Source organism: Podarcis gaigeae (genome assembly GCF_964106915.1).
Source record: "Podarcis gaigeae genome assembly, chromosome: 13".
In the NCBI taxonomy this organism is placed as follows: Eukaryota; Metazoa; Chordata; class Lepidosauria; order Squamata; family Lacertidae; genus Podarcis; species Podarcis gaigeae.
Genome location: NC_139689.1, coordinates 13,983,303 through 14,055,391, shown reverse-complemented (window position 1 = coordinate 14,055,391; position 72,089 = coordinate 13,983,303). Strand labels below are relative to the sequence as shown.

Genomic DNA, 72,089 nt, shown 5'->3' with positions numbered 1-72,089 from the left:
TCCCCCACACACCCATTGGTTCTCGTGGATCACATGTCGGGCTTCTGGTGGTCCTTCTCCTTCCATGTACTCCGGCTTCCAGGAGAGGACGTCTGCTCTGACGTTTTCCTCTCCTGGCACATACCGAATCTCGAAGAAGAACTTGGAGAACTCCTGAGCCCATCGCACCTGTCGCTGGTTGAGCACCCGTGCAGTCCTCCAGTATTCCAAGTTCTTATGGTCCGTGCACACCTGGATCTTGTGCTGCGCCCCTATTAACAAATGTCTCCAGCGTCGAAAAGCTTCATAAATTGCAAGCAGTTCCCGATCATACACCGTGTAGTTTTGCTCCGACTTGCTCAACTTCCTCAAGAAAAAGGCGCACGGCCTCCAGCTGGACTGGTCTCCCGGCTGTAGCAGCACCGCCCCCACGGCTCGGTCTGACGCGTCTGTCTCCAGCCTCATTGGCTTCTGCAGATCCACGTGCAAGAGCTGCTCTTCTGAAGCGAACGCCCTCTTTAGCCTTTCAAAAGATTGCTGTGCCTCTTCTGTCCGGACGAACTTCCTTTTGCTACTGAGACAATCGGTGATGGGTGCGGTTAAGTGGGCGAAGTTCTTGATGAACTTCCGATAGAAATTCCCAAACCCCAGGAACCTCTGCACGTCCTTCTGGGTCTTGGGGGTCTTCCATTCCAGAACCGCCTGCACCTTGCCTGGGTCCATAGCTAGGCCCTTGTCCGACAACCTGTATCGCAGGAACTCGACCTCTCGGGCGTGGAATTGGCACTTCTCCAGTTTGACCCACAACTGGTGCTCCTGTAGCCTCTTTAGCACTTCCCGGACGTCTCTGACATGCTCCTCATTCTCCGAATAGATTAACACGTCATCTAAAAAGGCCACGCAATTCTTGTACAGCAGAGATCCCAACACGTGGTGCATGAAAGATTGAAAACAGGCTGAGCCTGATTGTAATCCAAAAGGCATAACTAAGTACTCAAAGGCCCCCAGAGGGGTGAACATGGTGGTTTTCCATTCATCCCCCTCCCTCATCCTAATCAAATTGTATGCTCCCCGGAGGTCCAGCTTGGTAAAAATCTTCCCCTTCCTCACCCTGGTTAAAATATCGTCAATCCTGGGCATTGGGAAGGTCACAGGTTCCGATACAAGGTTCAACACCCTGAAATCTATGACCAATCTGGGCTGTTTAGTGTCTTTTTTGTCCACAAAGAACACCGGACTGCCTCCCACCGCCCTTGATTCTCTTATGAAACCTCTTTTCAGGTTCTTGTCAATAAACTCCCGCAACTCCTGCATCTCTCTGTCTGACATGGCATACGGTTTACCGACTGGCAGCTGAGCTCCTGGGAGTAGGTTGATTTGACAGTCAAAGGGCCGATGGGGGGTAGTCTATCCGCTTCCTTCTCACTGAAGACCTCCTGCAGGTCAGCGTATTGCGGTGGTACCTTCCCCCTTTCCCCCACTGCCACCCCTGCCACCCCGGCTACGGCCATCCTCGGGGTTCCCCCCCCCCCCGTGACAGTGTTCCATGCAGTGAGCTGACCCAAAAGTAACTGTCCGCTGGTGCCATGCCACCACTGGATCATGTAGTGCCAGCCAGCTCATGCCCAGTATGATTGGCGGTCCTGCCAGTGTGGCTACGTGGAAGGCAATGGTTTCTGTGTGTCTGGAAACTCTCATTCTCATGGGGGGAGTCTGGTGCGTCACTTCTCCTCCCAGGAGTTCTCTGCCATCAATGGTCGTTACTTCTAAGGGACACTCTAGAGGCAGAAGGTGGAGCTGGTGCTCCAGCGCGAAATCCTTGCAAAAAAAATTGCAAGAACTGCCGGAATCCAGCAGTGCCTTCACCTTGATTGGGTGCCCATTAGGGAGTTCTAGTACCACCTCTATGGCTATGGCTGCTTTGGGGGGGGGGTCTGGCTTGGGCACTTTTACTGGTTGCTGGCCTGGCTGCTGTGCCCACTGATCGGCAACCAAGCGTTGGCTTTTCCCTGTTCCTTATCTCCCTCCTCCTCACAGCCAGCAGCCCCCACCATTCCTTGCCATGCCTTCCTCTGAGGGCAGACCCTGGCAAAATGTCCTGGCTGTTGGCAGAGGAAACACTTCTTGGCTGTTTTCCCCTCCTTTCCCTCCTTCTTTCGAACTTCACCGGAGTTTGGAACCCCGCGCGTGCGCGCTCCTCCAATCTCCATTGGTTCCACTGGCTGGGAAGGCTGCTCCGGTATTTCAGGAATGCGGTTGTCATGCCAACACTCTCCCCTCCCGTCCCGCTTCTCTAGAGCGTGCGCTTATTGCCGTACTCCTATCGCAAGCACAGCTTTAGTCAGTTGATCCATCGATTGAGGGCAGGGCGCGCGGGAAAGTTCATCCTTCACCGAGGGGGATAAGCCTTCCTCAAAAAGCATTTGCACGGGTTCCGAACCCAGTTCCCACCTAAGTCTGTGGATCAGCATCACAAAACGCGACCAGTACTCTCTAACTGACTGGCCCCCCTGCTTGCACTCCATCAGTTCCCTGCGCATCACACTCTGTTCCACTTCACTTGAGAACATGGTATCCATGGCGCCAAAAAATTTCCTAATGTCCTTTAGGGCAGCATTCTGCGTTGTCATTAATGGCCGGATCCATTCTCTGGCCGTGTCCTGAAGGTGTCCGATAACATAAGCCACCCTCTCCCCGTCATCAGCAAAATCATCATACTGCAGTTCCAGCACGTACTGTACCTCCGTCCTGAATGCATTATAATCTCGGGGGTTTTCCCCAAACTTGTGCACCAGTCCCGGTACCTTCCTTGAGATGGGCGTGGGCTTCCCCTGGGCATCTTGAGTCCGCCTTTCATCTAGCCGCGCCGCTAACAGAGCCACTTGCCGTTCCAAATCTCGGTTTCTCTCCTCCAGATTTGGCGCTGCCACTGCTCCCTCTCCGGCGCCTGCTCCTCCTGTTTGACTCATGATGCTGCCTGTCTTGTCGTTGTGCACAAGCAACGTCAAAGATTGACGGATTGCTGTAAAGGAATTGGGGTTGCTTGTGCATAAGTGGCCGCTGTTTTTGGCAACGTTCCCTGGCTAAACTTTTCCCTGGCTGAACAGCACTTTCTCCGTGGCTGTGTCAGTCACTGGCAGAATCCGTCAGTGGGCGTTTCCTGAACTTCTTCCAACATAAAAGCTCTTTGTCACCAAGTCGTCGCCTAGCTTCCCTGTGCGGAAGTTTTCTGCGCAGAGTGGGTGTGGCCAGCGGAGGTCCTGGGCTCTCCCCGCTGGTCTCTGTGGAAGAGTCTTGGAGCCATCTCTCTGACGTCCCTTCCGGCTCTCTATTCTTCCTGGTGTCACGCTGATCTCCTTCCTCCGAGGAAGTGTTCCCTCTGTCCCGGCTGGGCCCTTCTCCTGCATCGCTAGGGAGCCTCACCTCCACTCTTGGCTCCAATGGCAGTTCCCTGACAGTGGTGAAAGACCAGGAAACTATGAAATGGATGATCTCTTTGACCTTGAAGCAATCTTACATCAGAGAGTGCACATAAGTGGTTGGTTGGAGTAACTAATGGGTTTTCCTTTCCTCTGGAAGACTGCAATGTGAATTTTAAGTAAAAATAGAAACTATATTAATATAAACATAAGAATTAGGATATCTTTACATTTACAAAATACTGATTTTAAAGTGAGTTAAAGAGGATGCATTAATAGATAAGCCCAAGATTTCACCTTTCTTGCTAAAAGGTGGAGGAATGAGCTGGTTGGGAAAGGGAGGTATAATAATACCAGAGGACGAAAATGGGAACCGACAGCAGCAGGTGCAGGAGACCGCTAGTCTTCTAAGTTCATAAGTGGAAGAGGAGGAAGCAGGAGAAGTGGTGAAGATTGAGAGAGTGAAGGAGAGAGCTGAGAAGAAAGGTGTAAAGAGCAAGTGACTGGGCATTAGGAATGTATACATTAGTCTTTAAGAGTTATCTTCTTAAAGTTTAAAAAAGAGTTACCTTCTGCTTTTTCATTTATGGTATAGACTCAGCCTCTTTCTGTCTGTACTGAGAGATGTCTTCCAGGATCCAGCAAGAAAGTGAAGGAGGGACAACCACCTTGCTGCTACGATTGCATCCCATGTGCAGAGGGGAAGATTGCAAACCAGGAGGGTAAGAGAAATAAATAGATTAAATAGATCCAGACTCAGCAGTAATAATTGAAAGGTGTTGTAAGTATAGCTGAGTTTACGTTTCAAAATAGATAATCTACTGTATGCATTATCCTGCCTCTTTGTGATCATTGCCTTTCAGTGGTACCTCAGATTACATACGCTTCAGGTTACACACTCCGCTAACCCAGAAATAGTGCTTCAGGTTAAGAACTTTGCTTCAGGATAAGAACAGAAATTGGGCTCTGGCGGCGCGGCAGCAGCAGGAGGCCCCATTAGCTAAAGTGGTGCTTCAGATTAAGAACAGCTTCAGGTTAAGAACGGACTTCAGGAACGAATTAAGTACTTAACCTGAGGTACCACTGTAGTTTAAATATGCCAATCAAATGACAATGACTATGCATTGAGAGTAATTGGATGGTATGTGGTTCAAATCATATCTAGAGGGGGCTATGTAACTCCTTCTGACTTACACAGGCTGCATCAAGGATAGTGTGAATAAACATTTAGATGTTAGTGGCACTGGCTGTGGCACCACACAGCTCTGAACCAATTTAAATCAGTAATAGCACTTTGCAGAGCACCAGACAGTACTAGATATGTGTTTTGATTTAAAGAGAGCTCTTTTCTTCTCAGACAGAAAGTAAACATTTCAGAAAGTTGACATGATATGAGCTAATTTCTTTATTTCCCCCCAGATATGAATAACTGCCATAAATGCCCAGACAAAGACTATCCAAGCAGAAACCGGGATGCATGTCTACCGAAGGATATAAGCTTCTTGTCTTATGAAGAACCTTTGGGCATCAGTTTAGCCTGCTTCTCTCTTTTCCTTTCCCTGATCACAGTTCTGCTACTAGGTATATTTATGAAGCACCACAACACACCCATTGTCATTGCAAACAACCGAAACCTCACCTACACTCTCCTCATCTCTCTCCTGCTCTGCTTCCTGTGTGCATTGCTTTTCATTGGCCGACCTGAGAAGCTGACATGCCTCTTCCGACAAACAGCTTTTGGCATCATCTTCTCAACTGCTGTTTCTTGTGTCCTAGCAAAAACCTTCACAGTGGTTTTGGCCTTCATGGCTACAAAACCAGAATCCAGGATGAGGAAAAGGGTGGGGAAAGGACTAGGCCACTTCATTCTCCTTTCCTGTTTCATAGTTCAAGCAGGAATATGTACTGTGTGGCTGGCAACCTCTCCCCCATACCCAGATGTGGACATGCATTCAATGACAGAACAAATTATACTAGAATGTAATGAAGGGTCTGTGGCCATGTTTTACTGTGTCCTCATCTACATGAGCTGCCTGGCCACTGTAAGTTTTGCTGTGGCTTTCCTCGCCAGGAAGTTACCAGACAGTTTCAACGAAGCCAAGTTTATCACCTTCAGCATGTTGGTCTTCTGCAGTGTTTGGCTGTCCTTTATTCCCTCCTACCTGAGCACCAAGGGAAAATATATGGTAGCTGTGGAGATCTTCTCCATCTTAGCCTCTGGTGGTGGGTTTCTGGGTTGCATCTTTTCTCCCAAATGTTACATAATCGTTATGAGGCCTGAGCTGAACAATAGAGAACAGCTAATAAGGAAGAAAAATTAAAGAAATAATAAACCTGTCCTTTGCTGTATTTTGTGCTTTTCTCTGTACAGAATATAATTTTTTCTAGACTCCAAATTTTCATAGTTGAAAATTCATTTGTAAAATTGATTTATTTGCTTTAAGGAAAACAATGATCCCTTTACACATACATTATTCTGTAGTAGCATTTGTTGACAAGAAGACTCAGAGCAATTTTTGTCAAAATATGCATGTAAGCAAATCTGTATCTGGCCTTAAATCTTTCTTTTTTTGTTCAATTTTTAAATTAATTTTCTATTACAAAACTCCAATACACACCATATTATATGAATACCAAATAGCAATACCTATTCAAATACAATTCAATTACATAGCCAGTTATAAAGTTTATGTGCCCCCCCTCTACTTCAAGGTCTGATTCCCTTCAATTACAGACATGTAAGAGGATCTTCTTGAATCAGGCTAATGGCCCATCTCGGCCAGCAGCCTGTACTCACCCTGACCAACCAGATGCATGTGGGAAACCTACAAGCAGTACCCAAGAGCAAATGTACCATCCCAACCACTGTTTCCTGTGGCAGTGAGTTCCATAGTTAATCAATGTACTGTAAGCTAATATACTCCCCATTGAATTAGGTTTTCCCCCACCAAGATTTTATCAGAATCAGGTCTCCTTGGAGAAATTAAGAGAACCAGATAAGAAAATGTGGAAGAATTTTGCCCTGGTCCTTGGAAAAGATGGCAACAAAGAATCAAGCAGACCTCACTGGGCAAGGCATTCAACAGATGGGAAGCCACAACTGAAAAGTTTTATTTCACCAACACACGTGATGGATCAGAACACACTATTCTTAATAATATACGTCCCTGGATTGGGCAGGGGCAAAAACTCACCAGATATCTGCAGGGCTTTCCCTCGCACACCTCACCATTCAATTTAGAGCCTGATTTGGTGATTCAAATCCTCCTCTCTTCTTTCAGACAGAATCAGTGTGGACTAGATTTCATTTAGAACCCTGAATTCAAATTGAGATTTGGAAACCAAACCTTCAGAAATCCCTTTGACATGAATAGAGAAACCAAAGTGCCAAACTTTTCACATAGGTTCATGGAATTGGAATTTGAAGACATGGTAAACCCTCTAGAGTGTGATGGCCTGGGATTCCGATTCAGAGGATGAACCAGAGGAATCCCAGCCTGCACAGGAGTCCCCGCCTCCAGGGCCGGCTGAACTGGGGCAAGGCCTAGATGCTGAAGAGCCTGCACCTGTGGCAGAGCACCAGGAGCTGGCAGGTGAAACCCTTCTGGCCCCAGAGGGGCTTGAGGACTTAGTGGCTACAGGTGAGCCTCCTCCAGGGCCCAGTAACCCTTCAGCCTCTCCTGATCTGCAGAGGCTTAGGGCAGAGAGGCGAAGGGAACTGGTTGCTCCCAGGAGGAGTGCTCGCCTTAAGGCCAGAGGAGGCGGGGCTCCTGGGGGCCGGGACCGCCCCTGGCCTTAGAAGAGGATAAAAGCCCAGTCAGCCCGGTCCCAGGTTGTGGGAGCAACGTCGTTGTTGGCTTCGGACCTTCCTGTGTTCCTGATCCCTGCTCGGCCTCCTGTTCCTGAACATCCGGTGCTCCTGTTCCCTGCTCGGCCTCCTGTTCCTGACCATCAAGTGTTCCTGTTCCCTGCTCGGCCTCCTGTTCCAGCGTTCCTGTTCCCCGCCCGGCTCTCCGCCTCGGACCTCGCCCCTCTTCGTGTGGACTCTGCTTACGCCCACGGTACCTTACCCCCGGGACCAGCACATAGAGACTAATAACACTACCAAATTGCAAGAACATCTCTGTGTGTCTATGTGTGTGCTCATCAAATTATTCCATTAATTAAAACACGCAAGAAAGTGGGTTGGCAGCTGTCAGGACTGCCGCTAGGTCCCAGCTCACAGAGGACCAACGCCCAGTGGATGTTATATACAAAAGTCTTTATTAAAGTTTAGTTTCCATTTCCAAGCTCTGGGCGCGCAGACCCACGTCTCGACGCTAGACCGGCTAAGTCCCCTCTGACTCACTGCTCCACCCACACCAGTTTAAGATTCTAGCCCGGCTCCACCTCCTACGCTGTTCTTTCCTTCGCTGGGTCCTTCTGCCCTCTGGGGTTCCCTCCTTCCTGGACTCCTCTGACGCTGAGCCTCCTGAGTCTTGCCCCTCCCTCCAGCGGGCTTTAGGACCTGGCTCCCTTCCCGGGCTCCCCGCTGTGCCGTGCTCCTGTACATTTGAACTTGGCGCGCGCGCCCAGCCGGTGACTTTCCTTCTGACCGTTTCCCCGCTTCCTGATGTGGGCGTTGCCAAACCTGACTCCTCTCCTCCCTCTGGTGGTGAGGACACTGGTCCCGACTCCTGGGACTCCCCCTCCCCACTGCGCTCTGGTGGAGACGCTGGTCCTGATCTCCAACTGCTGCTCAGGGACTCCCCGCTGGCCCCTTCCTCCTGGGGCTTCCCCCCTGGAGCCCCCCTCGCTCTGGCCACCGGCGCTCCCTTCTGTGAGTCCTCCGATTCGCTAGAGAGGCTTGTGGAATAACTCTGGCCACTGTCACTGCCTGCGCCCCCCCTCGTACTCCTCCTCCTCACTCTCCATTTGCTCCCCCTCCTGTGTCTCTCCTTCTGAACCCCTGACAGCAGCTAATCAGCCTGAGCAGCAGCAGGTGACATTGAAAGTATGCACAATGGTGGGCTTCTAAGAGAGAAACATGGCAGACCAAACAGCTTTTGTGGCAGTCTGCCAACAGTGATTGTTACATGGTGATTGATGATAGCCAGCCATAAATCTTTGCTATCAAATCCACTCTGGAGAAATTGGTAAACAGGGGGTTAACATCTGGTGCTCTGAAAAAGCTGTTTTCTATGTTGGGACTCCAAGAATCACAGAATTGTAGAGCTGGAAAATACCCCAGAGGTTTTGTAGTCCAATGGCCTGCAAAGCAGGAATCCTTTGCCCAATGTGGGGCTTGAACCCATGACCTTGAGATGAAGAGTCCCATCTCTATTGATATTGTGAAACCAGGACCTGCTCCTGGGAATCGTAACAGGGTTAATCAACTTAAGAGTCGGAAGACGGAATCAACATTTTGCCCCCAAACCACATAGTAACCCTGGTGGGTATGGTGCATGGAAAAGCCTCTCTGAGATGGTTATAATGTACAACTGAGAGAACTGAAAGTCTTTTCTCCATGTGACAATGGAAATTTACATTTGGTGTGAGCTGCCAAGAAAACACAAGTAACTTTGTCACTTCATATTTCCTCCTTGGGAATGGAATGTGTTTAATTTGATAAGAAATGATGCTGTGGAGATCTTAAGGTAAAGACAGGAGATGTAATGAGACTGAATTCTTAATAAGATCAAAAACATCCAGTATGGGAAGTATATTGTTGGACATTCCACTGACTGTTGGCATACTTCAGCAAATGTTTGATGAGCAGATAAAAGTGATTAGATCTAATGATGCTGAATAGAGAATGCAACTAAACCAGGGATTAATGAGATTGAAAGTGGAATCAAAGAGGACAGAGAAACTTCAGCATGCTTGTGCATGCCCATAATGGACCTCAGCTTTCTAGATGCCAGGCTTAACCTCTGAATTTATTCCTTCCATACAGCGCTGAATGGCACAGAGCCACTGCTCTCTCCCAATTTCAACCTTAAGCCAAAGCCTAGGTTGCCAGCTGGTACTCACCTATCAGGGAGAATGCCCCATTAAACCTTAAAACACTTATTTTTGAGTAGACATCTATACTAATTTACAGCAAGCTAACAATGCTTATTAATGAGTGTGTGTAAGATTATGCTCCCCTTGCAGAAAATACAGGTATTCAAGTAGAGACAGGAATGGAGAAAAGTAGGACTCATAATAATAATAATGATAGTAAAAAGTTTATTATTTATACCCGAACCATCTGGCTGGGTTTTCCCAGCCACTATGGACGGCTTACAGCATACAGTATATATATAAAAATAGTAAAACATGGCTATTTGTTTTGTTGTTATCTGCTTTCAATCTACATAGAGCAGGGATGGGAAGCCTATAGCCCTCCAGATATTGCTAGACTACAGCCGTCATCATTGCTGATCATTTTTCATACTGGCTGGAGTTGGCTGGTTTTGGAATCCATCAACATCTGGAGTGCCACACATCTCCAACCCTTGCCCTAGTGGAAGTAAAACAGAATACATATTTAAAAAATAAAATGCATGTTTGCAGAAGAAGTCAGAGATATCAGAATCACTGAATGAAGGTGGACACTGAATTAAAATCTGCCAAAAGGCTGAAACATCAGGTTCAGCAATTTTGGGAATCATCACCACCCTCAGCTGTGTCTGGATGAAGTGTGGGGTCTGAGAGATTTCAAGAATACTCTTTCTCCCTAAGGTTCTAGCTCACAGAGGCTGAAAGAATCAAGAGAGACATTTCACAAGGTTCTGTAAAAGGAGTCATACAGGAGGACCTGGAGCACCAACTCAACCTCTCCAGAATCACAGGGGCATTGGCCCTTGAGGGTTTGAGCAAACATGCATTCCCAAGGCACAGGGGAAGGAGGCTGAGAGGTCATCCCCCAGAATAGCCATGAACGGCCATTGCACTCATGTCACATGGCTGGTGTGAATCCAGATCCACTCAGCCAAATTCCAAGATGCTGACTACACCATGCTACATTTTGGAGTCTCCATTGGCTACAAGGTCTTCTAACTTCTAATTTTACCTATACACCACTGGTCTATTATTATGTAATGAAAGGAAATTAAAATAACAGTTCTGAATATTTTCTTCAGCAATTTTCTTCTACAATTCCACAGGGAATCCCAAGCATTGGATGAACAACTACACTCCTGCTTGGTTATTAACAAGGCTATAATTAAATCTACTGCTTCTCAAAAATCCCTGTGTATTTTCTCTGGCCACTGGCAACATAACACAAAGGATACTATAACTTAACCAGAATTATTTAAATAGTGTCTGGGATCAGCAAGTCTAATTTTGGATACTCCCAGATTGTGTCCTCTCAGGAAATTAATCTACCATTTAAAGGAGACAATTTTTATCTTGGAGAAACCTATTCTAGTATTGCCAGAAAAACCATAGTTTCTGCATAAAACAAAGAGTTGCCCTTGTATTAAGGATGGTGGTTTTAGTGTTCTTGCTGCTGGAACTGATTTCTTACAATGTATGTCTGGCTCACATAGCAAAATGCAGGCTCCAAGGTCCACACCATCCACTTCACATGTATCATCAGCCAGGAGATTTTATCATTGGTGGCATTGTTTTCCATGGTGGCTTCATCGCCTCTCCAGCAACATTCACTGAGGAACCCCCACCAGCTCTGCCTGAAGAGCTTGTGTAAGAACTAAGCCACTCATTTATTACATCCATGTAATGAGCAAACCTCTAGTTGCAGCCTCAGAATACTGACTGAGACTGCAAACCTTTACACTTTATCTGGGGAAATCCACTTTAGGTATGAATGGGATTCTGCTGTTGCAAAAAAATTGGAACGAGTGTATTTTGAATTAAGAGAATACAGGAGAAATTCCCATTTCTGGATAGAGAAATGAATATAAATGTATTGAAATATATGCATGTTTGTGTGTCTGGGACAGTCCTTTTCAACAGCAAATTTTGATAGACTTTATCTGAACTACTAGAGTGTTAATAAGAATGAATTTTTAAAAACCTGTTCTGAAACTGAAGGTTCCTATGCTTTCATTTTCTGAACTTAGACTAAAGTTTGTTTCAGCACTGAAAGGTACTTATTATGAAATATAGAATTTAGTGAATACCAACGACCATCACTGACTCATGAAAATGAAGTCACTGCAGAGACCAGAGAGACCAGAGACTTTGTAAGTGTCAGAAAAAGACCTCAGACATGTAAGGGAAGACATCTCATGAGCCCCACATTAGCAACCCCCTACTCTAGATACTATTAATCTTAAAAGATTGGTACAAACATGAATTTCAATAGGGGAAAATGTGCAAATCGAAGATGAGGAACACTCGGCTTGCCAGTAGTTCATGTGGAAAGGTTCAAGGGATCTGCATCAACAGAAGTATAGTGTCCTGATCAAAGGAAGTAATAGTACTGCTCTATTCTACCTTGGTTACATGGAGTCCTGTATCCAGTTCTGATCCCCACAATTTAAGAAGGATATGTATTAGCATGTTGAAACATGTGCAGGGGAGAACAGATATCATGTGGAAACCAAGACTTATGAGGAACAGTTAGGGCATTTGGTATGTTTAGCTATGATGAGACTGAGGGGAGGAATGGTAGCCATTTTCAAATATCTCAAGGGCTGTGACCAAGAAGATGGAACATGCTTGTTTTCTCTTGCACCGGAGGTTAGGACAAAAATTAGCTTTTTCAAGTTATAAGAGAGGAGATTTCAACTAAACATCAGAGAGAACCTTCTATTGATAAGTGCTATTCAATAGTAGAATGGATTTAGAGTTAACCCCACTGAACTCAATATAATTAACAACTGTGTAGGTGTGTAAAAGGATACATCTGTTGAAGTTTCTGCTGATACAGTTTGCAACTCTCATTCAAGGGTGGTGCCTAAGGGTTACCAGCACATCGTGGCCTTGGCATTTGCAGTCAAGGAGATCAATGAAGACCCTCACATCCTACCCAATATCACCTTTGGGTTCCACTTATATGACAGCTATATCAGTGCAAGGAGCACATATCTTGCCACACTGCTGCTTTTATCCATGGTGAAGAAATTTGTCCCTAACTATATATGTGATGTTGAAAATAATCTGACTGGGGTCATTGGGGGACTGGATTCTGAAATCTCCTTTTATGTGGCCACTGTTTTGGATATCTATAAGATTCCGCAGGTAGGACACCTATGTACAATACCTCTATTAGCTTGCATAGAGGAATAGGCAGGTTCCTCAGCATAGGTTCCGGGTCAATATGAAATTGGAAGGACAACCATGTACACCACCTTGAGTTCCTTTGAAAAGAAAGGTGGTACATAATTGTAATATAAGCAAACAAACAGATAGACAGACAAACCTGAATAAAGGGGAAGGTTGCAATACCTAAAAATAAAATAAAATGTAACTCTCCCCTGTCTTACACACACATTTAGATCACTTACAGTATATAACAAAGGCCACTGATGGGAGAGTGTCTTCTCTCTCACCAACAGTTTTCGTTATGCATCATTTTCTGCTTAGTTAGGAGGGTATCTGAATTGAGCTGCTGAGGAAAAGGGGGGATTGCTTACAGGATAAAATCAATAAGATTTTATGTGCCAGTGGAAAAATTAGTGATCAGAGCTCGTCAAATAAAGCTGCTGAGGAAGTAGGGGAATTGCTTACAGCTAAAAAAAATTTATAGGTAGGCGCCAGTACAATAAATATTCCACTTTAGCACACCCAACATAATGAAAGACACAGAGAGGTTATGGGAAATTGCAGATAGAATCCAGTTCCACAGGAGAACAGTAATAGTATTTAGCAGCTGATTCACAAGTGAAATGAATGTTCATAAATAAAGTCTGAGAAGAATCTGCACAGTTTTGCTGTGTGATGGGGCATGTGCATCTGACCCCAGAGAAGAAATGCGCATCTGACCCATGTTGCAATTCTGACAAAACCAGATAATATCTAAGGAATCTGCTGTTGGGGGCATTCAGAAAAAGATTCATGATAATAATAAAAAAAACCAGACACAGTTCCCTCTCCATTCATCAAATCAAGGTTTCCAAACCACAGATGGGAGATGATCCCAGTTTTCAGCCCATCTGCATGTGTTCTGTATAACTGAGAGAGATGCACCAAATCCTGAAATGTTGGCAAAGGGCATATTTGACTAAAAGGGTTCACATCCTAATGTATATGAATACTGTGAAAGGAAATCTACATTGTCTCTTCTATTCTTTCATTTACTTTTTAGCTCATTTATGGCTCTGCTCCGGTGATGAATGATAAAAGCCCAGGGCTTCCCTTCTACCAGATGGCAGCCTCAGAAGCCCTTCAGTATGAGGGAATTCTCTCTTTGCTTCTGCATTTCAGGCGGACGTGGATTGGAGTCATTGCAACGGACAATGAGAATGGAGAAAGATTTGTGCAAACCATCTCTCCAATATTTACCAAGAGTGGTGTCTGCTTTGCATTCCTAGAAAGAATCCCCACTTTAAGTTTTATTTCTGAAATAAATGGCATGCTAGAACAGGGGGCAAGTATAAATCATAAAATTTTTAGCAGCACAGCTAATATAATAGTTGCCTATGGAGAATCTTATTCCATGGCAACTTTGAGATGGCTTCCATACCTATCAGTGCATGATGACATGACATACAATATAAAAAGTAAAGTATGGATAATAACAGCCCAAGTTGGGTTCAATTCATTAGTCATTCAAAGGAACTGGGATTCAGGAATATTCAATGGTGCTATATCTTTTGAAATTCACTTCAGAAACCCACCAGAATTTCATCAGTATGTTGTGCACAGAAACCCTTCCAGCACAGATGGGGACGGTTTTATCATGGACTTCTGGCAACAGGCTTTTGAATGTGTATTCCCAGATATCATTTCAGACAAGGTGGAGGGGAATATTTGCACCAGAGAAGAGAAGTTGGAGAGCCTTCCCGGATCATTTTTTGAAATGAGCATGACAGGCCACAGTTACAGCATTCACTGTGCTGTATATGCCATGGCCCATGCTTTACATGCCATGTCCACATCCAGACTCAGGAACAGATGAATGGCATACAGAGGGAGAGAGAAGAATCCGAATCCACAGTTTTGGCAGGTAATAGGCTAAACATCCTCAACTGGAAGAGGCCTGTTATTCCCCCACAAGGTATGGGTTTCTAAAATGTTGTCAATTTGCTCATTCATCTCAGACAAGGAAAATCACTTCCATGGGAGAAGTTTGGAGACCACTGGGATGCCACTGCATTCACAGATAAGAGGCAGTGCTAATGGTCAAGAGAGATGTTCAGCATTCTCTCTATCCGACATACACAAAATCCTCCCTCAGAGCAGGTGGTTGCACACGACTGTGGTGTCTCCTGAAATGAAGAGGGACAGAGGAAAAGAGGTGTGGGGCGGGGGAGATAAAGAAAGGTTGTAAAAAAGGGGAGAGGGATAGAGGGGGATGTGGGAGAGAGAAAATTGGTGGTCTCTCCATCCTTGGACCTGACTCCACTCACAGTTGACTGTATCACCACCCACCACTTGCTGTAGGTCCTGCCCACAGGATAAAGATACCTTAGCCATGTATTAGAATTGCAGCCTTTTACAAACATGCTTTTTCTGTTTTCAATCTAGCTCCATCACTTTCTGAGAAGTATCTCATTTAACAATACGGCTGGAGATGTGGTCTTTATCAACCAGCATGGCGAGGTGGTATCTAGCTTGAATATTGTCAATTGGATTATATTCAACAACCAAAGTTTGCAAAGAGTGAGTGTTGGGAAGATAGATCCACAGGCTTCTCCAGACCAATCATTCATCCTTGATGAAGATGCCATAACATGGAACAGTTGGTTTAATCAGGTAGGGCCAAATTGTTAGATAATTCCAAGGAGATTCAGTCTTGCATAAGCAATGAATATTCACCTGCATGTCTACTCATTGTCTCTTAAAATACATGTCACTGTGTAGAATATGACCAAAGCATCCAAGTACCACATTAAGAGCCAAAAGCTTACTGCTAGATGTCACTCAAGGAATAAAGGCAAATATTTTATTTTATTTTATTTATAAATATTTTATAAATATTTCTTAACAATGATAAAATACTGATTTTTAACTGAAGAAAAGAGGATAGATAAGCCCCAACATTTTGCCTTTCTTGCTAAATGTGGGGAACTGCTATGTAATCACAACACCTACACATCCCAGAACAATAGAGGGAGTATGACATCACTTCAACCATTACTACTACTAAAAAAAATGTGCCATTCTACATATTGCTGAAAGGCTGACTCAGTTTAGTAACATAGAGAGGGGCCCCGGAACATGAAGATTTCCAAACTCATTGTTCTCTTGCTGATCCTTCTGCTATTTCATTTACGGAATAGACTCAGCCTCTTTCTCTCTGTACTGAGAGATGTCTTCCAGGATCCAGCAAGAAAGTGAAGGAGGGACAGCCACCTTGCTGCTACGATTGCATCCCATGTGCAGAGGGGAAGATTGCAATACAGGATGGTAGGAGAAATAGACACAGCACTAATAATTGAAAGATATTGTAAGGAGGGCTGAATTTTCTTTTCAAAAGAGATAATCTATTGTGTCTGTGATCCTGCCTCTTTGTGATCATTGCCTTCAAGATAGTCTAAATATGCCAATCAAATGAGAATGACCATGCATTGAGAGTAGTTGGATGGTATGTGGTTCAAAGCATTTCTTCTTCTTCTTCTTCTTCTTCTTCTTCTTCTTCTTCTTCTGCTTCTGCTTCTGCTTCTGCTTCTGCTTCTGCTTCTGCTTCTGCTTCTGCTTCTGCTTCTTCGATCACTCATAGCCGAGTAAGATTATCTTCCATAAACACAGTTTTAACAATGAGTCTGTAAGTGACTGTGGAGGCCAATTCTGAATCCACATGTCCTTCCACAGTGGGGACATTGGTTTCCAGATGAGAATTTATCATGGTGTGGATTTGCCAAACGTGCCTCTTTGCACGTTTCTACGTTGCATTCTGAGCATATCTAGAGGGGCCCTTGGCATTCCTTCTGACTCACACGGGCTGCACCCAGGCTAGTGTGAACAAACATTCAGATGGCAATGGCCCTGGCTGTGGCACTTACAGGACCACATAGCCCTGAACCAATTAAATTCAAGAATACTGTAGTAACTAAATACAATGCTACCTCGGGTTAAGAAGAAGAAGAAGAAGAAGAAGAAGAAGAAGAAGAAGAGGAGGAGGAGGAGGAGGAGGAGGAGGAGGAGTTTGGATTTGATATCCCGCCTTTCACTCCCCTTCAGGAGTCTCAAAGCGGCTAACAATCTCCTTTCCCTTCCTCCCCCACAAAAAACACTCTGTGAGGTGAGTGGGGCTGAGAGACTTCAAAGAAGTGTGACTGGCCCAAGGTCACCCAGCAGCTGCATGTGGAGGAGCGGAGACGCGAACCCGGTTCCCCAGATTACGAGACTACCGCTCTTAACCACTACACCACACTGGCTCTCGAACTTAATTAGTTTTTGAGGTCCGTTCTTAACCTGAAACTGTTCTGAACCTCAGGTACCACTTTAGCCTCCCACTGCTGCCATGCTGCCGCTGCTGTGTGATTTCTGTTCTCATCCTGAAGCAAAGTTCTTAACCTGAGGTACTATTTCTGGGTTGGCGGAGTCTGTAACCTGAAGCTTCTATAACCCGAGGTACTACTGTACAGAGAATCATACCATATATGGTTTTGACATACTGAGCATGCTCGGACTGTGGTCAGACTATTCTCAGTAACTAGACTGAAATACAGTGGTACCTTGGGTTAAATACTTGATTCGTTCCGGAGGTCAGTTCTTAACCTGAAGCACCACTTTCGCTAATAGGGCCTCCTGCTGCTGCTGTGCCGTAGGAACACGATTTTTGTTCTCATTCTGAAGCAAAGTTCTTAACTTGAAGCACTATTTCTGGGTTAGCGGTGTCTGTAACCTGAAGCGTATGTAACCTTAAGCATATGTAACCCGAGGTACCACTGGACAATACTAAAGTGAAATCTTATCCTGCAATAAAGGTTTAGCAGAGAACGAGGAAGCTCCTTTGTTTAAACTGTAATTTGGACCAATCATAAGGAGACAACAAAGTTCCATAAGAGGAAATGGGGTGAGGGAAAAAAAGCATTTCAATTGGATAGGAAATTTAAACTTAATGGAATGTGTGGAATTTGTGCCAAATGTATAAAACTGTTTGAAACTCTTTGTATGACATTTAGCTGTTTTAGCAAGTTGAACCTTCTGTGCAGAATGAAACATTTGGACTACTTTTCCCCTCATGGTCTCATGTGGTTTATTGGCATATTGGCCATTAGATAGTCAAAGCTTAGATTGCAACAATACCACATTACAGAGCATCAGGCAGTACTAAACATGTACTTTGGTTTAAACAGAGCTCTATTCTTCTCAGACAGAAAGTAAACATTTCAGCAAGCTAAAATATATGACCTAATATATTTGTTTCCCCCCAGATATGAATGACTGTAATAAATGCCCAGACAAAGACTATCCAAGCAGGAACCGTGACGCATGTCTGCCCAAGAATGTAAGCTTCTTGTCTTATGAAGAACCTTTGGGCATCAGTTTAGCCTCTTTCTCTTTTTCCCTTTCCTTGATCACAACTTTGGTACTAGGTACGTTTATAAAACACCACGACACACCCATGGTCATTGCAAACAACCGAAACCTCACCTACACTCTGCTCATCTCTCTCCTGCTCTGCTTCCTTTGTGCTTTGCTCTTCATTGGCCGACCTGACAAGGTCACATGTCTCCTCCGGCAACCAGCTTTTGGTATCATCTTCTCAACTGCTGTTTCTTGTGTCCTGGCAAAAACCTTCATGGTGGTTGTGGCCTTCATGGCTACAAAACCAGAATCCAGGATGAGGAAATGGGTGGGGAAAGGACTGGGCCACTCCATTCTCCTTTCCTGCTCCATAGTTCAAGTAGGCATATGTACTGTGTGGCTAACAACCTCTCCCCCATACCCAGATGTGGACATGAACTCAATCACAGAAGAAATCATACTAGAATGTAATGAGGGGTCTGTGGCCATGTTTTACTGTGTCCTCATCTACATGAGCTGCCTGGCCACTGTCAGTTTTGCTGTGGCTTTCCTCGCCAGGAAGTTACCAGACAGTTTCAACGAAGCCAAGTTTATCACTTTCAGCATGTTGGTCTTCTGCAGTGTTTGGCTGTCCTTTATTCCTTCCTACCTGAGCAGCAAGGGAAAATACATGGTAGCTGTGGAGATCTTCTCCATCTTAGCCTCTGGTGGTGGGTTGCTGGGTTGCATCTTTTCCCCCAAATGTTATATAATTATTCTGAGGCCTGAGCTGAACAATAGAGAACAGCTAATAAGGAAGAAAATTTGAAGAAATAATAAACCTGCCCTTTGCCCTCTTTTGTGCTTTTCTCTGTGTGTACAGCAGAATATTTGGAAATATATGTTCAATTGCTGCCTTATATAATTTTTTATGTATTCCAAATTTCCATAGTTCAATAGAGAACAGCTAATAAGGAAGAAAAATTAAAGAAATGAGAAAATGTCATCTGCTGTATGTTATGTTTTTCTCTGTGTTTACAGTGGAATATTTGGAAATATAAGTTTAGCTGCAGCCTTATATAATTTTTTTCTAGAATCCAAATTCGCATAGTTGAAAATTCATTTGTAAAATTGACTTATTTGCTTTGAGGAAAACAACCAAACATTTACACATACATTATTTTCTTCTAGCATGTGCTGACAAGAAGACTCAAAGCAATTCTTGTCAAAATATAAGGTAAAGGAACCCCTGACCATTAGGTCCAGTCGCGGACGACTCTGGGGTTGAGGTGCTCATCTCGCTTTATTGGCCGAGGGAGCTGGCACACAGCTTCCGGATCATGTGCCTTGCATGACTAAGCCACTTCTGGCACAACAGAGCAGCACACGGAAACACCGTTTACCTTCCCGCCAAAGTGGTACCTATTTATCTACTTGCACTTCCTGCTTTTGAACTGCCAGGTTGGCAGGAACAGGGACCGAGCAACGGAAGCTCACCCCGGTGCAGGGATTTGAACCACTGACCTTCTGATTGGCAAGGCCTAGGCTCTGTGGTTTAACCCACAGCGCCGCCCGCGTCCCTGTCAAAATATGCATGTAAGCAAATCTGTATCTAGCCTTAATTCTCAAAGATAAAACTTGTCTCACATCTTTCAGCATAATGGGATCTGTGAAACTGTACTATTGCAGGCCATGGAATATTCAAGTATTCATTTATTTTCTGTTGTTCTGTACTGCTCACAATCAGATTTCATCATCAACCTATCCATACTCAAGATTGTAGAGATATAAGATGATCCTCTTGAATCAGGCCAATGGCCCATCTCGTACAGCAGCCTATACTCACACTGACCAACCAGATTCCTGTGGGAAATTGAAATACTTTATTGTCACTGTACCACTTGTTTACAGTGAGATTAAACCTTCAAGCCGTATCCAAAAGCAAATGCATTGTCTCCTCCATTGTTTCCTATGGCATTGAGTTCCATAGATTATCTATGTACTGTGAAATAATTTACCCCCCATTGAATTGGGTTCCCTCCCCCCAAGATCTTGTCTGAATCAGGTCTCCTTGGTGAAATTCAGAGAACTAGATAAGAAAGTGTGAATGATTTCTGCCCTGGTGCTTGGAAAAGATGGCAAGAAAGAACCATGCACAGTTCACTGGGCAGAGCATTTGACAAAGCCACAACTGAAAAATTTTATTTTCACCAACACAAGTGATGGATCAGAACACTGTATTCTTAATACAAATACGTACAGTGGTAACTAGGGTTACAGACACTTCAGTTTACAGGCTCCACTAATCCAGACATGAAATATTACCTCGGGTCAAGAACTTTGCTTCAGGATGAGAACAGAAATTGTGCGGCAGCATGGTGGCAGCAGGAGGATCCATTAGCTAAAGTGGTACCTCACGTTAAGAAACAGCTCTTAAGGGCACAAAGCCACTGCTTTCTCTTAGTTTCTACCATAGACCAGAGCCTACGTTGCCAGTATGTACTCACTTCTCTGGGAGTAAGGCCCATTAAATCTTAAAACACTTATTTCTGAGTAGACATCTGTACTGTTATACAGCAAGTTAACTATGCTTGTTAATGAGTGTCTGTAAGATTATGTCCCCCTTGCAGAAGATCCAGGTATTCAAGTGGAGGCAGGAATGGTAGGAAGTAGAACTAATAATAATGAAAATGATAGTAATAATTTTGTTATTTATAACCCACCCATCTGCCTGTGTTCCCCAGCCACTTTAACACAGTAAAATATATTATTTCTTTTCTTGTTATCTGCTTTCAATCCCCCGAGTGCAGGGATGGGAAGCCTATAGCCCTCCAGATATTGCTAGACTACAGCCGTCATCATTGCTGACCATTTTCAATACTGGCTGGGGTTGGTGGGTTTTGGAATCCCTCAACATCTGGAGTGCCACACATCCCCAACCCCTGCCCTAGCCGAAGTGAAGCAGAATACATATTTAAAAAATAAAATGCATAAGTTTGCAGATGAAGCCAGAGACATCAGCATCACTGAATGTATTTGGATACAATTAAAATTCACCAAAAAGCAGGAAAGTCAGACTCTTTCTCCCTACGGTACCAGCTGACATAGGCTGACAGAATTAGGAGAGAGTTTACATAAGCCACTATGAAAGGAGTCGTACAGTCGGGCATGAGGCACCAACTCAACCTCTCCAGAGTCAAGTTGGCTTGCATTGACACAAATCCCTTGGAGGTCAAGAGGGTCACCAACAGTGGAATTTTGTCACTATTTTCTTTTATTGGCCTGCTCATCTCATATGGATTTATTCTCTACACAATCTGCTCCCAGGGTCCCTCTGAAGGGACCACCAAGGCTGCCTCCACATGCACCTCTCACCTCATTGTGGTCACCATGTATTTAGGCTCTGTTTGTTTAATTACCTGCGTCCATCAGCCCAGTTCATGATTGATAAAGTGTTTTCTGTCTTCCATATCTGTCTCACCCCCTTGCAAAACACAGCCATCTTTGCTTTGAAGAAGAAGGAGGTAAAGGCTGCAATCAGAAGCCTTTCAACAAGGCTTTCTGGGCAGGTTTCCTCTCAGGGCCATCCCCACCATTAGACAGCATGAGGCAGCCACCTCTAGCAGCTGATTTTGGCTGTCTCAGAACGGTCAGTTATTTAATTCACTGTTTCAATACATTTATACATGGTGGGAAAAGTGAATAAGGAGAAGTGAATAAGGAGAGGTTTTTCCCTCTCCTGATTGTATAACCCAGGCTCATTCAATGAAGCTGAAAAGAAAGTAATTCTTTATATTGCACACTTTGGAACAATAGACTTTGCTTGGGCCAAGTTCAGGAAAGACAGGCACAGATTGTCCCATTATGGGGTGGGATACACAGAGTGATCTGGAATTTTCAGGGTTTGAGTGGAGGGTGGAAAGGCTGCGACAGTCTATTTCACCACCATGTTCCCTGCAGAAAGTTCTGCTTAGCAGCTGGTTTGGGGGAGAATTTGATTCAGCTGGTTTCAGGGTGCTCCTATGCAAGCAGGACCCATCAGGATTCAATTCCTGTTCTCAGTTGGGAGTGGAGGAAGGGGACAAATCATCTCCTTTTTTAATACATGAAATAAGACAAAAAATATAAAGTAAACTTTGATTGCTGTGCACAGATTACATTTTTAGTATAGATGTGTGTATTATGCTATAATAACATGTTCCCTTTATTCAAAAACAATTGCCTCTCCATATCCAGGGAGAGTTTTCTGTCTAAACAGCCACAGGTTCTCTGTACCTGCAGTTGCCAGTTTGTTACAGCAGGGATATTTAATTATTAATCACCCATCATTCACACTATTAAAAACAGTTTAAAACAACATTAGACAACCAGGTTTCTAGGTCCTAGGCTGTACAGAGAAGAAGAGAAGAAGAGTTTGGATTTGATATCCCGCCTTTCACTCCCTTTAAGGAGTCTCAATGCGGCTAACATTCTCCTTTCCCTTCCTCCCCCACAACAAACACTCTGTGAGGTGAGTGAGGCTGAGAGACTTCAGAGAAGTGTGACTAGCCCAATGTCACCCAGCAGCTGCATGTGGAGGAGCGAACCCGGTTCCCCAGATTACGAGACTACCACTCTTAACCACTACACCACACTGGCTCTTTAGGCACCAGTGGCCGGTGAAGTCATTTGGGTAAAGGGGGCAGAAAATTGTACAAATATGAGGGCTTTGCGCAGTTCCATCACCCTCAACCTGGGGTGACCAACCAGTCAGGACTCAAGGTAATTTTGGGTGCAGGTAGAGCTAATGGGGTACCCAGAATACATCGCTCATTCGGTCCTTGGTGAGGCGCTACTTCACCCAAAGCTTGAAGACTGGGATTGCACCTGTGGCGATCACACAGGGCCCCTGGACGTTTCACGGTCTACTGACCCTGTGTCGCCACTACGGTTGCTTTCTTCGCTGCCACCACCCCGCTTCTCACGGGGACACACGGAGTCCAGACAGTTGTTAACGTAAACAAATAATCAAGTTTATTTTTAAGTGCAGGAATAAGCGTATGTCGGTTTATTTTTCTCTTGCCAGTTTCTTAAATCTTAGTTCCTACAACTTCAAACTGAATTATTCCCAACTAGCTATCTAACTCCCTAACAATTCCTCTCACTCCCTCACAATACAACTCAACCAACCCACTGCGTATTCCACCCTCTTCCTTCTCCAACCCCCAAGCCTCAACTCCCAGCTCCCACACATCAACTGCCTTTCAAAACCTCCCACTCTATATTTTACTCCCCGCTTGCATTCTCACTGGCCAATGACATCACACCCATTTTAACCCTTTCCTTGACCCATCCTAGGAGGCAAATGCCACAGCACCCAATGACTTAACCACCAAAGGTTTTGAAGTTTTGCTACTAGGAAGGCAAAACCTACGGCCAATTTGCCTACAGGCAAATTCCTTCCAAGCTCTGAATATGGCAACCGTAAGCAAGCATAGTAAGGTCAGCAGGTAGAAGAAAAATAAAGTGGTTAAACGGAATGACACTTAGGGAGAAAAGCTATGGTAGATAATGACCTGAAAAGGAAAATACATTTTACAAGCACGATAATTAATTGACCTGAATTGTGAATGGAAATAAAAAGGGAGGGTGGGAGGGTGTCACTCTTCACCCAGCCTTCCTGCGTGAGCCTCCTGCAACTGTCCTCACTGCCAGGCTAGATGAGACAGCAGCCAATAGCCACAGCCAGCAAGGCACTGCCCTCCAGGAGGCACCATTGAGTGGTCCATTTATGGTGCCTTTTGTGTTGGAAAGACCCCTTCCCTTTGAGATCCAACAGCCAAGAATAATTCTTCTCCAAAGGCCAGCATATGTGTGTGCCTAGGCCATCGGGGAAGGAGGCTGAGCGTGAGGTTACGAAACTGTCAGCCCATGGGAAAGTGGGGAGCAGCCATTATACTCATGCCACATGGCTGATGTGGATCCAGGTCCACTCAACCAAATTCCAAGATGCTGAAAACACCATAATACATTTTGAAATCTCCATTTTTTACAAGGTCTTCTATTATGAACTTCAGACTTCAAAATTCACCAATACACCACTGGTCCCTTATTATCTACTGAAAGGGAATTAAACACAACAGTTCTGAATGTGTCACAAACACATTTTCTTCTGCAATTCCACAGCAGTTCACAAGCACTGAATAAATAACTATATTCCAGCTTGGTTATTAACAGGGCTATAATTAAATCTGCTGCTTCTCAAAAAACCCTGTGGACTTTCAGTAGCCACTTGCAAAAGTAACATAAATGATGCCAAAATTAACCAGAATGATTTAAATAGGGTGTGGGATCCACAAGTCTGTTCTTACACACAGCATCATCTCAGGAGGCGTTACTACCATTCAGATGATACAATTTTAAACTGGAGAAGCAAATTATAATATTGCTTGAGAAATCATGGGTTCTGTGTAGAACAAACAGTTGGTTTTTTAGTCAGAATGTTTGTTTTAGTGTTCTTGCTGTTGGAACTGATTTCTTATAATATATGTCAGGCTCACATAGCAAAATGCAGGCTCCAAGGTCCACAAGATCCACTTCACACGTATCATCAGCCAGGAGATTTTATCATTGGTGGCATTGTTTCCCATGGTGGCTTCATCTCCTCTCCAGCAGCCTTCACTGAGGAACCCCCACCAGCGCTGCCTGAAGAGCTTGTGTAAGAACTAGGCCACTCATTTATTACAGCAGAGGAATGATAGAACCTAGAATTGCAGGATCAAAATAATGACTAAGGCTGCAAACTTCTGCCCATTTATTTAGGAATAACAACTCTGCAAATCAGTGGGACATAGGCTGATGTAAAAATCCATAAGAATGTCTTGTGAATTAAGAGAATACTGAAGAAGCTCCCATTTCTCAATAGGAAAAATAAATATAAATGTATTGAAATGTATGAATGTTTATGTGTCTGGGAGAGCCATTTGATCAGCTAATTTTTATAGACCTTATCTGAACTAGAGTGTAAGTAAGAATGCATTTTTGAAAAACCTGTTCTGAAGCTGAATATCCTTATGCTTTCAATTTCTGAACTTGGACTAAGGTTTGTTTCAACACTGAAAGGTACTTATTATGAAGTATAGAATTCAGTGAATTCCAATGACCACCACAGCCTCATGAAAACAAAGTCATTGCAGGGAGAGACTAGAGAGACCAGAGACTTTGTAAGTGTCAGAAAAAGACCTCAGACGTGTAAGGGAAGTCATCCCATGTGCCCCACATTAGCAACCCCTGCTCTAGATACTATTAAGCATAAAATATTGGAAAACTGGGACAAAAGTAACACAAGAATTCCAATAAGGACAAATGCACAAATCTAAGTAGTACATGTGGAAAGGTTCAAGGGATCTGCAACAACAGAAGTATAGTGTCCTGATCAAAGGAAGTAATAGTACCTCTCCATTCTGCCTTGGTCACCTGGAGTACTGTGTCCAGTTCTGATCACCACAATGTAAAAATGATATTGGCAAGCTGGAAACATGTGCAGAGGAGGGCAACAAAGATGGTCTGGAAACCAAGCCTTTTGAAGAACGGTTAAGGGAATTTAATATGTTTAGCTATGGTGAGACTGAGGGGAGGAATGATGGCCATTTTCAAATATTTCAAGGGCTGTCACCAGGAAGATAGAACTTGTTTTTTCTTGCTCCAAATCAGGGTATTCAAGTTACAAGAAAGGAGATTTCAACCAAACATCAGGAAGAATTTTCCATTGATAAGATCTGTTCAATAGTAGAATGGACTGAGAGTTAACCTGAATGAACACAATATGCTTAATTTCTGTGTTGATATGTAAAAGGTTAGATCTGTTGAATTTCCTGCTGATACCAGTTGCAGCTCTCATTCTAGGGTGGTGCCTAAGATTTACCAGCACATCGTGGCCTTGGAATTTGCAGTCAAGGAGGTCAACGAAGACCCTCACATCTTACCCAATATCACCTTGGGCTTCCACTTATATGACAGCTATAACAATGCAAGGAGCACATATCTTGCCACACTGCTACTTTTATCCATGGTGAAGAAATTTGTCCCTAACTATATATGTGATGTTGAAAACAATCTGACCGGGGTCATTGGGGGACTGGATTCTGAAATCTCCTTTTATGTGGCCACTGCTTTGGATATCTTTAAGATTCCACAGGTAAGGCACCCATGTACAATACATCTATTAGCTTGCATAGAGGAAGAGGCAGGTTCCTCAGCATCAATTCAGGGAGTATCACCAGTTCAGGGTGAAGATGAAATTGGGAGCAGAACCATGTACAGCACCTTGAGTTCCTTACAGGATAAAAGCTGACAGGTAGGTGCCAATAGTAAAATTAGTGATCAGGGCATCTCAAAAAGGCTGCTGGGGAAGAGGGGGGAAATTGCTTATAGCTAAAACAACTGACAGGTAGGTGCCAGTACCATTATTATTATTCTTTATTGCACCAAAAACAAAGAAGTTATGGAAAATTGAAGATACAATTCAGTTCTGCAGAAGAACAGTAATAATAGAAAGCAGCTGAGTTACAAGTGAAATAAATATCATAAATAAATATCATAAATTCTGCTGAGAAGAATCAGCAGAATTTTGCTGTGTGATGGGTTATGTGCATTATGAAGAAGAGAAGCTCCAGAGAAGAAATGTGCATCTGATCCAACTTGCAGTTTTGACAAAGTCAGATAATGTCTAGGTAATCTGCTGCTTGGGGCATGGGATGTTCCGCATTCAGTTTTATCCATTATACAAGACCTTGCCAAATTTTGCAACGACTCAAAAAAGTAAAATAGACACAATGCCCTGCTCCAGTCATCAAAGTGAAAGGTTTAAAAATGAGAAAAGGGAGAGGATCCCAGGTTTCAGCCCATCTGCATGTGTGTCTTTTGTAACACTGAGAGAGAGGCAAACAAACCTTGAAACGATGGCAAAGGGCATATTTGACTAACAGGGTTCAGCACATAGTAAATATGAATACTGTGAAAGGAATCTACTTTGTCTCTTCTATTCTTCTATTTACTTTTTAGCTCATTTATGGCTCTGCTCCAGTGATGAATGATAAAAGCCCAGGGCTTCCCTTCTACCAGATGGCAGCCTCAGAAGCCCTTCAGTATGAGGGAATTCTCTCTTTGCTTCTGCATTTCAGGTGGACGTGGATTGGAGTCATTGCAATGGACAATGAAAACGGAGAAAGATTTGTGCAAACCATTTTTCCAATGTTTACCAAGAGTGGTGTGTGTTTTGCATTCCTAGAAAGAATCCCTGATTTTAGTTTTATTTCTGAAATTAATGGCATGCTAGAACAGGGGGCAAGTATAAATCATAAAATTCTAAGCAGCAAAGCTAATGTTATGGTGGCAAATGGAGAATCTTATTCCATGGCAACTTTTAGATGGCTTCCTTACCTATCAGAACAGGATGACATGATAAACAATATAAAAAGCAAAGTATGGATAACAACTGCCCAGATTGAGTTTGCTTCATTTGTCTTTCAAAGGAGCTGGGATTCAAGAGTATTCAATGGTGCTATAGCCTTTGAAATTCACTTTAGAAACCCACCAGGATTTTATCAGTATGTTCTGCACAGAAACCCTTCCAGCACAGATGGGGACGGTTTTATCAGGGACTTCTGGCAACAGGCCTTTGAATGTGTATTCCCAGATATGACTGCAGACAAGGTGGAGGGGAATATTTGCACCGGAGAAGAGAAGCTGGAGAACCTTCCTGGATCATTTTTTGAAATGAGCATGACAGGCCACAGTTACAGCATCCACAGTGCTGTCTACACCATGGCCCAAGCTTTACATGCCATGTTCACATCCAGACTCAGGCACAGAGGAATGGCGTACAGAGGGAGAGGGAAGAATCAGTATCTCCAGATTTGGCAGGTAATAGGCTGAACATCCTCAACTGGAAGAGACCTGTTATTCTCTGATAAAGTATGGGTTTCCAAAATATTGCTCATTCCTCTCAGAGAAAAAAAGGTTTTGTATGACAGAAGTTGGGAGGTCACTGAGATGCCACTGTATTCACAGATAACAAGCAGTAGTCATGGCCGATAGAGATGCTCAGCATTTTCTCCATCCCATATACACCAAATCCTCCCTCAGAGCAGGTGGTTGCACACCACTGTGGTGTCTTCTGAGATGAAGAGGGACAGAGGAAAAGTGGTGTGGGGCAGGGGAGATAAACAAAGGTTGTAAATAAGGGGAGAGGGAAAGAGAGGGATGTGGGAGAGAGAAAATTGGTGGTCTCTCCATCCTTGGACCTGACTCTACTCACAGTTGACTGTATCACCACCCACCTCTTGCTCTAGGTCCTGCCCACAGGAAAAAAGATACCTCAGACTTGTATTAGAACTGCAGTCTTTTCCAAACAATTGCCTCTTCTGTATTCAATCTAGCTCCATCACTTTCTGAGAAGCATCTCATTTAACAATACTGCAGGAGATGTGGTCTTCATCAACCAGAATGGAGAGGCAGCATCTAGCTTGGATATTGTCAACTGGATTATATTCTCCAACCAAAGTTTGCACAGAGTGAGAGTTGGGAGGATAGATCCACAGGCTCCTCCAGACCAATCATTCATCCTTGATGAAGATGCCATAACATGGCACAGTTGGTTTAATGAGGTAGGGACGAATTGTTAGATAATTCCAAAGAGATTCAACCTTGCATAAGCAACGATCATTCACCTGCATGTCTACTCACGGTCTTTTAAACTGCAAGTTACTATGTAGAACATGACCAATGCATCCAAGTACCAGATTAAGAGCCAAAAGCTTGCTGCTAGAAGCCACAGAATGAGTAAAATATTTTATTAAGGATGATGCAAAACAGAACACAGAGAGGTTTCATGTGAATATGGGTGCTTTGATCTAGGTCAAATACCAGTTTTTCTATGAAAAGGCCAGGAGACAGGAGTGCAGGGTTTTCTCCCAGCCAATCAGGGTCTCTGCATATATTTCGCCTGCACAAGAGGGTGTACACGGTGAAAGACAATGAAACTATGAAGTGGATGATCTGTTTGACCTTGAAGCAATCTTACATCAGAGAGTGCACACAAGTGGTTAATTGGAGTAACTAAATTGGTTTTCCTTTTCTCTGGAAGACTGCAACCTGAATCTTAAGTAAAAAGAGAAATATATATTAAAATAAGGGTGCCATGTATATGTCCAGCATTTTTCTTGTTTTGGAATTCACCAAGATTGCATTCCTCAATAATGCCTTATTTGACTCTCATCCCCAGACAGCATCTGATGGGTCCAGGAATAGGTGTAGCCACCAGCACCAAAATCAATTCTAGAGATGTAAACCTAGTGAACAGCATACTCAAATGTATCTATTATAAGAAAGAAACATAACAGCGACACAAGAATAACTTCAGAGTATACATTGATGGGCAGGGAAATCTATGCAGAACAGATAAGCACAACACCTGCTATTCCCAGAACAATAGAGGGGATATCAAAATACTTCAAACATTACATTTAGTAAGAAAAAAAACTTGCCATTCCACATATCGCTGAAATGCTGAGTCAGCTTCGTAACATAGAGAAGGGCCCAAGAACATGAAGATTTCCAAATGCATTATTCTGATCCTTCTGCTTTTTCATTTATGGAATAGACTCGGCCTCTTTCTCTCTGTACTGAGAGATGTCTTCCAGGATCCAGCAAGAAAGTGAAGGAGGGTCAGCCACCTTGCTGCTACGATTGCATCCCATGTGCAGAGGGGAAGATTGCAATCCAGGATGGTAGGAGAAATAAATAGATTAAATAGATCCAAACTCAGCCCTAATAATTGAAAGATGTTGTAAGGACAGCTGAGTTTACGTTTCAAAATAGAAAATCTGCTGTGTGCATGATCCTGCCTCTTTGTGATCATTGCCTTTCAAATAGTCTAAATATGCTAATCAAATGACAATGGCTATGCATTGAGAGTAATTGGATGGTATGTGGTTCAAATCATATCAAGAGGGGGCCTGGTCACTCCCTCTGACTTACAGAGGCTGCATCCAGGCTGGAATGAATAAACATTCAGATGTCAATGGATCTGGCTGTGGCACCACATAGCTGTGAACCCATTAAATTCAGTAATAGCACTTTGCAGAGCACCAGACAGTACTAGATATGTGTTTTGATTTAAAGAGAGCTCTTTTCTTCTCAGACAGAAAGTAAACATTTCAGAAGGTTTACATGATATGAGCTAATTTCTTTATTTCCCCCAGATATGAATAACTGCCATAAATGCTCAGACAAAGACTATCCAAGCAGAAACCGTGATGCATGTCTACCGAAGGATATCAGTTTCTTGTCTTATGAAGAATCTTTGGGCATCAGTTTAGCCTGCTTCTCTATTTCCCTTTCCTTGATCACAACTTTGGTACTAGGTACGTTTATAAAACACCACAACACACCCATGGTCATTGCAAACAACCGAAACCTCACCTACACTCTCCTCATCTCTCTCCTGCTCTGCTTCCTTTGTGCATTGCTCTTTATTGGCCAACCAAAGAAGGTGACATGCCTCCTCCGACAAACAGTTTTTGGCATCATCTTCTCAACCGCTGTTTCTTGTGTCCTGGCAAAAACATTCACGGTGGTTTTGGCCTTCATGGCTACAAAACCAGAATCCAGGATGAGGAAATGGGTGGGGAAAGGACTAGGCCACTCCATTCTCCTTTCCTGCTCCATAGTTCAAGCAGGGATATGTACTGTGTGGCTGGCAACCTCTCCCCCATACCCAGATGTGGACATGCATTCAATGACAGAAGAAATTATACTAGAATGTAATGAGGGGTCTGTAACAATGTTTTATTGTGTCCTCATCTACATGAGCTGCCTGGCCACTGTAAGTTTTGCTCTGGCTTTCCTCGCCAGGAAGTTACCGGACAGTTTCAACGAAGCCAAGTTCATCACTTTCAGCATGTTGGTCTTCTGCAGTGTTTGGCTGTCCTTTATTCCCTCCTACCTGAGCACCAAGGGAAAATATATGGTAGCTGTGGAGATCTTCTCCATCTTAGCCTCCGGTGGTGGGTTGCTGGGTTGCATCTTCTTCCCCAAATGTTACATAATCATTCTGAGGCCTCAGCTCAACAATAGGGAACCGCTTATAAGGAAGAAAAATTAAAGAAATAATAAACCTGTATTTTGCTGTATTTTGTGATTTTCTCTGTCTGTACAGAATATAATTTTTTCTAGACTCCTAATTTTCATAGTTGAAAATTCATTTGTAAAATTGACTTATTTTCTTTAAGCAAAACAATGATACCTTTACACATACATTATTCTGTTGTAGCATGTGTTGGCAAGAGGACTCAGAGCAATTCTTGTCAAAATATACATGTAAGCAAATCTGTATCTGGCCTTAAATATTTCTTTTTTTTTTTGTTCCTTTATTATTAATTTTCAATTACAAAACTCTAATATACACCTCATTATATCAATATCAATAGCAATGACTATTCAAATACAATTCAATTACATAGCCAGTTGTAAAGTTTATGTGCCCCCCCATCCTCTACTTCAAGGTCTGATTCCCTTCAATTACAGACATGTAAGAGGATCTCCTTGAATCAGGCCAATGGCCCATCTCGGCCAGCAGCCTGTACTCACACTGACCAACCAGATGCATGTGGGAAACCTACAAGCAGTACCCAAGAGCAAATGTACTGTCCCAACCACTGTTTCCTGTGGCAGTGAGTTCCATAGTTAATCAATGTACCGTAAGCTAATATACTCCCCACTGCATTCTGTATTTCCCCACCAAGATTTTATCAGAATCAGGTCTCCTTGGAGAAATTAACAGAACTAGATAAGAAAATGTGGAAGAATTTTGCCCTGGTCCTTGAAAAAGATGGCAACAAAGAATCAAGCAGACCTCACCAGGCAAGCATTTGACAGATGGGAAGCCACAACTGAAAAGTTTTATTTCACCAACACACGTGATGGATCAGAACACACTATTCTTAATAATATACGTCCCCAGATTGGGAAGGGGTGAAAATTCACCAGATATCTGCAGGGCCTTTCCCTTGCACACCAGAACATTCAATTTAAAGCCTGATTTTGTGATTCAGATCCTCCACTCTTCTTTCAGACAGAATCGGTGTGGTCTAGATTTCATTTAGAACCCTGAATCCAAATGGAGGTTTCGAAATCGAATCTTCAGATATCCTTTTGACATGAACTGAGAAACCAAAGTGGCAAAGTTTTCACATAGGTTCATGGAATTGGAATTTGAAGACATGGCAAACCTTCTAGAAACTAATAACACTGCCGATTTGCAGGAACATCTGTGTGTGTCTATGCATGTGCTCACCAAATTATTCCATTTATTAAAACACGCAAGAAAGTGGGTTGGCAGCTAATCAGCCTGAGCAGCAGCAGGTGACATTGAAAGTGTGCACATCAATCTCCTTAGCAATGGTGGGCTTCTAAGTGAGAAACATGGCAGACCAAACAGCTTTGGTGGCAGTCTGCCAACAGTGATTGTTACATGGTGATTGATGATAGCCAGCCATAAATCTTTGCTATCAAATCCACTTTGGAGAAATTGGTAAACAGGGGGTTAACATCGGGTGCTCTGAAAAAGCCGTTTTCTATGTTGGGTCTCCAAGAATCACAGAATTGTAGAGCTGGAAAATACCCCAGAGGTTTTGTAGTCCAATGGCTGCAAAGCAGGAATCCTTTGCCCAATGTGGGGCTTGAACCCATGACCTTGAGATGAAGAGTCCCATCTCTATTGATATTGTGAAACCAGGACCTGCTTCTGGGAATCGTAACAGGGTTAATCAACTTAAGAGTCGGAAGACGGAATCAACATTTTGCCCCAAAACCACATAGTAACCCTTGTGGGTATGGTGCATGGAAAAGCCTCTCTGAGATGGTTATAATGTACAACTTAGAGAACTGAAAGTGTTTTCTCCACGTGACAATGGAAATTTACATTTGGTGTGAGCTGCCAAGAAAACACTCCTCCTTGGGAATGGAATGTGTTTAATTTGATAAGAAATGATGCTGTGGAGATCTTAAGGTAAAGACAGGAGATGTAATGAGACTGAATTCTTAATAAGATCAAAAACATCCAGTATGGGAAGTATATTGTTGGACATTCCACTGACTGTTGGCATACTTCAGCAAATGTTTGATGAGCAGATAAAAGTGATTAGATCTAATGATGCTGAATAGAGAATGCAACTAAACCAGGGATTAATGAGATTGAAAGTGGAATCAAAGAGGACAGAGAAACTTCAGCATGCTTGTGCATGCCCATAATGGACCTCAGCTTTCTAGATGCCAGGCTTAACCTCTGAATTTATTCCTTCCATACAGCGCTTAATGGCACAGAGCCACTGCTCTCTCCCAATTTCAACCTTAAGCCAAAGCCTAGGTTGCCAGCTGGTACTCACCTATCAGGGAGAATGCCCCATTAAACCTTAAAACACTTATTTTTGAGTAGACATCTATACTAATTTACAGCAAGCTAACAATGCTTATTAATGAGTGTGTGTAAGATTACGCTACCCTTGCAGAAAATCCAGGTATTCAAGTAGAGACAGGAATGGAGAAAAGTAGGACTCATAATAATAATAATGATAGTAAAAAGTTTATTATTTGTATCTCACCCATCTGGCTGAGTTCCCCCTGCCACTATGGATGGCTTACAGCATATAGAGCAGGGATGGGAAGCCTATAGCCCTCCATATATTGTTACACTACAGCCCTCATCATTGCTGACCATTTTCCATACTGGCTGGAGTTGGTTGGTTTTGGAATCCATTAACATCTGGAGTGCCACACATCCCCAACCCTTGCCCTAGTGAAAGTGAAGCAGAATACATAATTTTTTAAAAAATACCAAAGATTACAGAAAAAGCCAGAGACATCAGCATTGCTGAATGAAGTTGGACACTGAATTAAAATCTACCAAAAGGCTGAAACATCAGGCTCAGGAATTTTGGGAATCCTGACCACCCCCAGCTGCGTCTCGATGAATTGTGGGGTCTGAGAGATTTCAGGAATACCCTTTTTCCCTAAGGTGCTAGCTCACATAGGCTGGCAGAATCAAGAGAGATTTTTCACAAAGTTCTATAAAAGGAGTCATACAGGAGGGCATGGGGCACCAATTCAACCTCTCCAGAATCACAGGGGCATTTGCCCATGGGGGTGTGGGCAAACATGGATTCCTAAGGCACAGGGGAAGGAGGCTGAGAGGTCATTCCCCAGAATAGCCATGAATGGCCATTGCACTCATGTCACATGGCTGGTGTGAATCCACATCCACTCAGCCAAATTCCAAGATGTTGACTACACCATGCTACATTTTGGAGTCTTCATTTGCTACAAGGTCTTCTATTATGAGCTTCTAACTTCTAATTTCACACGTACACCTCTGGTCTATTATCATCTAATGAAAGGGAAATTAAAATAGCAGTTCTGAATATTTTCTTCAGCAATTCCACAGGGAATCCCAAGCATTGGATTAACAACTACACTCCTGCTTGTTTATTAACAAGGCTATAATTAATATGCTGCACCTCAAAAATCCCTGTGTATTTTCTCTGGCCACTGGCAACATAACACAAAGGATACTACAACTTAACCAGAATTATTTAAATAGTGTCTGGGATCAGCAATTCTGATTTTGGATACTCCCAGATTGTGTCCTCTCAGGAAATTAATCTAACATTTAAATGAGACAATTTTTAACTTGGAGAAACCTATTCTAGTATTGTCAGAAAAACCATAGTTTCTGCATAAAACAAAGAGTTGCCCTTGTATTAAGGATGGTGGTCTTAGTGTTCTTGCTGCTGGAACTGATTTCTTACAATATATGTGAGGCTATCATAGCAAAATGCAGGCTCCAAGGTCCACACCATCCACTTCACATGTATCATCAACCAGGAGAGTTCCTCATTGGTGGCATTGTTTCCCATGGTGGCTTTTTCTCCTCTCCAACAGAATTCACTGAGGAACCCCCACCAGCACTGCCTGAAGAGCTTCTGTAAGAACTAAGTCACTCATTTTCTTACATCAAAGGAATGATCAAACCTAGAGCTGCAGCCTCAGAATAATGACTAAGGCTGCAAACATTTACCTTTTTACCTGGGGGAATCCACTTTAGATATGGATGGGACTTATGCTGGTGCGAAAAATTGGAAGGAATCTCTTGTGAATTAAGAGAATACAGGAGAAATTCCCATTTCTGGATAGAGAAATGAAAATAAATGTATTGAAATGTATGCATGTTTGTGTGTCTGAGAGAGGCCTTTTGAACAGCAAATTTTGATAGACTTTATCTGAACTACTAGAGTGTTAGTAATAATGAATTTTTAAAAACCTGTTCTGAAGCTGAATGCTTCATTTTCTGATCTAGGCTAAGGTTTGTTTCAGCACTGAAAGGTACTTATTATGAAGTATAGAATTCAGTGAATTACAATTACCATCACTGCTTCATGAAAAAGAGGTCACTGCAGAGAGAGACCAGAGACTTTGTCAGAAAAAGACCTCTGGTGTGCACGGCAAGACGTTCTATGGGCCCCACATGAGCAACCCCTGCTCTAGATACTATTAATCTTAAACGATTAGAAATTTGGGACAAAAGTAACAACATGAATTCCAATAGGGACGAATGCACAAATTTAAGATGAGGAACACTTGGCTTGCCAGTAGTTCATGTGGAAAGTTCAAGGGATCTGCATCAACAGATGTATAGTGTCCTGATCAAAGGAAGTAATAGTACTGCTCTATTCTGCCTTGGTCACTTGGAGTCCTGTATCCAGTTCTGACCACCACAATTTAAGAAGGATATGTATTAGCAAGCTGAAACATGTGCAGAGTAGGGCAACAAAGATGGTCTGGAAACCAAGCCTTATGAGGAACGGATAAGGGGGTTTGGTATGTTAATCTAAGATGAGACTAAGGGGAGGAATGATAGCAATTTTCAAATATCTCAAGGGCTGTCACCAGGAAGATGGAACACGCTTGTTTTCTCTTGCTCCAAATCAGGGTATTCAAGTTACAAGAAAGGAAATTTCAACTAAACATCAGGAAGAACTTTCTACTGATAAGATCTATTCAACAGTAGAACGGGCAGAGTGTAAACCCCTCTGAACTCAGTATGATTAACTATTGTGTAAAAGGAAAGATCTGTTGAAGTTTCTGCTGATACAGTTTGCAACTCTCATTCTAGGGTGGTGCCTAAGGGTTACCAGCACATCGTGGCCTTGGCATTTGCAGTCAAGGAGATCAATGAAGACCCTCACATCCTACCCAATATCACCTTGGGCTTTCACTTATATGACAGCTATATCAGTGCAAGGAGCACATATCTTGCCACACTGCTGCTTTTATCCATGGTGAAGAAATTTGTCCCTAACTATATATGTGATGTTGAAAATAATCTGACTGGGGTCATTGGGGGACTGGATTCTGAAATCTCCTTTTATGTGGCCACTGTTTTGGATATCTATAAGATTCCGCAGGTAGGACACCTATGTACAATACCTCTATTAGCTTGCATAGAGGGAGAGGCATGTTCCTCAGCCTCAGTTCCGGGTGAATATGAAATTGGAAGGACAACCATGTACACCACCTTGAGTTCCTTTGAAAATAAAGGTGGTACATAATTGTAATATAAGCAAACAAACAGATAGACAGACAAACCTGAATAAAGGGGAAGGTTGCAATACCTGAAAAAATATCTAACTTTCCCCTGTCTTACACACACACACATTTAGATCACTTACAGTATATACCAATGGCCGCTGATGGGAGAGTGGGCTTCATTTTCTGCTGAATGAGTTGCTGAGGGAAAGGGGGATTTGCTTAAATGATAAAATCAATAAGATTTTAGGTGCCAGTGGAAAATTAGTGCAGGAGGGCATGTCAAATAAGTTGCTGGGAAGTGGGGGAAATGCTTACAGCTAAAAAAACCTTACAGGTAGGAGCCTATTCTATTCCTCTTTAGCACACCCGACATAATGAAAGACATAGAGAGGTTATGGGAAATTGCAGATAGAATCCAGTTCCACAGCAGAACAGTAATAGTATTTCGCAGCTGATACACAAGTGAAATGAATGTTCAAAAATAAAGTCTGAGAAGAATCAGCACAGTTTTGCTGTGTGATGGGGCATATGCATCATGAAGAAGAAAGACGAAGCTCCAGAGAAGAAATGTGTATCTAACCCAAGTTACAATTCTGACAAAGCTAGATAATATCTAAGGAATCTGCTGTTTGGGGCATTCATAAAAATATTCATAATAATAATAATAAAAAACAGACACAGTTCCCGCTCCATTCATCAAAGCAAAGGTTTCCAAACCACAAATGGGAGATGATCCCAGGTATCAGCAGATCTGCATGTGTGTCTTTTGTATAAATGAGAGAGATGCACCAAACTCTGAAATGTTGACAAAGGGCATATTTACTAACAGGGTTCATCACATAATGTATATGAATACTGTGAAAAGAATCTACTCTGTGTCTTCTCTTCCTCCATTTACTTTTTAGCTCATTTATGGCTCTGCTCCAGTGATGAATGATAAAAGCCCAGGGCTTCCCTTCTACCAGATGGCAGCCTCAGAAGCCCTTCAGTATGAGGGAATTCTCTCTTTGCTTCTGCATTTCAGGTGGACGTGGATTGGAGTCATTGCAACAGACAATGAGAATGGAGAAAGATTTCTGCAAACCATCTCTCCAATATTTACCAAGAGTGGTGTCTGTATTGCATTCCTAGAAAGAATCCCCACTTTAAGTTTTATTTCTGAAATAAATAGCATGCTAGAACAGGGGGCAAGTATAAATCATAAAATTTTTAGCAGCACAGCTAATGTAATAGTTGCCTATGGAGAATCTTATTCCATGGCAACTTTTAGATGTCTTCCATACCTATCAGAACATGATGACATGACATACAATATAAAAAGTAAAGTATGGATAACAACTGCCCATGTTGAGTTCACTTCATTTGTCGGTCAAAAGAACTGGGATTCAGGAATATTCAATGGTGCTATATCCTTTGAAATTCACTTCAGAAACCCACCAGGATTTAATCAGTATCTTGTGCACAGAAACCCTTCCAGCACAGATGGGGATGGTTTTATCAGGGACTTCTGGCAACAGGCCTTTGAATGTGTATTCCCAGATATCACTTCAGACAAGGCAGAGGGGAATATTTGCACCGGAGAAGAGAAGCTGGAGAACCTTCCTGGATCATTTTTTGAAATGAGCATGACAGGCCACAGTTACAGTATCCACAATGCTGTCTATGCCATGGCCCATGCTTTACATGCCATGTTCACATCCAGACCCAGGCACAGAGAAATCGCATACAGAGGGGGAGGGAAGAATCCGAATCCACAGTTTTGGCAGGTAATCAGCTAAACATTTTCAACTGGAAGAGGCCTGTTATTCTCCCAGAAGGTATGGGTTTCCAAAATGCTGTCAACATGCTCATTAATCTGAGACAAGGAAAATCAATTCCATGAGAGAGGTTTGGAGACCACTGGGATCCCACTGCATTCACAGATAAGAAGCAGTGGTAATAATGGTCGAGAGAGATGTTCAGCATTGTCTCTATCCCATATACACCAAATCCTCCCTCAGATCAGGTGATCACACAACCACTGTGGTGTCTCCTAAAAAGAGACACCACCTGAAAAAGGGGCAGAGGAAAACAGGTGTGGGGTGAGGGATATAAAGAAAGGTTGTAAAAATGGGAGAGCGATGTGGAACAGAGAAAATTGGTGGTCTCTCCATGCTTTGACCTGAATCCACTGACACTTGACTGAATCACCCCCACCATTTGCTGTAGCTTTTTCCTACATGAAGGGGGGGGGGGGAGGAATGTTCCGCCCTGCATTATACTGCAGCCTTTTCCAAACAATTACCTTTTCTGTTTTCGATCTAGCTCCATCACTTTCTGAGAAGTATCTCATTTAACAATACAGCTGGAGATGTGGTCTTCATCAACCAGAATGGAGAGGTGGTATCTAGCTTAGATATTGTCAGTTGGATTATATTCTCCAACCAAAGTTTGCAAAGAGTGAGTGTCGGGAGGATAGATCCGCAAGCTTCTCGAGGCCAATCATTCATCCTTGATGAAGATGCCATAACATGGCACAGTTGGTTTAATCAGGTAGGACCACATTATTAGATAATTCCAAAGAAATTCAGTATTGCCTAAGCAATGATCATATACCTGCATGTCTACTCACTGTCTTTGAAACTGCATGTTACTGTGTAGAACATGACCAATGCATACATAGAGCCAGTGTGGTGTAGTGGTTAAGAACGATAGACTCGTAATCTGGTGAACTGGGTTCGTGTCCCCACTCCTCCACATGCAGTTGCTGGGTGACCTTGGACTAGTCACACTTCTCTGAAGTCTCTCAGCCTTACTCACCTCACAGAGTGTTTGTTGTGGGGGAGGAAGGGAAAGGAGAATGTTAACCGCTTTGAGACTCCTTCGGGTAGTGATAAAGTGGGATATCCAATCCAAACACTTCTTCATCCAAATACCAGATAAAGAGCCAAAAGCTTACGGCTAGAAGTCACTAAAGGAATAAAGGCAAATGTTTTATTTTATTATATTTACAAATATTTTATAAATATTTCTTAACAATTATAAAATACTGGTTTTTAAGTGAGGAAAAGAGGATAAGTCCCAAGATTTTGCCTTTCTTGCTAAAAAGTGGGGAACTGCTATGTAATCACAACACCTACACATCCCAGAACAATAGAGGGAGTATGACATCACTTCATACATTACTACTACTTAAAAAAAAAGCCATTCTACATATTGTTGGAATGCTGAATTAGCTTAGTAACATAGATAGGGGCCCCGGAACATGAAGATTTCCAAACTCATTGTTCTCTTGCTGACCCTTCTGCTCTTTCATTTACGGAATAGACTCGGCCTCTTTCTCTCTGTACTGAGAGATGTCTTCCAGGATCCAGCAAGAAAGTGAAGGAGGGACAGCCCCCTTGCTGCTACGATTGCATCCCATGTGCAGAGGGGAAGATAGCAATCCAGGATGGTAGGAGAAATAAATGGATTAAATAGCACTAATAATTGAAAGGTGTTGTAAGGACGGCTGAGTTTATTTTTCAAAAGAGATAATCTACTGTGTGTGATCCTGCCTCTTTCTGATCATTGCCTTTAAATATGCTAAACAAATGAGAATGACCATGCATTGAGAGTAGTTGGATGGTATGTGGTTCAAAGCCCTTCTTCTTCTTCTTCTTCTTCTTCTTCTTCTTCTTCTTCTTCTTCTTCTTCTTCTTCTTCTTGTGTGGCAAGGCTGCCAAACCAGCCCCTTGTTAGAATAAAATTCACACTGACACATAATTTTGGTTTAAGGTTATTGGGCAAAATTTTAGGCCACAACTTTATTGATTACAGAAATGTGAGTGGTATTGGCTTAGGAATTGGCAACAGTCCATATCAGACTCCCGCCCCTTTCGCAGGAAGTCAGTAAGGATAAACCACCCAAAGAGGAAGCCACATCGGGGAAACCCTCCTGCATCTCTCCTCGGTGTCCCCAGAGGCCTGGCATGGCCCTCGTCCCGCAAGCGGACTTCAGACAGGAACCAGGCCCTGGATTCCTTTAACAGAATACCCTTGGTCAATGGAGGGGCAGGAGATGGCTGACTTCCCCTCCCCCACAAAGCAATGAGCCAATGCAGTTGCCAAACCTTACAAAGTTGTGGCGATTGCTAAGAGGTAGGCGAAAGCCGAGTAAGATTGCCTTCCGTAAGCAAAATTTTCACAATGAGTCCATAAGTGACTGTGGAGGCAAATTCTGGATTCACATGTCCTTCCACAGTGGGGATATTGGTTTCCGGGTCAGAGTTGATCATGATGTGGATTTGCCAAGCATGCCTTTCTCTTTGCACGTTTCTATCTTGCGTCCTGAGCATATCTAGAGGGGGCCTTGCCACTCCTTCTTACTTACACAGGCTGCACCCTGGCTAGTGTGAATAAACATTCAAATGGCAATGGCACTGGCTGTGGCACTTACAGGACCACATAGCTCTGAACCAAATAAATTCAAGAATACAGCAGTAATTAAATACTGAGAATTATACCATATAATGTTTTGACATACTGAGCATTCTCCGACTGTGGTCAGACTATTCCCAGTAACTAGAGTGAAATAAAATACTGACGTGGAAGCTAATCCTGCAATAGAATTTTAGCAGACCACGAGGAAGCTCCTTTGTTTAAACTGGGAGTCAGTATGCATGTTCACACTGTTTGTAATTTGAACCAATCATAAGGAGACAACAAAGTGCCTTAAGAGGAAATGGGGTGAGGGAAACAAAGCGTCTCAATTGGATAGGAAATTTAAACTAAATGGAATATGTGGAATTTGTGCCAAACGTATAAAACTGTTTCAAACCCTTTGTATGACGTTTAGTTGTTTTAGATTAGTTAGGTTAGTTATCCCCAGTTGAACCTTCTGCGCAGAATTAAACATTTTAAACTACAGTGGTACCTGTGGTTACATACTTAATTCGTTCCGGAGGTCCGTTCTTAACCTTAAACTGTTCTTAACCTGAAGCACCACTATAGCTAATGGGGCCTCCCGCTGCCGACACTCCGCAGCCTTGCGATTTCTGTTCTTATCCTAAAGCAACATTCTTAACCCGAGTTATTATTTTTGGGTTAGCGGAGTCTGTAACCGGAAGCGTGTGTAACCTGAAGCATATGTAACCCGAGGTACCACTGTACATTCCCCCTCTAGGACTCATGTGGTTTAGTGGCATATCCATGACATAGAGAAAGCTTAGACTGCAACAATACCACATTGCATTGCATAAGACAGTATAAAACATGTGCTTTGATTTAAACAGAGCTCTTTTCTTCTCAGACAGGAAGTAAACATTTCACTAAACTGAAATCTATGACCTAATATATTTGTTTCTCCCCAGATATGAATGACTGTAATAAATGCCCAGACAAAGACTATCCAAGCAGGAACCGTGACGCATGTCTGCCCAAGAATATCAGCTTCTTGTCTTATGAAGAACCTTTGGGCATCAGTTTAGCCTGCTTCTCTCTTTTCCTTTCCTCAATCACAGCTCTGGTACTAGGTACATTTTTGAAACACCACAATACACCCATTGTCATTGCAAACAACCGAAACCTCACTTACACTCTCCTCATCTCTCTCCTGCTCTGCTTCCTTTGTGCATTGCTATTCATTGGCCGACCTGACAAGGTGACGTGCCTCCTCCGCCAAACAGCTTTTGGTATCATCTTCTCAACCGCTGTTTCTGGTGTCCTGGCAAAAACCTTCATGGTGGTTTTGGCCTTCATGGCTACAAAACCAGAATCCAGGATGAGGAAATGGGTGGGGAAAGGACTAGGCCACTCCATTCTCCTTTCCTGCTCCATAGTTCAAGTAGGCATATGTACTGTGTGGCTGGCAACCTCTCCCCCATACCCAGATGTGGACATGCACTCAATGACAGAAGAAATTATACTAGAATGTAATGAAGGGTCTGTGGCCATGTTTTACTGTGTCCTCATCTACATGAGCTGCCTGGCCACTGTCAGTTTTGCAGTTGCTTTCCTCGCCAGGAAGTTACCAGACAGTTTCAACGAAGCCAAGTTCATTACTTTCAGCATGTTGGTCTTCTGCAGTGTTTGGCTGTGCTTTATTCCCTCCTACCTGAGCACCAAGGGAAAATATATGGTAGCTGTGGAGATCTTCTCCATCTTAGCCTCCGGTGGTGGGTTGCTGGGTTGCATCTTCTTCCCCAAATGTTACATAATCATTCTGAGGCCTGAGCTGAACAATAGGGAACAGCTAATAAGGAAGAAAAAGTAAAGAAATGAGAAACCTGTCATCTTCTTTATTTCGTGTTTTCCTCTGTGTTTACAGTAGAATATTTGGAAATATAAGTTCACCTGCTCCCTTTTATAATTTTTTCTAGACTCCAAATTCCCATAGTTGAAATTTCCTTTGTAAAATTGACTTATTTGCTTTGAGGAAAACAATCATATATTTACACATACATTATTCTGTTGCAGCATGTGTTGACAAGAAGAATTAGAGCAATTCTTGTCAAAATATACATGTAAGTAAATCTGTATCTAGCCTTAATTCTCACAGCTTTGAGTATAATGTATAACTGTACTATTGCAGGCTATGGAATATTTGAGTATTCATTTATGATTTCATCATCAACTATCCATACTCAAGATCATAGAAATGTAAGATAATCCTCTTGAGTCAGGCCGATGGCCCATCTTGTACGGCAGCCTGTACTCACACTGACCAACCAAATTCCTGTGGGAAATAGAAATACTTTATTGTTACTGTACCACTTGTTTACAGTGAGATTAAACCTTCAAGCCGTATCCAAAAGCAAATGCATTGTCTCCTCCATTGTTTCCTATGGCATTGAGTTCCATAGATTATCTATGTACTGTGAAATAATTTACCACCCCCCATTGAATTGGGTTCCCTCCCCCCAAGATTTTGTCTGAATCAGGTCTCCTTGGTGAAATTCAGAGAGCTAGATTTCTGCCCTGGTGCTTGGAAAAGATGGCAACAAAGAACCATGTACAGTTCATTGGGCAGAGCATTCAACAAAGCCACACTGAAAAGTTTTATTTTCACCAACACAAGTGATGGATCAGAACACTATATTCTTAATACAAATATGTATTATATTTGTGGCAAGTATATTGTTGGACTTTCCACTGACTGTTGGCATCCTTCAGCAAATGTTTGATGAGCAGTAAAATTGATTAGACCTAACCATGATGAATGGAGAATACAAGTAAACCAGAGCTTAATCAGATTTAAAGTGGAATCAAAGAGGACAGAAACTTCAGGTCCATAATGGACCTCAGCTTTCTAGAATCCAGGCTTAACCTCTGAATTTATTCCTATTATACAGCTCTTAAGGGCACAAAGCCACTGCTTTCTCTTAGTTTCTACTGTAGACCAGAGCCTACGTTGCCAATATGTACTCCCTTCGCTGGGAGTAAGGCCCATTAAATCTTAAAACACTTATTTCTGCGTAGACATCTGTACTGTTATACAGCAAGATAACTATGCTTGTTAATGAGTATCTGTAAGATTATGCCCCCCCCCCTTGCAGAAGGTCCAGGTATTCAAATGGAGATAGGAATGGAAGGAAGTATAACTAATAATAATGATAATGATAGTAATAATTTTGTTATTTATAACCCACCCATCTGCCTGTGTTCCCCAGCCACTTTAACACAGTAAAACATATTATTTCCTTTCTTCTTATCTGCTTTCAATCCCCCTAGAGCAGGGATGGGAAGCCTATAGCCCTCCAGATATTGCTAGACTACAGCCCTCATCATTGCTCACCATTTTCCATACTGACTGGGGTTGGTGGGTTTTGGAATCCCTCAACATCTGGAGTGCCACAAATCCCCAACCCCTGCCCTAGTGGAAGTGAAGCAGAATACATATTTTAAAAATAAAATGCAGAAGTTTGCAGAAGAAGCCAGAGACATCAGCATCACTGAATGAAGGTGAACACTGACTTAAAATTCACCCAAAAGGCTGGAAAGTCAGGCTCGGCAACTTTGGGAATCCTGACCCCCTCACCTGGGTGTGGATGAACTGTGGGTCTGAGAGATTTCAAGAATCCTCTTTCTCCCTACGGTACCATCTGACATAGGCTGACAGAATTAGGAGATAGTTTCCATAAGTCGCTATAAAAGGAGTCGTACAGCAGGGCATGGGGCACCAACTCAACCTCTCCAGAGTCATCAAGTTGGCTTGCATTGACACAAATCCCCTGGAGGTCATGATGATCACCAACAGTGGAATTTTGTCACTAGTTTCTTTTATTGGCCTGCTCATCTCATATGGATTCATTCTCTACACAATCTGCTCCCAGGGTCCCTTTGAAGGGACCACCACGGCTGCCTCGACATGCACCTCTCACCTCATTGTGGTCACCATGTATTTGGGCCCTGTTTGTTTATTTAAGCCTCACTGCCAGGCCAGGCCAGACGAGACAGCAGCCAATGGCCACAGCCAGCAAGGCACTGCCCTCCAGGAGGCACCAGTGACTGGCCCATTTATAGTGCCTTTTGGGTTGGAAAGACCCGTCCCTTTTGAGATCCACCGGCCAAGTAGAATTCCCCTCCAAAGGCCAGCAAATGTGTGTGCCTAGGCCATCGGGGAAGGAGGCTGAGAGTGAGGGAACGCAACTGTCCCCCCTGGAAAAGTGGTGAGGGGTCATTGCCACATGGTTGATGTGGATCCAGGTCCACTCAGTCAAATTTCAAGATGCTGACACACCGTACTACATTTTGGAGTCTCCATTGTTTACAAGGTCTTCTATTATGAATTTCTAACTTCACCAATACACCACTGGCCCCTTATTATCCACTGAAAGGGAATTAAACACAATAGTTTCTTCTGCAATTCCACAGGGGTTCGCAAGCATTGAATAGATAACTACATTCCAACTTGGTTATGAACAGGCTATAATTAAAGCTGTGGCTTCTCAAAAACCCCTGTGGACTTTCAGTGGCCACTTGTAAAAGTAACGCAAGGGATGCTAAAATTACTAGAATAATTTAAATAGGGTCTGGGAGCCTCAAGTCTGATCTTGGATATTCCCAGATTGTATCACTTCAGGTAAATAAAGTACCATTCAAATGAGACAGCTTTTATCTTGGATAAGTTAATTATACTCTTGCCAGAGAAATAGTGGTTTCTACGTAGAACAAACAGTTGCCTTTGAATTGAGGATGGTGATTTTAGTAGTCTTGCTGCTGAAACTGTTTGCTTACAAAGTATGTCAGGCTCACTTAGAGAAATGCAGACTCCAAGGTCCACACAGTCCACTTCACATGTATCATCAGCCAGGAGAGTTCCTCATTGGTGGCATTGTTTCCCATGGTGGCTTCATCGCCTCTCCAGCAACATTCTCTGAGGAACCCCCACCAGCTCTGCCTGAAGACCTTGTGTAAGTACTAAGCCACTCATTTATTACAGCAGAGGAATGATCAAACCTAGAGTTGCAAACTTCTTCTAATTTACCTGAGGAAAACCACTTTAGATTTGAATGGGACTTATGGTGGTGAATTAAGACAATATGGGATAAATTCCAATTTCCGGATAGAGAAATGAACAGAAATGTATTGAAATGGATGTATATTTGTGGGTCTGGGGAGCCCCTTTGAATAGCCAATATTGATAGACTTTATCTGAACTCGAGTATTAGTAAGAATGAATTTTTAAAAACCTGTTCTGAAACTAAAGGTTCTTATGGTTTCATTTTTTGATCTTAGGCTAAGGTTTGTTTCATCACTGAAAGGTACTTATTAAGAAGTATACTATTCAGTGAATTACAAGGACGATCACTGCCTTATGAATACGAGGACATTACAGGGAGAGACCAGAGAGACCAGAGATGTTGTAAGAGTCAGAAAAAGACCTCAGGCATGTAAGGGAGAACCTCCCATTACCCCACATTAGCAGTTCTGATCACTACAATTTCAGAAGGATATTGGCACGTTGGAACTTGTACAGGGGAGGGCAACAAAGATGGTCTGGAAACCAAGCCTTAAGAGGAGCGGTTGAGGGAGTTTGGTGTGTTTAACTATGATGAGACTGAGGGGAACTATGATAACCATTTTCAAATATCTCAAGGGCTGTCACCAGGAAGATGGAACACGCTTGTTTTCTCTTGCTCCAAATCAGGGTATTCAAGTTACAAGAAAGGAGATTTGAACTAAACATTAAGAAGAACTTTCTATTTATAAGAGCTGTTCAACAGTAGAACAGACTGATTGTTAACCCCACTGAACTCAGTATGATTAACTACTGTGTTGATATGTAAATGCTGCAGCGAGGCTCCTCACAGGGTCTCTGCCATGGGAGCATATTCACCCAGTGCTTTTCAAACTGCACTGGCTCCCAGTAGAGTACAGGGTCAGATTTAAGGTGCTGCTTTTGACCTTTAAAGCCCTTCACGGCCTAGGACCCTCGTACCTACGGGACCGCCTCTCCCGGTATGCCCCACGGAGAGCCTCAAGGTCCATAAATAGCAACACCCTAGTGGTCCCGGGCCCTAAGGAAGTTAGATTGGCTTCAAGCAGAGCCAGGGCCTTTTCAACTCTGGCTCTGGCCTGGTGGAACGCTCTGCCTCATGAGACCAGGGCCCTGCAGGATCTGATTTCTTTCCACAGGGCCTGTAAGACAGAGTTGTTCTGCCTGGCCTTTGGCTTGGAACCAATTTGATTCCCTCCCTCCCTCTCTTTCTTTTTTTCTTTCCTTCTCCTCCTGCGATGAGGCTACATTTTAATATTTTTATGTTTCAATATGTTAATGTTGTATTTTATTTTATTTTTTAAGTTGTAATCATTCAACTTGTTTTTATTATTGCTTGTAAGCTGTTCTGAGCCCGGCCTTGGCTGGGGAGGGCGGGGTATAAATAAAATTTATTATTATTATTATTATTATTATTATTATTATTATTAGGAAATAACTGTTGATATTCCTACTTAAACAGTTTGCAACTCTCATTCAAGGGTGGTGCCTAAGGTTTACCAGTACATCCTGGCCTTGGCATTTGCAGTCAAGGAGATCAACGAAGACCCTCACATCCTACCCAACATCACCTTGGGCTTTCACTTATATGACAGCTATTCCAATGCAAGGAGCACATACCTTGCCACGCTGCTACTTTTATCCATGGTGGAGAAATTTGTCCCTAATTATATATGTGATGTTGAAAGTTATCTGGCAGGGGTCATTGGGGGATTGGATTCCGAAATCTCCTTTTATGTGGCCACTGTTTTGGATATCTTTAAGATTCCGCAGGTAGGACACCTATGTACAATACCTCTATTAGCTTGCATAGAGAAGGAGGCAGGTTCCTTGGCAACAGTTCAGGGTGTATCAGCAGTTCAGGGTGAAGATGAAATTGGGAGCTGAACCTTGTATACCACCTTGAGATCTTTGGAAAATATAGGCGGTACATAATTATAATAGAAAGAAAGAAAGAAAGAAAGAAAGAAAGAAAGAAAGAAAGAAAGAAAGAAAGAAAGAAAGAAACCTGAATAAGAGGAAAGGTTGCAATACAAGAAAAAATATATGTCACTCCCCCCTGTCTGACACACATCTAGACCACTGATATCCCAAAGCCTCTGATGGAAGAGTGGGCTTCTACCTCACCAGCTGTTTTTAGTTATGTAGCAATTTCTACTTAGTGAGGAGGGCATCCGAATTGAGTTGCTGTTGGAAAAGGGAAATTGCTTGCAATTCTGACATAGACAGACAATGTTTAGGTGATCTGCTGTTTGGGGTATGGTGTGTATGCTCCGCCATTCAATTTTATCTATTGTACAAGACCCTGCCAAATTTTACAATGACATAAAAAAAATGTGTGTTTTTTTAATAATAATAATATTTTATTTATACCCCACCCATCAAGCTGGGTTTTCTCCAACCACTCTAGGCAGCTTCCAAAAAAATATTAAAATACAATCGTCCGTCAAACATTAAAAGCTTTCCTAAACAGTAAAATAGACACAATGACAATGCTCTGCTTTAGTCATCAATGTGTTAACAAGATTTATAAATAAAATAAAACAAACCAAACACAGTGCCCCTCTCCAGTCATCAAATCAAAGGTTTGAAAACCACAAATGGGAGATGATCCCAGTTTTCAGCCCATCTGCATGTTTGTCTTTTGTATATGTGAGAGAGAGCCACTCAAACCCCGAAACGTTGGCAAAGGCCATATTTGACTAACAGGGTTCTCCACATAATGATTATGAATACTGTGAAAGGAATCTACTTTGCCTCTTCTCTTCCTCCATTTACCTTTCAGCTCATTTATGGCTCTGCTCCAGTGATGAATGATAAAAGCCCAGGGCTTCCCTTCTACCAGATGGCAGCCTCAGAAGCCCTTCAGTATGAGGGAATTCTCTCTTTGCTTCTTCATTTCAGGTGGACGTGGATTGGAGTCATTGCAACAGACAATGAGAATGGAGAAAGATTTGTGCAAACTATTTCCCCCATGTTTACCAAGAGTGGTGTCTGCTTTGCATTCATAGAAAGAATCCCCGATTTCAGTTTTATTTCTGAAATGTATGGCTTGCTAGAACAGGCGGCCAATATACGAGACAAAATCTTTAGCAGCAGAGCGAACGTAGTGGTGACCTCTGGAGGGTCTTATTCCATGGCAAATTTTAGATGGCTTCCATGCCTATCAAAACATGATGACTTGATTAATAATGTAAAAAGTAAAGTATGGATAGTAACGGCCAAGGTTGAGTTCGCTTCATTTGTCTTTCAAAGAAATTGGGATTCAGGAGTATTCAATGGTGCTATAGCCTTTGAAATTCACTTCAGAAACCCACCAGGATTTCATCAGTATGTTGTGCACAGAAACCCTTCCAGCACAGATGGGGATGGTTTTATCAGAGACTTCTGGCAACAGGCCTTTGAATGTGTATTCCCAGATATCACTACAGACAAGGTGGAGGGGAATATTTGCACCGGAGAGGAGAAGCTGGAGAACCTTCCTGGATCATTTTTTGAAATGAGCATGACAGGCCACAGTTACAGCATCCACTGTGCTGTTTATGCCATGGCCCATGCTTTACATGCCATGTCCACATCCAGACTCAGACACAGAGGAATGGTGTATGGATCGAGAGGGAAGAAACTGAATCCGCAGTTTTGGCAGGTAAAGTTTGTACATCCTCAAGAGTGAGAGCTCTGTTGCTTCCTCATAATCAACACTGGGGGAGGGGGAGTGCATGACATCACAGTTGACCTATCATCCCCCCTCCCCAACGTCTTACCTTCATGAAAGGGATGCACTAGGGCAAAGATGCTTCATTCTGGATAGTTGGGGAGGTCTTGGTGTGATCAAAGCATGTGTCTGGGTAGAGCTAGGCTTGGTACGATTCTTGCCACTGGTCCCTCCTACCCCAGAGCTCTTGGGCTTCTGGCCTTTCCTGCAATTCTTCTGCAGGTACCCTTCTTTCTCACGCTTCCAGCAATTTCACTCCTCCGAGGCTGCATTTTGTGATTAGTGCAAATCACACAGTCTTTTTGTGAGGAAGTGTGAGAACTGGATAAAGCCCTATCTGTATGTATTATGTGATGTACTTTCATGTTTGCCTGTTTTCTCTTGGAGCTGGATGAGAGAGAGTCCATGTCCATGTAATATAGTGTAAATAAAGAGTCGTTTATAACTATGATGCTTCATTCTTCTTGCTGTATTAAGCCAGAAGACCAGTGTGCATAAACCAAGCTGGTTTATGCTGCTGGAGTGCCATGGAGAGGGAGGGGGTGCCTTTTCCAGAGCAATGCTCACCGGAGGACGCTCGGAGAAATGGAGGAGGGGGCTGCTGATAGCCAGGAGGCTTCTCCCAACAGTCTTCAGTCTGGCACATCCTTTTGAGGATTACGGTTTTATTTTGGAAATATTATATAGCACTGGGCACCCGCCCTCCACTCTGTTGAATATGTATGGGTTCACAAAATGCTGTCACCTTAGTCTTTCCTCTCAGAGTCAAACATTTGGGCAGCGTCCAGAAATGAATCTATAATTCTGCTGACAGAGAAGAAGGCATTGATATGATGGTTTCCTAGATGATTCCCCACATACTGTGCCGCTTGCAAATATGGGCTAAATAATGGCAGTATACTCCCAGAGGAAAGGGAAATGATGGTTGTGTCCTATTTTGAGTGGTTATTACTGCCCTGTATTTGAGGAGAAAGCATTTGTATGAGAGAAGCCTTGCAGCCCATTGAGATCTGCATTCACAGAAAGGAAGTAGTGGTCATAGTCAATAGAAAGGTTCGGCATTCTACTCTAGCCCATATCCACTAAATCCTTCCTCAGAGCAGGTGGCTGCACAACACTGTGTCTCATGGAGAGGGAGAAAGGGAAAGATGGAAAAGGGAGTGTGGGGAAGAAGGGCTTGAGATCTGGGATACGGGTAGTGCTGTGGGTTAAACCACAGAGCCTAGGACTTGCCGATCAGAAGGTCCCGGGTTTCGAATACCCGCGATGGGGTGAGCTCCCGTTGTTCGGTCCCTGCTCCTGCCAACCTAGCAGTTCAAAAGCACATCAAAGTGCAAGTAGATAAATAGGTACCGCTCCGGCGGGAAGGTAAACGGTGCACTGCTCTGGTTCGCCAGAAGCGGCTTAGTCATGCTGGCCACATGACCTGGAAGCTGTACACTGGCTCCCTCAGCCAATAAAGCGAGATGAGCGCCGCAACCCCAGAGTCGGTCATGACTGGACCTAATGTTCATTGGTCCCTTTACCTTTACCTCCAAAATGTAACAGAAAAACCATGGGTGTGATTTCCTTTCTTCTGAAAACTGAGAATAGGCATCTCCTACTGAGAAACAAATGTCCAGTTTGCACGTCATTATAAAGTTTATAATGAATGTGGAGATTGCTCCAGCCTCACTCCTCCGCTAGGATGAGTAAGCAAACCATGATCCCTGACTTTGTGATAAATCCAAGCCAGTGATTTGGGTTTGGTGTGCTCAAACAAACCACAGTTAGTAAGCCAAGAAGAAATTGTGGCTTCATAGTGTAGTTTGTTTGCTCCAGAACGAATTAAGTACTTAACCTGAGGTACCACTCTATACCCTGAATTTCCTTGGTAAAATTTGTCCTTTCCTAGTGAAACTTGTAATATTATTTCGGTTCCTTAATTAAAATGGGTCTGAGGAAAGCATAGTTGGAGACAACACTAAAGTTGTTGCCCTCTGTTATCGTTTCAAACAGTCTAGGAATGACCTCTGTTTTACACACTGCAAAGACATTTCTTAGCAACAGAGCAATTCCTGTGGATATTTCTTCTAAGTCTTAAAGGTAACACAAAATAAAGCAATCCTAAAGACCAGGTGAAGAAGCACAAAGCCACAGCCAACTTGATCATACAAGTCACATATTCTCAGTACAAAAAAATGAACTTGGGATGAAAGGAAGTTTGTCCTTAAGATATGCCCAACAGGAAGCCACAAAAAGTGAAGATGTTTATTCCTCGTATCAGAGAATAAGCATGATTCCTTCACACTTCTCATATTTTCCTACAACTTGTTCTGAGGGGACTGGGGGGTAATGTCTGTGGGCCTTTAGCCTAGTCAGTCATGCATTAACAACAGTAGTATCAGCTGAATCCAGGATTACAAGGCTTAGATAGCATCAAAGTTTTCCAATACATTGTTTAAAATAACAAAAGTTGGCAGGACTGAAAACTTCTGTCACCGTTTTTAAAAAAATCACGGTATATTGTGAAGTTATGACATCATCACGGTATATTGTGAAGTTATGACATCAGTTAACCTCAAGAAATTGAACATGGAATTTAATATTTTGCTCCAATTCCCCATTCCATAACATTAAACAGTGGAAGCAGAGGTAGACAGGGAGAGAGAGACTATCAATAATTTGGGTAAGAAAAGGAGACTGTCATACTTGTGAAAGAAAATGGGTTGGCTCTCTCCATGCTTGGACCTGACTCCACTCAAAGTTGCCTAAATCACCACCCACCATTCGCTGAATGTTCTGCACACAGGAAAAAATGTTGCTCGGCCCTGTATTACAGTGTTTCCCAACCTTGGGTCTCCAGCTGTTTTCAGACTACAATTCCCATCATCCCTGACCACTGGTCTGGCTAGCTAGGGATGATGGGAGTTGTAGTCCCAAAGCAGCTGAAGACCCAACATTAGGAAACCATGCTGTATTAGACTGTAGTCTTTTCTAAATACCTGTCTTTTCTGTTTTCAATCTAGCTCCATCACTTTCTGAGAAGTATCTCATTTAACAATACTGCAGGAGATGTGGTCTTCATCAACCAGAATGGAGAGGCAGCATCTAGCTTGGACATTGTCAACTGGATCATATTCCCCAACCAAAGTTTGCACAGAGTGAGAGTTGGGAGGATAGATCCACAAGCTCCTCCAGACCAAAAATTAACCCTTGATGAAGACGCCATAATATGGCATAGATGGTTTAATCAGGTAGGTCCACATTCTTATCTACCGTAATTCAGAAGAGATTCAATATAGCTTACGCAATATTTATCCCCCTGCCTTTCTAATCACTGTCTTTTGGACTGCAAGTTACTGATTAGTGGATGGCCAAAGCAGGGTCACCAACTTGAATAAAATATTGGGGAGGGGCAGGTAAGCCCACCACTGCTTCTATGTAACTTATGTCTCTAGCTTGTCTGCTCCCTCTATCTTCTCTATAGGCCCCATGTGGGATCCAGAAACATTCTGGAGAAAAGTTAAGGTGCCACTAGATGCCACTCTACAGTCACTTTGGCTCCATCTTCAGTTTAAAATGCAAAATTCATTACATTAAGAAAAATAAAGCGCTTTATAAATAAACAAGCCAATTCGCCATGTATATCCCTAGAACAGTGTTCCTTGTGGAACACCCTCCCTCCAGATGTCAAGGAGATAAAAGACCTACACAACTTTTAGAAGACATCTGAAGGCAGCCCTCTGTTGAAACAAGGAATAAAGGCAAATATTTCATTAAGGAGGTTACAAAACAGAAGAACCCTTTTACTATAAAATACAGTTAAGCAAGACTAACAGTGTAAACTTACCTTGGGGAATCTGATTGAAACGAAAATAGCAAAAGCTAGGTTGTCTCACCCTAATCCCAACCCTTCACAGACCCCCAACACAAGCTTCATCCACACAAATGTGATTTTTACATCACACAGGAGGTCAGTTGGAATAATAAAATGGGTTCTTTTTCTTCCCCTCTGAAAGATTGCAACCGGAATCCTAAGTATATAAAGAAAATTATTGCAAAATAAACCAAAGAAATTGGGATTTCTTTATAAATATTAAATGCTGGTTTTGAACTGAGTGAAAGACTATGTATGAATTGATAAGCCCCATGATTTTGCCTTTTTGCGAGAAAAGTGGAGAAATGAAGTGGTTGGGAAAATGAGGAAAAAAGTGAAAACAGACAGCAGCAGCAGGTTCAGGATACCACTAGTCTTCTAAGGGAGCCAGTGGAAGAGGTGGAAGCAGGAAAAGTGGTGAAGATACAGAAAGTGAAGGAGGGGGCTGAGAGCAAAGGTATGAAGAGCATAGGGAATGGATGCATCCGTCTGAAAAAAGAGAGGTATCTCAAAATATGTATTGTAAAGTATATTTTCCCCTTAACATGCTCAGTGCTAAATCTCTTGGATAACATCATTCCAATTCATGTATTTGTCCATAGTTTTTCTTTTATTTTTGTATGAGAACTCATAAAGAACACATTCATCAAAAACCCCTTATTTGGAACTATAAGGAACAGCATCTGATGGGTCCAAGAATAGGTGTAGCCACCAACACCAAATCAATTCTAGAGATGTCTACCTAGTGGACAACATACTAAGAAGTAACGATTATAACAAGATTAACAGGGACACTAGAGTAACTTCAAAGTGTGCCTGTGCAACCCAGAGCAATAGAGGAGATATTACATCACGCCAAACATTACTACTACTAAAAAGAAAAGTAGCAATTGGTAGAGGCATTCTGTGTCAGTTTAGAAACATAGAGAGGAGCCTTAGAACCTGAAACATTCTGAACTCATTATTCTCTCGATGATTCTTCTCCTCTTCCATTTATGCATTAGACTCAGCCTCTTTCTGTCTGTACTGAGAGATGTCTTCCAGGATCCAGCAAGAAAGTGAAGGAGGGACAGCCCCCTTGCTGCTATGATTGCATCCCATGTCCAGAGGGGAAGATTGCAAACTAGGATGGTAAGGGAAATAATTTGATTAAATGGGTCCATTTGATTGAAAGGTGTCAGGATGGCTGAGGTTAAGTTTCAAAAGAAGATAGAAGTTATTGTATGTGTGTCCCTGCCTCATTGTCTACATGGTGGCTGTGGAGATCTTCTCCATCTTAGCCTCTGGTGGTGGTTTGCTGGGTTGCATCTTTTCCCCCAAATGTTACATAATTATTTTGAGGCCTGAACTGAACAATAGGGAACAGCTAATAAGGAAGAAAAATTAAAGAAATAATAAACCTGCCCTTTGCTTTCATAGATAGATAGATAGATAGATAGATAGATAGATAGATAGATATTAATCTACTCCAAATTTCCATAATTGAAAATTCATTTGTAAAATTGACTAATTTGCTTTGAAAAAACAATCATATGCTTACACATACATTATTCTCTTGTAGCATGTGCTAATAAGAAGACTCAAAGCAATTCTTCTCAAAATATATGCAAGTAAATCTTTATCTGGCCTTAATTCTCAGTGATCAAACTTGTTTCACAGCTTTCAGCATAGTAGGATCTGTGAAACTGTACTATTGCAGCCATGAAATATTGGAATATTCATTTATGAATTATTGTTCTGTTCTGCTAACAGATTTTGCCAGCAACCTATCCATAACCAAGATCGTAGAAATGAAGGATGATCCTCTTAAATCAGGCCAATGGCCCATCTGTTCCAGCATCCTGTACTCTCACTGACCAACCAGATACCTGTGGGAAACCTTCAAGCCGTACCCAACTGCAAATGCACTCTCCCCACCATTGTTTCCTATGTCAGTGAGTTCCATACTTTATCTATGTACTGTGAGATAACATATGCCCCATTGAATTGGGTTCCCCTGGCCCCAAGATTTTGTCTGAATCATGTCTCCTTGGAGAAATTCAGAGTCCTAGATAAGAAAATGTAAATGAATTCTGACCCGGTCCTTGGAAAAGATGGCAACAAAGGACCCTGCAGACCTCACTGTGCCACTCATTCGACAGATGGAGAGCCACAATTGGTATTAATTCACCAACTCATGTGATGAATCAGAACAGTCCATTCATAATACATATACGTTTTATATATGTGGCAAATATATTGTTTGCTATTCCACTGCTGTTGGCATCCTTCAGCAAATGTTTGACGAGCAGATAAAATTGATTAGATCTAACCATGATGAATGGAGAATGCAAGTAAACCTGAGTAAGCCCCATTAAACCTTAAAAAAATTATTTCTGAGTAAACATCTGTACTGTTATACAGCAAGCTTGTTAATGATTGTCTGTACAATTATGGTCCCCTGACAGAAGGTTCAGATATTCAAGTGGAGACAGAAATGGAAGGAAGTAGGACTAATAATAATAATAATAATAATAATAATAATAATAATAATAATATCTTTATTGTCATTGCCCCCTCTCAGGGACAACGAAATTACTTGGCTGCTCCATCCACCCGGGTAGGGCACTCCACTCAAAATCAGAACAACTATAAAAACACTAATTAAAACAATATAATATAATACAGCAAGGAAGATTAGATGACTTTCAAAGTCCAGGTTTCCCATTCAGGGCCGAGATCGCTCTGGAGAAGAAGCTGTTCTTGAGACGGCTCATTCTTGTCATCATCGTCCTGTATCTGGCTGCGTTTCCCCTGCCACTTTAGGTGGCTTACAGCAGATATAAAAACACAGTAAAACATATTTCTTTTGTTGTTCTCTGCTTTTAATCCCCCTAGAGTTTGGATGGGAAGCCTATAGTCCTCCAGATATTGCTAGACTACAGCCCTCATCATTGCTGACCATTTTCCATACTGGCTGGGGTTGGTTGGTTTTGGAATCCCTCAACATCTGGAGTGCCACACATCCCCAACCCTTGCCCTATTGGAAGTGAAGCAGAATACATATTTAAAACATAAAATGCATAAATTTGCAGAAGAAGTCAGAGATATCAGCATCACTGGATGAAGGTGGACACTGAATTAAAATTCACCAAAAGGCTAGAAAGTCTGGCTCAGCAACTTTGGGAATTGTCACCACCCTCAGCTGCATCTGGAGGAACTGTGTGGTCTGAGAGATTTCAAGAATCCTCTCTCTCCCTAAGGTTCTAGCTCACATAGGCTGAAAGAATCAAGAGAGATTTTACACAAGGCTCTATAAAAGGAGTCATACAGAAGGGCCTGGAGCACCAACTGAACCTCTCCAGAATCACAGGGGCATTGGCCCTTGAGGGTTGGAGCAAATATGGATTCCCAAGGCACAGGGGAAGGAGGCTGAGAGGAAGGGGACACAACTGTCACCCCCCAAAACAGCAATGAGTGGCCATTGCAGATATGCCAAATGGCTGGTGTGAATTCAGGTCCACTCAGCCAAATTCCAAGATGCTGACTACACCATGCTACATTTTGGAGTCTCCATTGGCTACAAGGTATTCTGTTATGAGCTTCTAACTTCTAATTTCACCCATACACCATTGGTCTATTATTATCTAATGAAAGGGAAATTAAAATAACAGTTCTGAATATTTTCTTCAGCAATTTCCTCTGGAATTCCACAGGGAATCCTGAGCTTTGGATGAACAACTACACTCCTGCCTGGTTATTAACAGGGCTATAATTAAATCTGCTGCTCCTCAAAAATCTCTGTGTATTCTTTGTGGCCACTGGCAACATAACACAAAGGATACTACAATTTAACCAGAATTATTTAAATAGTGTCTGGGATCAGCAAGTCTGATTTTGGATACTCCTGGATTGTATCCTCTCAGGAAATTAATCTACGATTTAAATGAGACAATTTTTATCTAGGAGAAGCTAATTATTATATTGCCAGCAAAATCATAGAACAAAGAGTTGCCCTTGTGTTAAGGATGATGGTTTTAGTGTTCTTGCTGCTGGAACTGATTTCTTACAATGTATGTGAGGCTCACATAGCAAAATGCAGGCTCCAAGGTCCACATCATCCACTTCACATGTATCATCAGCCAGGAGAGTTCCTCATTGGTGGCATAGTTTCCCATGGTGGCTTCTTCTCTTCTCCAGCAGCATTCACTGAGGAACCCCCACCAGCACTTCCTGAAGAGCTTGTGTAAGAACCAAGCCACTCATATATTACATTAGAGGAAGGACCAAACCTAGAGTTGCAGAATAATGACTGAGACTGCAAACCTGTACCCTTTTACTTGGGGAAATCCACTTTAGATTTGAATGGGACTTATGCTGGGGCAAAAAATTGGAAGGAATCTCTTGGAAATGAAGAGAATACAGGAGAAATTCCCATTTCTGGATAGAGAAATGAATGGAAATGTATTGAAATGTATGCATGTTTGTGTGTCTGGGAGAGCCCTTCTGAACAGAAATTTTTGATAGACTTTACCTGAACTACTAGAGTGTTAGTAAGAATGAATTTTTAAAAACCTGTTCTGAAGCTGAATGTTTCATTTTCTGAACTTAGACTAAGCTTTGTTTCAGCACTGAAAGGTACTTATTATGAAGTATAGAATTCAGTAAATTCCAATGACAATCACTGACTCATGAAAAAGAGGTCACTGCAGTGAGAGACCATGTCAGAAAAAGACCCCTCTGGTGTGGACAGCAAGACGTCCCATGGCCCCCACATTAGCAACCCCTGTTCTAGATACTATTTACCTTAAACGATTAGAAATTGGGGACAAAAATAACATGAATTCCAGTAGGGACAAATGCAGAAAAATAAGATGAGGAACACTTGGCTTCCCATTGGTAGGAAAGGTTCAAGGGATCTGCATCAACAGAAGTATAGTGTCCTGATCAAAGGAAGCACTGGTACTGCTCTATTCTCCCTTGGTCACTTGGAGTCCTGTATCCAGTTCTGATCAACCCAAATTAAGACGAATACGTATTAGCAAGCTGAAACATGTGCAGAGGAGGGCAACAAAGATGGTCTGGAAACCAAGCCTTGTGAGGAATGATTGAGGGAGTTTGATATGTTTAGCTATGGTGAGACCGAGGGAAGGAATGATAGCCATTTTCAAATATCTCAAGGGCTGTCACCAAGAAGATGCAACAAGCTTGTTTTCTCTTGCTCCAAATCAGGGTATTCAAGTAACAAGAATGGAGATTTCAACTAAACATCAGGAAGAGCTTTTCTACAGATAAGAGCTATTCAATAGTAGAACGGACTGAGTGTAAATCCCCCTGAACTCGATATGATTAACTACAGTGGTGCCTCGCAAGACGAAATTAATTCGTTCCGCAAGTCTTTTCGTCTTGCGAGTTTTTCGTCTTGCGAAGCACGGTTTCCCATAGGAATGCATTAAAAATCAATTAATGCGTTCCTATGGAAACCTCCTTCAGACCAGGTCCGGGGACAGTCTGTCCCCCGACCTCTTCTGAAGGCCGGTGGGGGGCGAAAGTCTTTGCTTCCCCCCCCGCCTGCCTTCCCGGGACAGCGGAGACTTCTCCGCTGTCCTGGGGCGGTCTTAAAATGCTGGCCGGCGGCAGCGAAGCCTTCGCTGCCGTCCCCCAGCATTTTAAAAGCCCCTGGGACAGCGGAGACTTCCCGGGGCGATTTTAAAATGCTGGCGGGCAGCAGCGCTGCCGCCCGCCAGCATTTTAAGATCACCCCAGACAGCGGAGAAGTCCTCCGCTGTCCCGGGGTTTTTAAAATGCTGGTGGGCGGCAGCGAAGGCTTCGCGGGCAGCAGCGCTGCCGCCCGCCAGCATTTTAAGATCACCCCAGACAGCGGAGACTTCTCCGCTCCCGGGGCGATTTTAAAATGCTGGCGGGCGGCAGCGAAGCATTCGCTGCCGCCCACCAGCATTTTAAAAACCCCGGGACAGTGAAGGACTTCACCGCTGTCTGGGGTGATCTTAAAATGCTGGCGGGCGGCAGCGCTGCTGCCCGCGAAGCCTTCGCTGCCGCCCACCAGCATTTTAAAATTGCTCCGGGAGCGGAGAAGTCTCCGCTGTCTGGGGTGATCTTAAAATGCTGGCGGGCGGCAGTGCTGCTGCCCGCGAAGCCTTCGCTGCCGCCCACCAGCATTTTAAAATTGCTCCGGGAGCGGAGAAGTCTCCGCTGTCTGGGGTGATCTTAAAATGCTGGCGGGCGGCAGCGCTGCTGCCTGCCAGCATTTTAAAATCGCCCCGGGACAGTGGAGGAATTATCCGCTGTCCCGGGGCGATTTAAAAGCCCCCGGGAAGGCAGGCAGGGGGGACAAAGACTTTCGCCCCCCCACCGGCCTTCAGAAGAGGTCCTGGACCTCTTCTGAAGGCCGGTGGGGGGCGAAAGTCTTTGCTCCCCCCCCCCCGCCGCCTGCCTTCAAAAGCCATCCGGGATAGCGGGAAGCGCTTCCCTGCTATCCCGGACTGCTTTTAAAATGCTGGCAGTGGGGAGCAAAGCCTTTCGGCCCCCGCCGGCCTTCCTGGACCTCTTCTGAAGGCCGGAGGGGGGGGGAAAGGCTTTGCTCCCCACCGCTAGCATTTAAAAGAGGTCCCCGGAGATTTCCCTATGGGCTTTCTTCTTGCGAAGCAAGCCCATAGGGAAATTCGTTTTGCGAAGCGCCTCCAAAACGGAAAACCCTTTCGTCTAGCGGGTTTTTCGTCTTGCGAGGCGTTCGTCTTGCGGGGCACCACTGTACTTTGTTGGTGTGTAAAAGAATACATTTGTTGAAATTCCCTATGATACAGTTTGCAACTCTCATCCTAGGGTGGTGCCTAAGCTTTACCAGCACATCGTGGCCTTGGCATTTGCAGTCAAGGAGATCAACAAAGACCCTCACATCCTACCCAATATCACCTTGGGCTTCCACTTATATGACAGCTGTTTTAGTGCAAGGAGCACATATCTCGCCACACTGCTGCTTTTATCCAGGGTGGAAAAATTTGTCCCTAACTATATATGTGATGTTGAAAATAATCTGACTGGGGTCATTGGGGGACTGGATTCTGAAATCTCCTTTTATGTGGCCACTGTTTTGGATATCTATAAGATTCCACAGGTAAAACACCCATGGACAATACCTCTATTAGCTTGCATAGAGGGAGAGGCAGGTTTCTCAGCATCTGTTCCAGGTAAAGCTGAAATTGCAAGGAGAACCATGTACACCACCTTGAGATCCTTGGAAAATAAAGGTGGTACATAATTGTAATATAAGCAAACAACAGACAGACAAACCTGAATAAAGGGGAAGGTTGCAATACCTAAAAATAAAATAAAATGTAACTCTCCCCTGTCTTACACACACATTTAGATCACTTACAGTATATAACAAAGGCCACTGATGGGAGAGTGTCTTCTCTCTCACCAACAGTTTTCGTTATGCATCATTTTCTGATTAGTTAGGAGGGTATCTGAATTGAGCTGCTGAGGAAAGGGGGGAGTTGCTTACTGGATAAAAGCAATAAGATTTGAGGTGCCAGTGGAAAAATTGGTGCAGGAGGGCATGTCAAATAAGCTGCTGGGGAAGTGGGGGAAATGCTTACAGCTAAAAAAACTTTACAGGTAGGAGCCAGTACAATAACTATTCCTCTTTAGCACACCAGACATAATTAAAGACACAGTGAAGTTATGGGAAATTACAGATACAATCCAGTTCTGCAGGAGAAAAGTAATAGTAGATAGCAGCTGATTCACTAGTGAAATGAATGTTCATAAATAAAGTCTGAGAAGAATCTGCACAGTTATGCTGTGTGATGGGGCATGTCCATCATGAAGAAGAAAGACGATGCTTCAGAGAAGAAATGTGCATCTGACCCAATTTGCAATTCTGACAAACCCAGATAATGTCTAGGTAATCTGCTATTTGAGGCATGGTATGTTCCCCCTATCAGTTTTATCCATTGTACAAGACCCTGCGAAATTTTGCAATGACATAAAAAAAATATTTGTTTGTTTTTAAGTGAAGTAGACACAATGCTCTGCTTCAGTCATCAATGTGTTAACAAGATCCATAAAAATAATAAAAAACAGACACAGTGCCCCTCTCCATTCAGCAAAGCAAAGGTTTCCAAACCACAAATGGGAGATGATCCCAGTTTTCAGCTAATCTGCATTTTTTTTATTTAGTATATGTGAGAGAGAGCCACACAAACTCTTAAAGATTGGCAAGGGGCATATTTGACTAACAGGGTTCACCACATAATGATTATGAATACAGTGGTACCTCGGGTTACATACGCTTCAGGTTACATACGCTTCAGGTTACAGACTCCGCTAACCCAGAAATAGTGCTTCAGGTTAAGTACTTTGCTTCAGGATGAGAACAGAAATCGTGCTCCGGTGGCGCGGGGGCAGCAGGAGACCCCATTAGCTAAAGTGTTGCTTCAGGTTAAGAACAGTTTCAAGTTAAGTAAGGACCTCCGGAACGAATTAAGTTCTTAACCTGAGGTACCACTCTACTGTGAAAGGAATCTACTTTGTGTCTTCTCTTCCTCCATTTACTTTTTAGCTCATTTATGGATCTGCTCCGGTGATGAATGATAAAAGCCCAGGGCTTCCCTTCTACCAGATGGCAGCCTCAGAAGCCCTTCAGTATGAGGGAATTCTCTCTTTGCTTCTGCATTTCAGGTGGACGTGGATTGGAGTCATTGCAAGGGACAATGAAAATGGAGAAAGATTTGTGCAAACCATTAACCCAATATTTACCAAGAGTGGTGTCTGCTTTGCATTCTTAGAAAGAATCTCCAGTTTAAGTTTTATTTCTGAAATTAATGGCATGCTACAACAGGGGACAAGTATAATCCATAAAATTTTTAGCAGCACAGCTAATGTAATTGTTGCCTATGGAGGATCTTATTACGTGGCAACTTTTAGATGGCTTCCATACCTATCAGAACATGATGACATGACATACAATATAAAAGGTAAAGTATGGATAACAACTGCTCATGTTGAGTTCACTTCATTTGTCATTCAAAAGAACTGGGATTCAGGAGTATTCAATGGTGCTATATCCTTTGAAATTCACTTCAGAAACCCTCCAGGATTTCATCAGTATGTTGTTCACAGAAACCCTTCCAGCACAGATGGGGATGGTTTTATCAGGGACTTCTGGCAACAGGCCTTTGAAGGTGTGTTCCCAGATATCACTTCAGACAAGGTGGAGGGGAATATTTGCACCGGAGAAGAGAAGCTGGAGAGCCTTCCTGGATCATTTTTTGAAATGAGCATGACAGGCCACAGTTACAGCATCCATAGTGCTGTCTACGCCATGGCCCATGCTTTACATATCATGTCCACATCCAGACTCAGGCACAGAGAAATGTCGTATGGAGGGAGAGAGAAGAATCAGAATCAACAGTTTTGGCAGGTAATAGGCTAAACTTCCTCAACTGGAAGAGGCCTGTTATTCCCCCACAAGGTATGGGTTTCCAAAATGTTGTCAACTTGCTCTTTCATCTCTGACAAGGAAAATCACTTCCATGGGTGAAGTATCGAGACCACTGGGATGCCACTGCATTCACAGATAAGAGGCAGTGGTACTGGTCAAGAGAGATGTTCAGCATCCTCTCTATCCCATATACACCAAATCCTCCCTCAGATCAGGTGATCACACACCACTCTGGTGTCTCCTGAGATGAACAGGGACAGAGGAAAAGAGGTGTGGGGCGGGGGAGTTAAAGAAAGGTTGAAAAAAATGGGAGAGAGAGATGTGGGAGAGAGAAAATTGGTGGTCTCTCCCACATTGAGAGTGGGAGCTGCAGCCATTTCCACACAATTGCCTTTTCTATATTCAATCTAGCTCCATCACTTTCTGAGAAGTATCTCATTTAACAATTCTGCAGGAGATGTGGTCTTCATCAACCAGAATGGGGGGGTGGTATCCAGGTTGGATATTGTCAATTGGATTATATTCTCCAACCAAAGTTTGCAAAGAGTGAGCATTAGGAGGATAGATCCACAGGCTCCTCCAGACCAATCATTCATCCTTGATGAAGATGCCATAACATGGCACAGTTGGTTTAATCTGGTAGGACCGTATTATTAGAGAATTCCAAAGAGATTCAGTGTTGCATAAAGAATGGTCATTCGCCTGCAGGTCTACTCACAGTCTTTCAAACTGCATGTTACTGTGCAGAATATGACAAAAGAATCCAAGTACCAGATTGAGAGGCAAAAGCTTACTGCTAGAAGTCACTCAATGAATAAAGGCAAATATTTTATTTTATTTATAAATATTTCTTAACAATTATAAAATAATGATTTTAAACTGAAGAAAAGAGGATAAGCCACAAGATTTTCCCTTTCTTGCTAAAAAGTGGGGAACTGCTATGTAATCACAACACCTACACATCCCAGAACAACAGAGGGAGTATGAAATCACTTCAAACATTACTACTACTACTAAAAAATAGCCATTATATATATATTGCTGAAGTGCTGACTCAGCTTAATAACATAGAGAGGGGCCCAGGAACATGAAGATTTCCAAACTCATTGTTCTCTTGCTGATCCTTCTGCTCTTTCATTTATGTAATAGACTCGGCCTCTTTCTCTCTGTACTGAGACATGTCTTCCAGGATCCAGCAAGAAAGTGAAGGAGGGACAGCCACCTTGCTGCTACGATTGCATCCCATGTGCAGAGGGAAAGATTGCAAACCAGTATGGTAGGAGAAATAAATAGGTTAAGTAGATCCAGACTCAGTCCTTAGCATTACTTTCTCAGACAGAAAGTAAACATTTCACCAAACTGAAATGTATGACCTAATATATTTCTTTCCCACCAGATATGAATGCCTGCAATAAATCTCCAGACAAATACTATCCAAGCAAGAACCGAGCTGCATGTTTACCCAAGGATATCAGCTTCTTGTCTTATGAAGAACCTTTGGGCATCAGTTTAGCTTGTTTCTCTCTGTTCCTTTCCTTGATCACAGCCCTGATACTAAGTATATTTATGAAGCACCACGACACACCCATTTTCATTGCAAACAACCGAAACCTCCTGTTTCCTGTTCCATAATTCAAGCAGGGATATGTACTGTGTGGCTGGCAACCTCTCCCCCATACCCTGATGTAGACATGCACTCAATGACTGAAGAAATTATACTAGAATGTAATGAAGGCTCTGTAACAATGTTTTACTGTGTCCTCATCTACATGAGCTGCCTGGCCACTGTAAGTTTTGCTGTGGCATTCTTTGCCAGGAAATTACCAGACAGTTTCGCCTCAGGAACAGCTGCCTCCATTTTAGAAAAAATATATGAAAAATTGGAATCTTTGGATAAGAAAGTGGAATCCTTGGATAAAAAAGCTGATGAGCAAACTTTTAAAATAGACCAAAACACCGAATGTTTAAATAAATTAGCTGGACAAGTGGCACAGAACGTGGAAACAATTGCAGAATTGAAGGGAGCTACAGGGGAGAACAGAAAATTGGTTGAAGACACCAGCCAAAGGCTGGGAAAGTTAGAAAAAGAGGTGAGGCCACTCAACAAACAAGTTGGTGAACATCAGACCTATCTTTCGATGATTGAACTGAGAAGTAGGGAGACCAACTTAAGGATTAGATCGATACCCGAAGTGGAAGAGGACAACCTGGCTGAGTTTCTGACCAAAATATTTTCCAAGCACTGGAACCTAGAAGAGATGGACTTTAAGATTACATCAGCTTTCAGACTTGGAAGACTGACAAAAAAAGACAAGCCCAGAGACTGTTTGATATCACTGAGATCAAAGGAGGAGAGGGACAAGATTTTGGGCCTACACTACGGAAAGTCACTGGACATTTTAGATAAGAGGATTGAGTTATACAAGGACGTTCCCAAACAGCTTTTGGATTTGAGATCGGAATATTTGGAATTAGCAAGACTTTTGAGGAGCAACGCCATCATCTTTAGGTGGGATTTTCCACAAGGACTATCTTTTACTTTCAGAGGGAGGAAGATCAAAATTAGAACATTGGAAGACAGAGACAAATTTCTGAACCAATACGGAGAGGACCTTCATAAAAAACTTGGATTACCATCGGAGCTCGAAACACCAGAGGTACCTGCACCCTTGGATTCTGAAGATTCAGCGAAAAAGGTACCACCCCCAGAAAAATAACCAGATCTATCCAGGATGTCTCTGCAACTTCTGAGTTGGAATATAAATGGCTGCAACATTCCGGAGAAAAGGAGGAAAATTTTTCACATATTAAAAAAGGAACAATTGGACATTATTTGCCTGCAAGAAACCCACGTGACTAGGCTCCACAGAAAAGTGCTGATAAATAAGAGACTTGGCCAAGAATTTATATCTTCAGACATAGTGAAGAAGAGAGGAGTGGTGATATATGCAAAAGAGAGCCTTTCACCTAAATTCTTATTTAAAGATGAACATGGCAGAATTTTGGCAATTGAAATACAATATCAAGGAGAAAAAATTTTGATATTAGGAATCTATGCACCAAATGATGGGAAATCGGAATTTTATAAGAAGTTGCATGAAAGCATGCTGGAATATCTGGACTATGACAACATCATAATGATGGGAGATATGAATGGGATTGTATCAACTAACATGGATAAGTCGCAAAGTCAAAAAGTTACCAAAGATGGCAGACTACCAAAGACCTTTTTTGAAATGACAGAAAATATGGGCTGGATTGACATATGGAGAATCAAGAACCCCCTAGGAAAAGAAGGAACATTTTTCTCTGAGGCTCAACTGACTTGGACAAGAATCGACCAAATTTGGATTACTAGAGGTCTGGCACCTAAGGTCAGGAAAGTGGAAATCTGCCCAAAAACCTGCTCCGACCATAATGCCTTGAAAATGGACATGACATTATTACCAACCGGCTCCTTTAGATGGAAGATGAATGACAATTTGTTTAGAAATCAGGAGATCATTAAGAAGGCCCAAAAAGTTATAAAGGACTATTTTGAAATAAACCTGAACACCGTGGTGGAAAAAAGAACAATTTGGGACGCAAGCAAAGCTGTGATGAGAGGGTTCTTGATACAACAGAATGCCATAAGGAAAAGGACACAAAATGAAAAGAAAGACAAGATTCTGGAGAAAATTAAAGAACTAGAGAAGAAGCTAAGAGCCAATCCGAAGTCACAGCCGATTTTGAGAGAAATTAAACTTCATCAGGCACAATATTCAAAACTGATAAACCAGGAAATAGAATGGAAGATTAAATCAATGAAACAAAAAACGTTTGAATCGGCAAATAAATGTGGGAAACTGCTGGCCTGGCAGTTGAAGAAGAGACAAAAATTGAACATAGTAACAAATTTGGAAATTGAAGGAAGAAGTATACAGAACCCCGTGGAGATTAGAAAGTGTTTTCAAAAATATTTTAAAAAATTATATACTCAAGGGCCGCAGAATGAAGTTGAGATTGAACAATTTTTGAGGAAAAACGGATTGAAAAAATTGTCACAAGAAAATAGACTACTCCTGAACAGCAAAATAACACGACAAGAGATTGAACATGCCATTCAGAACTTGAAATTGGGCAAATCTCCAGGGCCAGACGGCTTGACCTCCAAGTACTATAAGACATTAAGTGATTATTTGATCCAACCACTGCTGGAGGTCAGCAATGAAATTATGGAGGGAAAGAAGGCGCCAGAATCGTGGAAAGAAGCGTTCATCACATTGATACCAAAATCAGAAACTGAAAAGACACAGCTCAAGAACTACCGCCCCATCTCCCTTTTAAATGTGGATTACAAAATATTTGCTGATGTTTTGGCAAACAGACTTAAAAGAGTTTTAAGTCAAGTAATTCATAAAGACCAAGCAGGCTTTCTCCCAGGCAGACATATGTTTGCTAACACAAGGAACATTATTGATGTCTTGGAACTTTTGCAAACTGACATAAACACTAAAGCAGTGCTAATTTTTATAGATGCGGAGAAGGCCTTTGACAACATCTCTTGGAAATTTATGAAGGGAAATTTAAAAGAAATGGGAGTGGGGAGGGGTTTTGAAAATGGGATTGACGCAATATATTCAGAACAAAAAGCAAAATTGATTGTTAATAATGTGGTAACAGAAGAGTTCAAAATTGAAAAAGGAACACGACAAGGCTGCCCGATTTCCCCTTTGTTATTTATCTCAGTCCTGGAGGTGCTCTTAAACTTGATCAGAGGGGACCGGTTGGTGCAAGGGATCCAGGTCGGAGCGAAACAATATAAACTTAAAGCTTTTGCAGATGACCTAGTTTTGACACTGCAGGAGCCGGAATCTAGCACGAAAAGAGTTTTACAATTGATTGATAATTTTGGTCGGGTGGCGGGATTTAAGTTAAACAAACAGAAAACTAAGGTGTTGGGGAAAAATTTGACAGATATTGAATCAGAACAGTTTCAGAGAGAAACAGAATTATCATTGGTGAAAAAGGTAAAGTACCTAGGGGTGAACATAACAGCAAAAAATCTGAGTCTATTTAAGGAAAATTATGAAAAATGCTGGTCTGAAATTAAGAGAGACTTGGACAGTTGGACAAAATTGAAGCTTTCTTTGTTAGGCCGAATTGCTGCTATTAAGATGAATGTATTGCCAAAAATGTTGTTTTTGTTTCAAACACTACAGATTATAGACAAGACGGAATGCTTCTGGAAGTGGCAGAGAGATATTTCTAAATTTGTCTGGCAGGGCAAAAAGCCCAGAATTAAGTTTAAGATATTGACTGACGCAAAGGAAAGAGGGGGCTTTGCCCTGCCAGACTTAAGGTTGTATTATGAAGCCGCAGCTTTCTGCTGGCTAAAAGATTGGCTACTTCTCGAAGACACTGATGTGTTGGATCTGGAAGGGTTTAATAATAATTTTGGTTGGCATGCATACTTATGGTATGACAAAGTTAAGATCAATAAGGCCTTTAAGAACCATATTGTCAGAAAAGCAGTGTTTAATGTCTGGACAAAATATAAAGACTTATTGGAAAATAAAACCCCAAGGTGGCTTTCACCTCTGGAAGCTAAGGCCCGAAAAAGACCCAATATGGAAGCCAATTGGCCAAAATATTGGGAAATATTAGAAAAAGATGGAAATAACTGGAAATTGCAGAGTATGGAAAAAATGAAGGATAAAGTGCGAGACTGGTTACATTACGCTCAGATTAAAGAAGTTTTTAAAAATGACAAAAAGCTAGGGTTCCAGGTGGAGAAATCGAAGCTGGAAACTGAACTGTTAGAACCTAAGACTAAGGTACTCTCAAGAATGTATAACTTGCTGTTGAAATGGAACACACAAGACGAAATGGTTAAATCGGCTATGATAAAGTGGGCACAGGACATTGGGCATAACATTATGTTTGAGGAATGGGAAAGGTTGTGGACCACTGGGCTAAACTTTACTGCATGTAATGCTTTGAAAGAAAATATAATGAAAATGATATACAGATGGTACATGACCCCAGTTAAGCTTGCCAAAATATACCACTCGTCTGACAATAAATGTTGGAAATGTAGAGAAAATGAAGGAACATTCTTTCACCTCTGGTGGACTTGCCCTAAAGTGAAGGCCTTCTGGGAAATGATATATAATGAACTGAAAAAGGTATTTAAGTATACTTTCACTAAGAAACCAGAGGCCTTCCTTCTGGGTATTGTCGGCCAGAAGGTGTCAAAGAAGGACAGAACTTTCTTTATGTATGCAACAACGGCAGCAAGGATACTCATCGCAAAGAACTGGAAAACTCAAGATCTACCCACGCTGGAAGAATGGCAGATGCAGCTGATGGACTATATGCAGCTGGCGGAAATGACTGGCAGAATACGAGACCTGGGAGAAGAAAGGATTGAAGAAGACTGGAAGAAATTTAAGATTTATTTACAAAATTATTGTAATTTGATGGAATGCTAAGAAGGATGCTTGATTATAAACAATTGGCCATCACTAAATTAGATGAGCATTATTAGACTATATTGTAATGATTGGTTATAAGATTACAAATAAGATGGTAATTTGCTTGAAAAATTTTATGAACAATGTAAGTGCGAGCGGATGACGCGAGGAAGTCCAAAGATGTTATGAAACTTTGTAAAGACACAAACAATGCTGTTTTTTATTTTTGTATCTCTTTTATTAAAAAATCCTAATAAAAATTTTGGAAAAAAAAAAAAAAGAAATTACCAGACAGTTTCAACGAAGCCAAGTTTATCACTTTCAGCATGTTGGTCTTCTGCAGTGTTTGGCTGTCCTTTATTCCTTCCTACCTGAGCACCAAAGGAAAATACATGGTGGCTGTGGAGATCTTCTCCATCTTAGCCTCTGGTGGTGGGTTGCTGGGTTGCATCTTTTCTCCCAGATGTTATATAATCATTTTGAGGCCTGAGCTGAACAATAGGGAACAGCTAATAAGGAAGAAAATTTAAAGAAATGAGAAACCTGTCATTTCTGGTATTTTGTGTTTTTCTCTGTTTTTACAGTAGGACATTTGGAAATATATGTTCAGCTGCTGCCTTATATAATTTTTTCTAGGGTTCAAATTTCCATAGTTGAAAATTCATTGTAAAATTGACTTACTTGCTTTGAGGAAAACAATCATACATTTCCACATACATTATTCTCTTGTAGCATGTGTTGACAAGAAGATTCAGAGCAATTCTTATCAAAATATACATGTAAACAAATCTGTATCTAGCTTTAATTCTCAATGATCAAACTTGTCTCATTGGGATATGCAAAATTGTACTGTTGCAGGCCACGGAATATTTGAGTATTCATTTATGGTCTCTTGTTCTGTACTGCTCACAGTCAGATTTCATTGTCAACCTATCCATACTCAAGATCATAGAGATGTAAGATGATCCTCTTGAATCAGGCCAATGGCCCATCTCATAAGGCAGCCTGTACCCACACTGACCAACTAGATTCCTGTGGGAAATAGAAATACTTTATTTTCACTGTACCACTTGTTTACAGTGAGATTAAACCTTCAAGCCGTATCCAAAAGCAAATGCACTGTCTCCACCATTGTTTCCTATGCCAGTGAGTTCTATAGATTATCTCTGTACTGTGAAATAATATACCCCCCATTGAATTGGGTTCCCTCCCCCCAAGATTTTGTCTGAATCAGGTTTCCTTGGTGAAATTCATAGAACTAGATAAGAAGGTGTGAATGATTTCTGCCCTAGTTCTTGGAAAAGATGGCAACAAAGAATCATGGACAAGTTCACTGGGCAAAGCATTTGAAAAAGCCACAACTGAAAAGTTTTATTTTTACCAGCACAAGTGATGGATCAGAACACTATATTCTTAATACAAATATGTATTATATTTGTGGCAAGTATATTGTTGGACTTTCCACTGACTGTTGGCATCCTTCAGCAAATGTTTGATGAGCAGTAAAATTGATTAGACCTAACCATGATGAATGGAGAATACAAGTAAATCAGAGCTTAATCAGATTGAAAGTGGAATCAAAGAGGACAGAGAGACTTCAGGTTGCATCAGTATTCCCATAATGGAGCTCAGCTTTCTAGAATCCAGGCTTAACCTCTGAATTATACCTCCTGTTATACAGCTCTTAAGGGCACAAAGCCACTGCTTTCTCTTAATTTCAGCCATAAACCAGAGCCTACGTTGCCAGCTTGTACTCACTTATCTGGGTGTAAGGCCCATTAAATCTCACTTGTTTCTGAGTAGACATCAGTACTGTTATACAGCAAGCTAACTATACTTGTTAATGAGTGTCTGTAAGATTATGCCCCCCCCCCCTTGCAGAAGGTCCAGGTATTCAAGTGGAGAAAGGAATGGAAGGAAGTAGGACTAATAATAATTGCTATCAAAGGGTTAAAAGGTAGCAGAAACGCTCTAATCACTGAGCAGCTGGAGGTCATTAGGCTTCCAGGAACATGAGTTTGTATAAATAGTCTCCCGTGTGTTTGTTCCTCCTTTCTCCCCCTTTTTGGGCGTTTGCTGAGATGTGTGGTTCTTCGCCAGGGTTGTTTTTTGTTTTGTAAATAAACCTTATCTTTGAGTTACAAACCGCATGCTCCAAGACTCCTCTTTGAAAAGATACTGCCTCTCCTGCCCTTCTTCAACTGCTGTGCGAAATACTCTGCTGTAGTGGGACTTGTGACGATGGAAGCGCACTGGGCATTTACATTAAACTAATTAAAGTTTAATGGGACAGGTTATGGTTGTTTGTACGTCAAGAAGGAGCTAAGGAGTGCAGTTCAGAGTGATTTATGAAAGGACTGGAGCGAAGACAGAAGCGGTTGCCGACAACGAAAGCTTTCAAAGCAGCTTGAGTCCTGCAATGTGCCTAGAAAAGTTTTAAACAGGCACTGAGCAGTTTGTACTCGCTGGAAGACGTCTTATTCCTCAAGGAGCCACCTCAGCAGCTGGGAGATGGTCTACAGGTGTGTGAGTATCATTCCTAAGCCCCAGGGAGGATGGCAGAGTCCCAGGAAAGTTTTTCTGTCC

General features: G+C 42.5%; 3 protein-coding genes and 2 pseudogenes across 5 annotated transcripts in view; all 5 read left to right on the top strand.

Annotated features, from left to right (window-relative positions):
* LOC310829190 (vomeronasal type-2 receptor 26-like) overlaps window positions 1–5,719 on the top strand; it is a gene marked incomplete at its 3' end in the record, with an annotated part of 11,092 nt that extends 5,373 nt beyond the window's left edge. The window contains exons 4-5 of the mRNA XM_083707411.1: window positions 3,994–4,120; window positions 4,818–5,719. Coding sequence (XP_083563537.1) covers window positions 3,994–4,120; window positions 4,818–5,719 — 1,029 coding nt within the window. The remainder of the gene's footprint in view (window positions 1–3,993; window positions 4,121–4,817) is intronic.
* Window positions 5,720–13,638: 7,919 nt separating this feature from the next.
* On the top strand, window positions 13,639–18,910 carry LOC310829211 (vomeronasal type-2 receptor 26-like; annotated as a pseudogene). Its single transcript has 4 exons — window positions 13,639–14,499; window positions 15,021–15,248; window positions 15,776–15,902; window positions 17,876–18,910. The product of its transcript is annotated as a vomeronasal type-2 receptor 26-like (transcript).
* Window positions 18,911–26,771: 7,861 nt separating this feature from the next.
* LOC310829312 (vomeronasal type-2 receptor 26-like) lies at window positions 26,772–31,092 on the top strand (the record flags this gene model as incomplete). Its single annotated transcript, XM_083707618.1, has 4 exons — window positions 26,772–27,851; window positions 28,367–28,594; window positions 29,590–29,716; window positions 30,191–31,092. Exons 1-4 carry the CDS (start codon window positions 27,015–27,017, stop codon window positions 31,090–31,092), a joined length of 2,094 nt encoding a protein of 697 aa, XP_083563744.1. The 5' UTR covers window positions 26,772–27,014.
* Window positions 31,093–37,483: 6,391 nt separating this feature from the next.
* Window positions 37,484–42,815, top strand: LOC310830607 (vomeronasal type-2 receptor 26-like). The gene is made up of 4 exons (XM_083710397.1): window positions 37,484–38,338; window positions 38,877–39,104; window positions 39,879–40,005; window positions 41,903–42,815. Exons 1-4 carry the CDS (start codon window positions 37,502–37,504, stop codon window positions 42,802–42,804), a joined length of 2,094 nt encoding a protein of 697 aa, XP_083566523.1. The 5' UTR covers window positions 37,484–37,501; the 3' UTR covers window positions 42,805–42,815.
* Window positions 42,816–44,701: 1,886 nt separating this feature from the next.
* On the top strand, window positions 44,702–64,680 carry LOC310830785 (vomeronasal type-2 receptor 26-like; annotated as a pseudogene). Its single transcript has 7 exons — window positions 44,702–44,941; window positions 45,678–45,943; window positions 47,511–47,802; window positions 48,815–49,675; window positions 52,753–52,980; window positions 54,608–54,734; window positions 64,445–64,680. The product of its transcript is annotated as a vomeronasal type-2 receptor 26-like (transcript).
* The last annotated feature ends 7,409 nt before the right edge of the window (window positions 64,681–72,089 follow it).

Bases quoted from the DNA above. Each gene is read 5' to 3' on its own strand.
- LOC310830607 (XM_083710397.1), top strand. From the start codon at position 37,502: ATGAATGATAAAAGCCCAGGGCTTCCCTTCTACCAGATGGCAGCCTCA. The intron at 38,339-38,876 runs GTAATCAGCTAA...TTTTCGATCTAG, and splicing joins CGAATCCACAGTTTTGGCAG to CTCCATCACTTTCTGAGAAG. The intron at 39,105-39,878 runs GTAGGACCACAT...TTTACGGAATAG, and splicing joins GGCACAGTTGGTTTAATCAG to ACTCGGCCTCTTTCTCTCTG.